The sequence below is a fragment of the Camellia sinensis genome, chromosome 14 (genome assembly GCF_055761805.1).
Source record: "Camellia sinensis isolate YWXY chromosome 14, ASM5576180v1, whole genome shotgun sequence".
NCBI lineage: Eukaryota > Viridiplantae > Streptophyta > Magnoliopsida > Ericales > Theaceae > Camellia > Camellia sinensis.
The window spans coordinates 29,670,940-29,734,669 of record NC_138974.1 but is presented as its reverse complement, the minus strand read 5'-3'; the positions used below and the strand labels follow the sequence as shown (position 1 = coordinate 29,734,669).

General features: G+C 36.0%; 2 protein-coding genes and 1 pseudogene across 2 annotated transcripts in view; all 3 read right to left on the bottom strand.

The window, feature by feature from the left end:
- Window positions 1-46,341: 46,341 nt before the first annotated feature.
- Window positions 46,342-54,275, bottom strand: LOC114292049 (uncharacterized). The gene is made up of 2 exons (XM_028235954.2): window positions 53,317-54,275; window positions 46,342-47,290 (listed from the first exon to the last, which is right to left on the bottom strand). Exons 1-2 carry the CDS (start codon window positions 53,432-53,434, stop codon window positions 46,461-46,463), a joined length of 948 nt encoding a protein of 315 aa, XP_028091755.2. The 5' UTR covers window positions 53,435-54,275; the 3' UTR covers window positions 46,342-46,460.
- On the bottom strand, window positions 48,179-51,989 carry LOC145807857 (S-adenosylmethionine decarboxylase proenzyme-like; annotated as a pseudogene).
- Window positions 54,276-56,268: 1,993 nt separating the features above from the next.
- Window positions 56,269-63,730, bottom strand: part of LOC114292048 (sodium/hydrogen exchanger 1) — a 10,639-nt gene continuing 3,177 nt past the window's right edge. Inside the window, exons 4-15 of the mRNA XM_028235953.2 lie at window positions 63,475-63,572; window positions 62,008-62,067; window positions 61,243-61,289; window positions 60,963-61,157; window positions 60,188-60,234; window positions 59,361-59,427; window positions 59,135-59,235; window positions 58,903-59,004; window positions 58,646-58,784; window positions 58,498-58,560; window positions 57,452-57,535; window positions 56,269-57,011 (exon numbers count right to left, since the gene is read on the bottom strand). Of these exons, the coding sequence (XP_028091754.1) occupies window positions 56,685-57,011; window positions 57,452-57,535; window positions 58,498-58,560; window positions 58,646-58,784; window positions 58,903-59,004; window positions 59,135-59,235; window positions 59,361-59,427; window positions 60,188-60,234; window positions 60,963-61,157; window positions 61,243-61,289; window positions 62,008-62,067; window positions 63,475-63,572 (1,330 nt within the window). The 3' untranslated portion in view covers window positions 56,269-56,684. The remainder of the gene's footprint in view (window positions 57,012-57,451; window positions 57,536-58,497; window positions 58,561-58,645; window positions 58,785-58,902; window positions 59,005-59,134; window positions 59,236-59,360; window positions 59,428-60,187; window positions 60,235-60,962; window positions 61,158-61,242; window positions 61,290-62,007; window positions 62,068-63,474; window positions 63,573-63,730) is intronic.

The following is a 63,730-nucleotide window of genomic DNA, read 5'->3' as shown; positions in this document are numbered from 1 at the left end:
TTTAGAATAATTTTTTGAAACATGTTTCTGAAATAACCAAACCAAACATATCTAGGGATTCAGATCCTCTTCAATATTTTTTTTTAATCTTGTTATTATCTAATATTTGATTCAAAAGTCATAAAATACGATGAGCACTAGTTTGTTTTTTCCCTTTATTTATTTCTCCAATTATCATCTAACACTTAGGTTTAGTTTGATTAGAAAAAAAATAAATGATGGAAAGTAATAATGGTAGAAAGTAAATTAAAGAAAAGAAAAGGAAAAGAAAATATATTTTCTCATATGAATTTGATTAGGATAAAAATTTTACAAGAAAATAAGAATTTTAATTAACTAGTTTTATGATAAATTTTAAATTTTCTTGTATTTTCCTATATTTTTTTTTGTAAGAAACTAGAAGCTTAGTTACTATGCTATTATGAGTTGTACAATAACATTAACTTTTTTCTAACTTTCACTTTCATGCTAAACAAACTTAGAAAAACTTTTTTCTTTTTCTTTTTTCATTTCTTTCACTTTCTATCATTTTTATCCTAACCAAACTAAACACTAATCTAAAAGTCACAAAATATAATAAATACTAATATTTATGATGGCTGGAGAAAAAAAAATAGTGGTGCTAAACCAACATATGTTATAATATTGTCACTTTAAAATTATGAATCTCACCCATTATATAAATTATACAGATTTAAAATCTCTAAAATTATATCATATTATCTCTTAATATAATAATTGGACAAATCAATTAATGCGTATAACTTTATTGGAAAAAAAAAAATTGTGGAGAGAATCTATTTAAAACAGGTAATTATTCATGATTTGGGGGCATCATTTGCGGAAAAGCTAGTCATTCGGAGAAAAAAGGAATTTTGATACTATTCATTTTATGAAAAAAGTTTGTAATATTCGCCCTGTTTGGGAAGATGATTTATGAGGTTTTTTTTATTATTTTAGTCATAAAAGGTAAAATAAGTTATTTTAACCACAATAAATAAAATATACATCTAATCTATAATCATTGCACTATTCTCTCACAAAAAAAATTAAAAAGTCAAAAAGTTAAAAAACTTCCTAAATCAAGCTTTTTAGACCAGACTAGGATTCGTTTGGCAAGCAAGGTTGGGGCTAAAATAGCCACAAAAGACAAAATAGGCTATTTTAGCCACAACAAACAAAACATTACATCCAACCCATAATCATTACACTCTTCTCTCACAAAAAAAATCAAAAAAGCCAAAAAGTCAAAAAATTCTTCCCAAACCAAGCTTTTTAGCCCAGGCTAAAATAGTTAAAAAATTCAAAAAGTCAAAAATTCAACCCACTTCCCAAACAGATGCTAAAATAACTAAAAAAATCAAAAAGTCAACCTACTTCTCAAAAGAAGCGAATATAAAAATTCAAAAGCAAGGATTTATGACCATAATATCATTATTAGTTTCAAAAAAATTATTTATTATTTTTTAATTGTAATAAAATTTATGTGAATATCTCACATCATTTTTATTTCATCTAGAAAATAGAGAAATCTAAATTATTAAATATATATATATATATATATATTTATTTATAAAAGTGTTTAGATAATAAAATGTATAGTGGATTTAAATTTTTAAATATTTATAAAAATGTTTAGAAAATAAAATGTATAGTGAATTTAAATTTTTAAATACCTGTGATGAGTTTGTTGTATTGTTCCATCATATGAAATCAATTTAAGTTGGGTGAAGTATCAATAAATTTTAAAATTTGATTTTGTGAACGGTTTACTTCTTTTTATTTTCTTATGAACTTAAGGGTTCCATTAAAGTGGAAATCATATAAAAGGGTAGTCACTTATACATTTAGATTTAATTTTTGAGGGATAAAAGTGGGTTTCTCCAAATATAAAATTATACATTTGGGTAATCCGCACTATAGAAGTTTAGGTTTTCTCTCATTCTATAATAAATCTCATAACACAAATAAGAGCGTAACACTCTAATGTAACACATTAAAAAATTCATTAGCATACTTTTTTCAAACAGAATAACATAAAACTCTAAATTTTTTCTAAATGTAACAATCCAATGTAACATATAAAAAAACTCTTTAGTGTACTTTTACCAAACGTAACACTCAAATCAATGTAATCTCAAATATAACACTCCAATGTAACACATATAAAAATACTACAAAATTACTACTTTGTTCCAAACGTAACACTAACAGTTTGAAATTAAACATTTATCCAAAACTTATTAAGAATTTTTGTACTCATTTTGAAATGATTTGAAGAATCTCATATTTTTATTTTATTTTTAGTGTTACATTAGAATATTACGCTTGAAAAAAGTACACTAAGAAATTTTTGTGTGTGTTACATTGCAGTGTTATATTAAGGAGTTTTTTTAGAGTGGTAAGTTAAAGTGTTTCATTTGGAAAAAGTATAATAAAGAGTTTTTTTTAGTGTTATATTGGAGTGTTTCGTTTGAGTGCTGCATTAGAATATTATAGATTTAAATTATATATTTGTTCAAACCTTACTAAGGAGTTTTTGTACACCTTTTAAAATATTTGACGAATTTCACATACTTTTAAAATATTTGAAAAATCCCACATCGTTTTGAAATATTCAAAAAATTTAATATTTCAAGTCATTTTGTACTCTTTTTGAAATGTTAGAAAAATCCTACATTTCAAGTCATTTCAAATATAAAAAATTCCCAAATAAAAATTCACCCCAAATTTGGTTCTCATAAGCAATGTATCTTACCTTTCTAGCACAAAAGAAGCAAAATAAATAAATAAATAAAACATAATAAAAATAAGGATATAATCATAAATTTAATTTTTAAATAATATATTAAATCTATATTTCCAAAATTAATGTGACTAATTAGGCCTTGTTTGGAAACAGACTATTTTAGTAACTTTTTGATTTTTTACGAAAAGATATGTAAAAAAGTAAAGAGAGTGATGTGACAACTTATAGTGACTTTTTGAGTTTTTGGCTAAAATATATAGTTCACAAACGAGGTCTCAGTCTATAAAAAAAAACTCTTAAAACTAATCAAATTATCATTTCTCAAGATAGGATTCATAATTAAATTTTCCATTTCAGTTCTATGGTAAGAAAGGAATAAAAAAAGATGCAACATGCAAACAAATATTAGGGCCATTTTGGGAACATGGGTTAAAAGTTAAAAGCTAATTTTTAACCCCTTTAGCCTCCAAAATTCAAGAATCAGAAAAAGAAATCTACAAATATTATGAAAGTATTTAAAAAGGGTCTAGTTTCCCTCCGATCACAGAGGGTCTAGTTTCCCTCCAATCTGTGATCGGACTAGAAAGTGTTGTTGGACCTGTGAGGGCCTATCACAGGTCTCGTTTCGATAATCTGAATTGTTCAACGTGTAGAACTCGTCGAGTACTATATGCCTCTAAAAAAATCACGTTGATCAGATATCGATAGCCACGTAATCAAAGCAGTTTTGTATTAAAAAAAATGGTGAAAAATAAAAAGTTGACAGAAATTTGATCCGATGAGATAGCTATCAATATCCGATTAACATGATTTTTTACAAGTATATAATACTCAATGAATTCTATACATTGAATGGTTTGAATTATCAAAACGAAACCCGTGATAGACCCTCACAGGCCTAACAGCACCCTTCAGTAGACTGGAGGGAAGCCAGGCCTATTAAAAACAAAATAGATCTATGAATTATAATTATTTTAGGTAATATCTATGTCATGTTAATTTAAAATTTATGCTGTGCAACTCATTTCACAAAAGTCTCTCTCAAACGGAGGCATGGTGATTGTTGTGTCTTTACACAAACAACCATTGTTGTCCACTTAATGAGGTCTATTTCAAATTTTATTTTGATAATTTAAATGATTTATTTTTTAAGATATGTTAAATAAAATATTCTTATAAAAAATTAAATTAATTAAATATCGATAAACTTGGGATCATATCAAAAGTGTATTTATAAAAATAAACAATATGTGTAATTTTGAGTACAAGTCTAAATATAAATTTAATCTAATTATAAGATTATTAATATTCAATTTACTTAATTTTTATAAAAATATTTTATTTAATATATTTTAAAAAATAAACTACTCGAATAATTAAGGATGAGGCAGATTGCGCTCACAATGACAGCAGTGGGTGTGCTGCAGCCACGCTGCATCCCTCTCAAACATGCCCCACAATCTCTCCAATGTGTCGTGTGTACCATGCCACGGTACCAACAATAATACAAAAATAATGATCTAATAGTCAACAACCACCATTCCTTATATGATTATATCTATCTTTCAGACAACTCTTATCGGTAAAACGAGTGGAGTAGTGTTGGGGCGAATTTTATTGAGTTTATATTTGATTTGTTTATTTATCAAGCTCGTTTATTGAGTTTGAATTTAGCTCGATAAGTAATTGGACTTAAGCTCGATTCGGCTCGACTTATTAATATTAATGAAATTCGAACTCAGTTCGACTCGACTCGATAAATTTTTTTAATATTATTTAAATAAAAAAATAATTATTTATATTATTTAATATATAAATAATATATTTATTATATAATTTAAATAAAGATAAACGAGTCAAACTTATTTGAACTCAAGTAAACGAGCCAAGGCAAGCCGAATTTGGTCATAAACAATTCGATTCATTTACAGTCCTACCCTATCTATTTTTATCTTCTCCAAAATGTATCTCATGTAGGACGCATTTATTTATATTTATTAAATAATTAAAAAAAACAGTTGACCGCGCTTTAAAAATTATTTTTCATGAATCCCTTCATATGTATAATATTCCTTTTATGTGATTTTTTATTTTTATTTTTATTTTTTTGGTTGCAAAAGGCAGTGATTCAATCATCAAAAATTAATTTATAATCTCTATCCAATCAATCATAAGTATATGATCATATCACATTTTTTCCAAAAAAATAAATAAATAAATAAATAATGACAAGCATAATTTTGATAATAAATCATACATTATTTTTATGTTTGGAATTGTTTGATCGATTTATTTTTTATCTAGATAATCTTTGCGAAAAGGTTTATAATATGAGCGATTTGAAGTACCGCAATGGATGGCCTAGTTGGCCTATAAAAGCCTAATCAACTAGAGCTTATTCCTTTAAAATGAGACCAATTATGATAATATAATAAAGTCAACTCACATGAATAAATTTTTTATAAATTCATTTGGGTAAATTCCACTTTATCACAATAGTAATGATTCAGACCACTAATTTTGGTACTTTAATGGAGTACTAATGGCATGACAATGAACAAAAAAATAAAAATAAAAACAAACCAAGACCAAAGCATCACATCATTGTGGGTGGAGCCCACTGCCAACTCATTAAAGCTACCTTTAGAGCTCAAAAATTACAGCTCCAAAGCATTTTTCTTATCACAATCGTCCTTTTTTTTCTTTCTTTATTTCGACAAATATAATGAAATCATATATAATTATAAATATTAAATTAATTTATTTTTTTTTTTTGAATGATCAATAAGTTCCAATAACAGTCTTCCAATCTAATAGTGAATTGGTGAAAGTTATTTTTCCTTCCCTAAAAAAGCAATTAAAAATTTTATACATAAATTATTGTATAAAAATTTTAATAATTTTTTAAAATCTCTAATATTTATTCTTTTTAGAGCCTCTTAAGAGTAAGGAGCATATGATATCATCATTTTATTACGTGGTCTTTTGGTTACTCACAAAAAAAAACTGCATTTTTCAGCCAAAAACGCACTTAAATAAAAGCTACAAAAGCTAAAACACATTTGGAAAGTTTGCAAAACGTAAAGAGTAAAATTACATGATTGCCCTCCCTATTTCAGCGAGTAGATAAATGAGCCACATGGGTTAAAAAGTAAATTTTCTAAGTTAGGTGGGGTATTTTGATTATTTTATCGTGATGTGACAGTATAAACAAATATTAATCTAAAAAATAAAAAATAATTTTTTACCAATTTTTCAAATCACTTTCCAAAAAAATCAAAAAAACTTAATTAAAAACCAAAACTAACTTTTAACTATTTTTCTAAAACACCCCTTTATTCCGTTATCATTTTTTCATGCGTATGTAAGCATTACATCAAATAAAAGGAAATGATGAATGGTAGTTGGGAATGTATTTCCAAGTTTGGTGTACGTCACAACACTTTAAGGAGTTATTTAGAATGTTCTAAATAAGTATATTTTTTGACTTTTTATAAAATATGAGTTGAGTTTGAAGTGATGTGAGAGAGAGTTAATGTGACTTAAATAAAATGATGTGACTCAAATAAGATAGTGACTTTTTGACTTTTTAACTTTTTTTAAAGATGCCAAACTTAGGTCAAGTTTGGCATAACCTAAATAATATAAAAAGTCAAAAGTCACTATCCTATTTAAGTCACATCATCTTATTTAAATCACATTACTTCTCTAACACATCACATCAAACTCAACCCAAACCCAACTCATATAAGCCAATAAATCAAAAAGTACACATTTTTAGAACATTCCAAACTAACCCTTAGCCTAATTGTTAGTTGGCATGGACCCAAAATAATAAAAGCCCCGTTTGGTAGAGCTGTGAGAAAATGATTATAAATATAACTTAACAGATTATAACTTATAGCTGTCAGTATAAGCTGGTAACCTATTTAGTGTAGCTGTGGGATTAGAGATTTAAGTTACAGAATAGTGTTTGATAAATAAGCTGTAAAATAGCTATTTCTGTATAATTGACTTTTTTGCCCTTATATGATATAAAAATGATAATTTTGTCATTTTTTTTTTCAATTTTAATTTAAAAAATTATTTCATTAATAAAAGTTAATATAATTAGTATTAATTAATGTCAACTAATATAAAAAAATTGATACACTTGATAAAAATGTAATAGTAGTAATATTGTAATAATTTTTTTCTATTATAAATTAATTAGTATCAATTAATTGCTTAATCAGTATCAATTAATACTAAAATTATTAATTAGTATCAATTAATATTAATAATTAATTTTTATTAGTATCAAATAATATTAATAATCAACAATTGTTATTATTATTATTCATTTTAATTATTTTTAGTAATATCTCATTTTTTTCTTTATAGTAATGTACCGTTATTAATGTATCATGATTATTCTTTATATTAATGTATCAATTTATATTAATTTATCAATTTACATATATTCATCAATTTATATTAACTTATCAATTTTTCCATCAATTAATATTATCAATTAATATAAATTACATATATTCATCAATATTAATTTTTTTCATCAATTATTACATAAATTACATGTATTAATATTATCAATTATTATTAATTTTTCCATCAATTACATATATTCATCAAAATTCTTATTAATAGTATCAATTAATATAATTTTTTTCATTTTTTCATTTTAAATTAATTAGTCTCAATTAATTAGCATCAATTATTATTTTTTATTCGTTAATTATTTTGTTTTTTTTTTATTAAAAAAACACTGAAAAACGTCAAAAAAAAAATAATAAAAACCCTAGCTCCAGCGGGATGAACCGGCGCTAGGGTTTCATTCAGATTGCGATGGCAAATGATGCAGATCAACCGGCGCTAGGGCAGATGGTGCAAATCAACCGGCGCAGATGGTAGATCGCGATGGTACAGATCGCAATGGCAGATTGCGATCGCGAAGAGGGAGACGGGTTCGCGAAGGGGGAGAGACGGTGCAGATCAACCGGTGTTAGGGCAGATGGTGCAGATCAACCGGCTCAGATAGCAGATCGCGATGGTGCAGATCACAATCGCGAAAAGGGAGACGAGTTCGCGAAGGGGGAGAGACAGAGAGGGAGGAGAGAGAGAGAGAGAGAGAGAGCTTGGTCGCCGGAAATACATGCTCGCCGGAAAATCGCCTAGCTCGCCGAAAATCGCCTCTCTCGTTTGTGTGAGAGAGGAAGAATGAGTGAGAAATGGTTTATATAGTGGCATTTTCATTATTACTTAAGTTTTGGAGGGGCATTTAAGTCATTTTGCCCCTCCCCAAACAGCTGCGCGTATAAGTCATTTTTTTAAGCACCTCGCGAGCAACTTCACCTTTTAAGCCAAATTTGGCTTAAATTAAGCCATAATCTGTCCATAAGTTGTACCAAACACACCATAATAGCTTAATTTAAGCCAAAAGTTGATTTAAGTTGAAATTAAGTTCTGCCAAACACCCACAAAGAGCCACTCGTTTTGGTTTTGATTTTGATTTTGATTTTGATTTTGATTTGAAAATTATTTAAAATTTCTAAAAAAAATTATATTTAATTTGACTGTGATATATATCAATTTATAATTTGTTACATACTCACATATATATAAATTGAACTCTCTTATTATATCATTATGAGATAATTTAAAACTTTAAATTATTCATTTCTAAAATTTTTCTTTTTAGTTTTTACTCCAAGATAGAAAGTGTCCTGTGCTCCTTTGACAATCTCCCAATATTTTATTTAAGAAACAATAACTAAACTAAGCACTCTAAATAAAATTTTTAATTGAAAAATAGGAATTAATTATGATTGAATGTAAAGATTAATTATTTCTTTCTCATTATGAAATGCTTTTGTGTTAATATGCCAGTGGTGTATATTTTTAATTTTTTTTTTATATAATTGCTGATATTGATATTGATATTATAATTTTTGTCTCTAATCTATTGAAGGGGAAAAAATAATTAAATGTTACTCATGAATCCATAATGTGAAAGTCAATGCAATATTAATTAAATTTAGTTTAGTTTATAACCCCTCTTTTTTTGTTTGATTTTTTATTTTTTTTATTTTTATAGACATAGTGCCGTTCCAACTTGAATGATCAACCTCGATCCGATCATTGCATGCCATGTTTCATAGGACAATGGTTTGTTCTACAGTATTGTTATATGCACTAATTAGTGTACCAACATTAGTTATAATATTATTATTGACCAAACTCATTATATAAATTATAAATATCAAAAATCTCTTAAATTATATCATATCATTAATTAATACACTAATTAATACATATAACATTATTCTTTGACGTATCCGTGATGTTCTTAATTGAAATATTCAATCGTTTTTTTGCACCACAAATTCACAAAGGACCTAAGCATTTTCTTTCTTGTTTTCTTTTAAAACACTTGCATCTGTTCAATTACATTATAAAATAATTATATTTTTAAATTTTAATAATTTAACAAATGTGAGTAATTTTATTTTGAAATAAAAAGAGTGACAAATTTAAAGACAGGCAATTCCATTTATATCAAAAATTATTTATGTTTTTTATTTTTATTTTTTATAACTCTACACAATTATTGCGTCCCTCAATGAAATTAAAGGCAAAATGCCTCTTTTCAAGCATTTCCTTTTCGTTGGTTGGTATCATCCTTAACATTGTCCATGCTACTTTTTCAACAAATCAATTAAAAAAGCAACAGCGCTTCCGACCCCCAGTGAGCTGTCCAGCTCTCATTCGCTGAAAACATAAAAAAAAAAAAAAAAAAAAAAAAAAACTATTTTTTTGGCCCAATCACAGGGCGCCATCTCACTGGGGGTCGACCCCCAATGAGTGTATGAGGCATTTCTGTTAAAAAAGCCTAGTCAAGGCTCAAGCTCCATGTGGTGGTTGGCCTCCCAAGGGACACTACTGCATCCATAAACCGTAAAAAACATAAAACTAACACGATCTTATATAAATAAAAGAATGATGTAAAGTTATGCAAGAATGATGTTTTTTTTAGCCTCCTTATTGTTATAGGAAAATGATTCATCTCCACTAAAATCTCCCACAAAAATACTCTTTCATAAATTCTGATTGGCAAGAGTGTAGCACGACTATCAAGAGATTTGTGAAAAGAAAAATATTTGAAGTTTTAAAATTTTTATCAAATATTTCACATGAACGTAGACCCCACACTTATATGGGATCATTCCATGTGAGATATTTGGTAAAATATTTAGTAGAAATTTTGGTATTTCTATCATTACTCGTGTGAAATGTTTTATATAGAGATGTAACACGACTGATTGCTATATTAATTACACTTGTTTTTATCATTATTTTAAAAAAAATTGATGTCATTATATCAAATTTATAAAATTATTGTATTTTTTTTTTTAAATTTTAGAGTGTCTCTGTTTGGCTTTTTTTTTTTAAATGGAAAATTTTACTGAAGACAAATATATATATATATATATATATTCTTCCCCTACATATATGTATGTTTTTTTGTCTTTAATAAAAACGTTTCAGACTTTTTAAAAAATATGTTACTTTTTAACTATTTCTATGTCAAGTAGATCTAAAAAATTAAAATTATAAAAAATTTACTTTAAAAAAATGAAAAATAAGAAACATAAAAAATTCAAAACCAAATACATAATAGACGATAAGCATATTATTTAGGATTGAGTGTTTGCGAATAGAATACATAGGGGAGTTTTGAAAAATTGGTAAAAAATTAATTTTTTGACTTTTTTAGTTGCTTTTTTGGCAAAAAAAAACCTTGTTTTTTTGGTGACTTTTTGGAAAAACTTGATAAAAAGCCAAAAAATTAAATTTTTACCAAGTTCTCAAATTGCTCTACTGTGAATCAACCAATAAACATTGATTTTGTTTGATGGGATAAACGTCAAATATTTCTGGGTTAATATGTGAATAAAAAATTTAAAATTAAAAAATTGTAAATTAAGGACAATTTTAAGGTGAGATCACTTTGAAGAGATTATGGAGTGATTTGAGAAATTGGTTAAAAGTTAATTTTTTAAATTTTTTTTTGTCTTTTTGTATGTAAAAAATATAAAAAATAATGTGACTCAAAATGAATTAAAAGTTAAAAACTAACTTTTAGCTAACTTCCCAAATCATCTAACATCTGCTTAACAAGATTTTATGTTATTAAGAAAATAAAAAATAACTTGTAATAGACTCAACCAATGTGGCTTGTTTTTGGTACATCGAAAATTCAAACAATCAAAAATAAACAAACAGATACAGTTCACATAAGAAAACCCAAACTAATTCCTAACCATATCCGCCACATATTGAATGATATACCCACATCTGTGCATTAAGAACTGTTAGAACAATCTTCTGTGTAAATAAAATAAATAGAAATAAATCTAAACAAATAAATAAATAATGTACCAAATTTATTTATTTAAACCGAATAAATAATTCAAGACCAAGTCGAGTGTGTAACACTCTGTCCTTAAGACAGATTCGCTCCGCTACGGTGCTTACGGTTGAATGGCGTCTATCTCTCAGGATACAATGATCTTCACAAATTTATAGAAGCACTTCAAATAAATTTGTTCGGCGAACCAAACCTGTATTCTAAACTCTCTTATATTTATTCCTAAAAATATAAATGAAGAATAATACACTAAAAGAAATCTGGACAGCAAAAGAAATTTTCTTAGACTGATATCTCGATGTCTCTAAAAAAAAAACATTTAAAGATTGCTGGAATATAATTTCTATTTATAGGCAACAAAGTGTCCGTTTGTAATAGTCAACCGGTGCCTTATTCAAATGAACAGATTTGAATGAAAACCTGACCGTTGTTTATTTTCAAACAATTTGAAAAGTTTTGAGGTGCAACAGTTATAAAAACTGTTTGAATAAATAAACTATTAGAATAGTTAATTCAATAAAATCTATCACTTGAAAGAAATAACTTTATTAAACTATTTAAATAGTTTAATCAAATTTTTAGGAAACCAATTAGGAACTAAAAATTTGAATTAAGAATTAAATTAAACTCCCAAAATTACAAACCTTAGGAAACCACTTAGGAACCCAAAATTTGAATTTAGAATTAAATTAAATTCCCACAATAATTTTTATTGAAAAAATTCAAATGAATTTTATCAAAGAAATTAATGTTAAACCCGAAAACGACATCAACTTCCCATTCACTCATAAATGGTTTTGACGTTCCGTTTTCACCGTGTGACTTGCCACGCGGCAAGGAACACGTCACCTCTTCGGACCCACCCCAAAAGATGTTTGGGGCCCACTCAATTTTAGCCTCAAAGTTGGCCCAAAATAAGCCTATATTAAACCAATTTTCCAACAATCCCCCACATGAATGGAATTTGACGGAGAGAAAATGCAACAACATGATCTAATCAGAGAGTACAGAAATTAGAAATAATGATGTCTGCAAAGGATAGGTAGCTTTTGGTTTTGAACCTTCCCTTGTGAGACACTATCGGATTTACTAGCTAACCAGTGAACATGATGTCTTGAACTGTTCAGCCGTTTGTGTAAACCAAAACAATAGAAATCACACAGTATATTCCCAGACACAGTTTAGTTCTCACTATTGTGTTCATTTTGGCCCTAAACAACCTGGTCTTTCATGAGTGCTCTAAAGACTTGTAGCCCTTCACAAATCTTATAGAACCAGCCCAGTTCACACTTACATAGGTGATTCTCATGAAAAGTATCCTGCCATACTCCACTAGGTTTACCTAGATATAAGAATCATTAAAAGTATTACTTAACCTAAACCGCTGCAGACATCACTATTTCATCAAAGAAATGGGTAGGAGTTTAGACTCCCCAGTGATCCTTCTGAGTCAATCACAACTCGGTTGTCCCTTTGAACCTAGATCTTGGGATCTCCAGTCAACTAGGTTGGGTTGCCGTTATGGTAACTCTTATTTAATAGGCTTTAATCCCATTCTCCTTGATGAATTATCAACTAACTCTCTTGCTAACCCTTTGGTTAGTGGATCCACTATGTTGTCTTTAGACTTAACATTATGTCGACGACGAATGTGTCGTGACTTACCGTTATACATATGACTCTGTGCTCTACTTATAGCTGATTGACTATCGCAATGTATGCATATAGCAGGCACCGATTTTGGCCATATTGGAATATCTTCAAGGAAGTGGCGAAGCCATTCTGCCTCTTCCCCTGCTTTGTCTAAAGCTATGAATTCAGATTCCATAGTACACCTAGCAATACAAGTCTATTTGGAAGATTTTCAAGATACAGCCGCCCCACCAAGAGTAAAGACATACCCACTGGTGGACTTCGAGTCTCTAGTATCCGATATCCAATTTGCATCACAGTATCCTTCAAGTACTGCTGGATATCTAGTATAATTCAGCCCAATGTTACGAGTAAATCGGAGATATCTTAGAACTCTTATAATTGCTTTCCAGTGTTCTACTCCCGGATTACTCGTATATCTACTTAATTTACTTACTGCATAAGCTATATCTAGGCGAGTGCAGTTCATCAAGTACATTAAACTTCCAATAATTTGGGCATACTCTAATTGAGAAATACTTTCCTGTACATTTTTAGAAAGATACAAATTAACATCTACATGTGTTCTAGCTAGATGATCATCATCTTTGCTGAATTTGTCAAGTATTTTCTCAATGTAATGAGATTGTGACAAAGTATATCCTTCTGATGTTTTGGTAATTTTCATACCAAGAATTACATCAGCAATGCCCATGTCCTTTATGTCAAAATGTTTATTCAATATTTTCTTGGTAGTTTTAATCATATCATTATTACTACCTATGATGAGCATGTCATCTACATAAAGACATACAATGACATAACCTTTATCTGTGTTTTTAATGCAAACATATTTGTCACACTCATTAATTTTAAATCCATTTGACATCATTGCCTTGTCAAATTTCTCATGCCATTGCTTTGGCGCTTGTTTTAAACCATATAATGATTTAACCAATTTACATACTTTCTTTTCTTTCCCTGGAACAGAAAACCCTTCTGGTTGTTCCATGTAAATTTCTTCATTTAACTCACCATTTAAGAAAGCGATTTTAACATCCATTTGATGAATTTCTAGATTGTATAGAGATGCAATGGCAATTAGCATTCTAATAGATGTTATTCTAGTAACCGGTGAGTACGTGTCAAAGTAATCAAGACCTTCTTTTTGTCTAAATCCTTTGACTACAAGTCTTGCCTTGTATTTGTCAATTGTTCCATCCGCTTTCATTTTCCTTTTGAAAATCCACTTATATCCAAGAGGTTTACAACCTGGTGGTAAGTCCACTAATTCCCAAGTGTGATTTTGCAAGATGGATTCAACTTCACTGTTGACAGCTTCTTTCCATAAAGGAGCTTCAGGACTGGACATAGCCTCTTTAAAAGTTAAAGGCTCATTTTCTAACAAATATGTTAGAAAATCTGGACCAAAAGATTTTGAGGTTCTAGCACGTTTACTACGCCTAAGTTCCTCTTCCTCATTTTGATCTAACTCTTGTTCTTGATCATGTTCTTGATCCTGACTAGTAATAGCATCAAAAGATCTTTTATTAGTACTAGTTTCTTGTCCAGTCTTCTTTGGAAATATATGTTCAAAGAAAGATGCATTCCGAGATTCAATAATAGTATTTACATGCATTTCGGAATGTTCTGACTTATGAATCAAAAACCGATATGCACTACTATTCCTGGCATAACCAATGAAAATGCAATCAATGGTCTTAGGACCTATCTTAGTCTTTTTAGGACTAGGAATAGCCACTTTAGCCAAACACCCCCACACTTTTAAGTATTTGTAGGATGGTACTCTTCCATGCCACAATTCGTAAGGTGTTTGATTCACTTTCTTTCGGGGTACTTTATTAAGTATATAATTAGCAGAAAGTATTGCTTCCCCCCACAAGTTCTGAGGTAATCCAGAACTTATTAACATGGCATTCATCATTTCTTTTAAAGTCCTATTTTTCCTTTCAACAATTCCATTTGGCTGAGGTGAGTAAGGAGCGGTGGTTTGATGAATTATTCCATGTTCTTTACAAAATTCACCAAAAGGTGATTCATATTCACCACCTCTATCACTTCTAAGTTTCTTGATTTTCTTACCAAGTTGATTTTCAATTTCATTCTTATATTGAATGAAAGTTTCCAGAGCTTCATCTTTGGTTCGAATTAAATAAACATAACTATATCTACTATAGTCATCTATAAAAGTGATAAAATACTTTTTCCCACCTCTAGTTTGAATTGATTTAAAATCACAAATGTCACTATGAATTAATTCAAGTGGTTCCGTACTTCTTTCAATTGAATGAAAAGGAGTTTTAGATAATTTTGCCTCAACGCGAACTTCACATTTATAATTTGAATCAATGTTAAATTTAGGTAAACATTCCATATTAATTAATCTACGCAAAGATCCATAATTAACATGTCCTAGTCTACCATGCCATAAATTTGAAGACTCAAGCAAGTAAGAAGAAGATGTAGTATTGTTAATAACTGTGGGTACAACGGTCATTACATTTAACTTGAAAAGGCCATCAGACATGTAACCTTTTCCTACATACATCCCGTTTTTGGTAAGTACAAATTTGTCACTTTCAAAAACTAGCCTAAACCCATTCTTACTCAACAAAGATCCGGAAACTAAATTCTTGCGAATGTCCGGTACATGCAACACATTGTTGAGAGTGAGTTCCTTTCCTGATGTCATCTTGAGTACAATCTTTCCTTGTCCTTCAACTTTGGAATTTGAGGAGTTGCCCATAAAGAGTTGTTTACCATTGTCTACTATAGAATAAGATGTGAACATCTTTTTGTCGGCACAAATATGGCGAGTAGCACCAGTGTCCACCCACCACTCTTCAGGATTTCCGACAAGATTAGCCTCGGAAACAACTGCAGAAAGATTGATGTCATCGACACCATTAGAAATATTGTCCACTTTGGTCATTTGGGCTTGAGCAGGCTTCTTACTTGTTCTTCTTTTGCTTTTGCCTTTGCTACGGTAATCTTTGGCCCGATGTCCCTCTTTGTCACAGATGTAACATTTGCCATTAAACTTGTACTTTTTATTTTTCCCCCCTTTAGAGCCTTGTGATGAACTTTCTCCAAAAGACTTTCGTTTCTTGGTTTTTGAAGCATGTTCCACCACATTTGCCTTAGACTCTATAGGAAGCTTACCAGCCCGCTTTTCAGAATTGCGGTTGTCCTCCTCAATCCTCAAACGCACAATTAACTCGTCCATAGAAATTTCTTTGCGCTTGTGTTTGAGGTAGTTCTTGAATTCCTTCCAGCCTTTTGGTAATTTTTCAATTAAGGCTGCAACTTGAAAGGATTCACTGAGAGACATTCCTTCTGCGTGAATGTCATGCAAGACGAGTTGGAAATCTTGAGCTTGGCTGATCATAGTTTTTGAATCAACCATTACAAAATCTAAGAATCTGCCAACCACAAATTTCTTTGAGCCGGCATCTTCCGTTTGGTACTTTTTCTCCAACGATTCCCAAAGTTCCTTTGCTGTCTTGATTGGACTGTAGACGTTGTATAATGTGTTGTCAAGTCCGTTCAAGACATAATTCCGGCAAAAGAAATCGGTATGTTTCCAAGCATCAATCGTAGCAACCACTTGTCGGTCGGTTTCATCCTCTTTCAGGATAGGAGCATCTTCACGGAGAAAACGAGCCAGGTTCAGAGTTGTAAGATAAAACAACATTTTCTGTTGCCTTCTTTTAAAGTCAGTTTCTAAGAACTTCTCTGGCTTTTCACCGTGATTTACCGGTACTGTTACAACAGGAGAGGGGGTTGGCGTCATTGCAGCCACCACAATAGTATTTGTTTGGGCATTAGTTTCAGTAGCCATCAATTCTAATATATAAAACAAAATTATAATTAGAATTTACACTACACAGAAAATTAAACCAAATTCACAGAATTAAATTCTGTAAAAAATAAAAGAAACAAGAATGTAACTTTTATTTTCCAATTAATTTGAAAATAAAATAAAATTTTATTTAAACAAATTAATTCCACACAGAAAATTAAATTCTGTAAAATAAAAGAAATAAAACTATAACTTTTATTTTTCAATTAAATTGGAAATAAAATAAAATTTTATTTAACCAAAATAATTCCACACCAGAAATTAAATTCTGTAACACTTCAATAATTAAAATACTGAAACAAAATTTTAATTAATGAAAACTCAGAAAATAATTTCTAAAACCCAAAATTAATTTCTGAAAAATTTCCACAAAAATATATTCTGAATTGTTAAAGACACCAGTATCGTACTACTAGTTGTTGTCAAAGAAAAGAGACAGTATATTACTACTATCTGTCAAATAGCATATAATCACTTTTTATTTTTCCAACCAGAATATTATTTTGTAAATTCATAGAAAATAATTTTTCTTTCGAAATTATTTACGAAGAATGGAAAAAGGGAAACAAACGAAAAATTCTGTAAACAGAATAATTCGAATCTGTCTTAAGATTGTTGGAACAATCTTCTGTGTAAATAAAATAAATAGAAATAAATCCAAACAAATAAATAAATAACGTACCGAATTTATTTATTTAAACCGAATAAATAATTCAAGACCAAGTCGAGTGTGTGACACTCTGTCCTTAAGACAGATTCGCCCCGCTACGGTGCTTACGGTTGAATGGCGTCTATCTCCCAGGATACAATGATCTTCACAAATTTATAGAAGCACTTCAAATAAGTTTGTTCGGCGAACCAAACCTGTGTTCTAAACTCTCTTATATTTATTCCTAAAAATATAAATGAAGAATAATACACTAAAAGAAATCTGGACAGCAAAAGAAATTTTCTTAGACTGATATCTCGATGTCTCAAAAAAAAAAAAAACATTTAAAGATTGCTGGAATATAATTTCTATTTATAGGCAACAAAGTGTCTGTTTGTAATAGTCAACCGGTGCCTTATTCAAATGAACAGATTTGAATGAAAACCTGACCGTTGCTTATTTTCAAACAATTTGAAAAGTTCTGAGGTGCAACAGTTATAAAAACTGTTTGAAACATTAATAAATAAACTATTAGAATAGTTAATTCAATAAAATCTATCACTTGAAAGAAATAACTTTATTAAACTATTTAAATAGTTTAATCAAATTTTTAGGAAACCAATTAGGAACTAAAAATTTGAATTAAGAATTAAATTAAACTCCCAAAATTACAAACCTTAGGAAACCACTTAGGAACCCAAAATTTGAATTTAGAATTAAATTAAATTCCCACAATAATTTTTATTGAAAAAATTCAAATGAATTTTATCAAAGAAATTAATGTTAAACCCGAAAACGACATCAACTTCCCATTCACTCATAAATGGTTTTGACGTTCCGTCTTCACCGTGTGACTTGCCACGCGGCAAGGAACACGTCACCTCTTCGAACCCACCCCAAAAGATGTTTGCGGCCCACTCAATTTTGGCCTCAAAGTTGGCCCAAAATAAGCCTATATTAAACCATTTTTCCAACAAGAACTTCTATCATGATTCTAACATCTGAAAATCTTTTGACAATATTTGTTGTTTATAAGGTGAGATTTCGTTTCCTTTTAAAACACTCAACATCATTAAATATTTTTTCTTCATAAAAAATTATTTAAAAAGAAAAAAAAGTTAAACAAGAGCATATGATTGGTCTGAGATATTCTATCTAATAAAACAGAACTGATTTTGAAAATGTGTTAAAATGTATCACAGATACAATTCATTTGCATATGATTGGGCTGAGATATTCTATCTAATAAAACAGAACTGATTTTGAAAATGTGTTAAAATGTATCACAGATACAATTCATTTGAACGGTTGATATGATTTCTAAACAATATGTAATGGTTGAGATCAAATTTTTTCTCGCCCAAACACTTTTGCTCTCTCTCTCTCTCTCTCTCCCACATTTGCCCAGACACGTCTCTTCAACTCTCTCTCACACATCTGATATATGCAATCATCCTTCAGTTCTTCATCCGAAGAAATAGAAGCGGCGGAGCAAACGACGGTGCTAACAGTCTCAAGGATCATTCAATACTCATTTAAGCCACGGCGATTAGTGAACGACGTCTATTTTAAGCCAATGTTCTTACCTTTCCCCTTCTTCATCCTTCATGCCGATCACCTACGATCATCCGATACTCCTCTGATCGCAAAAATCTGTATAATTCTCTCTCTCTCTCTCTCTCTCTCTCTCTCTCTCTCTCTCTCTCTCAACCAATAGAGAAAGAGTATATGCCGCCGCTGCTCATCATCACCGTCGCTGCTCTCGAACTTGGCTCCCTTCGAACTCGCACACACAGGGTAAGAGAATTGAGAATTGTTTCAGTGTTTCTGTCTCTCCCCTTCTCTCTCTGTTTTTTTTTTTTTTTTTTTTGTTGGTGGTTGTGTCTGTTTTTGTGCTTCAAATTTGAGATTCCTACTTCAATTCTTTAGTTCTTTGTTTTAATATTTTTCAATCCATCTAATATTTTTGGACAAATTTTTTAATCATTCTATACGGTTTGTCTATATGTCTATACGGTTTGTCTATATTTTTTGGGCGAATTTTTTGGTGGTTTGTCTATATGTTTCCAATTCTGTTTTAAATAATTTTATTGTCAAATTAGATTTTTTATTTTTTATTTTTTTGAGTGTTGATTTGGATTTCCCCCCTATTAGTTGGTTGTTTATTTGTTTATTTTTTTTAGCGTTGATTTAGATTTTGTTTTTTCCCCCCTATTAGTTGGTTGTTTATTTTTATTTTTGTTGCTTTGTATCTTCAAGTGATTATTGTTTGTTCAAACCTAACCTTCATTGTTTGTTCCATTATTTTAACAGTAGGTATGGTTTAAATTGGGGTTATTTTCAATTGTATTCTCTACACGTTCTCTCTCTGTTGATTTAGATTTTGTTTTTTTTTTCTTTCCCCTATTAGTTGGTTGTTTATTTTTATTTTTGCTCATTTGTATCTTCAAGTGATTAATTGTTCGTGTTGAAAAGTTTTGGTTTCCATTAATTTGTATTTCCTTTCTTCTTCACTTATGTTGGTTGTATCCTTGGTTTCCATTGTATCTTTGGGTTTTTATTAGTTGGTGCTCTCTTTTTGGATTACATTAGTTGGTGTGCTTCACTTTGGGGATTTTGTGGTTTGGAAGGTTATCAAAGAGATAGCTAATTTTTTAAATTGCAGCTCCTCACATTATGAAGCTGAAGATATCCATGTTATAGCCAAATCAAAGTTTATCAAAGAGATAGCTTTTTTCTTGGTTGGTAAATGTTTCTCTTTCTCTCTTTATATGGATGTGTCTGTTAATATTTTTGTGATATATCATAATTTCTTGGGTGGAAGCCACATAAGGTTATCAAAGAGAGCTGATTTTTTAAATTGCAGCTCCTCACATTGTGAAGCTGAAGATATCATGTTACAGCCAATTCAAAAGTCATCAAAGAGATAGCTTTTTTCTTGGTTAGTACTTCTTTCTCTTTCTTTCTTTATATGGATGTGTCTGTTAATATTTTTTGTGATATATCATAGTTTCTTGGGTGGAAGCCACATTGATGAACTTTGATAACTCCTTTTGGCCCTAAATAGAAATTGACATTGTAACTGTGTACTGAAATGTGTATATTGAAATTTCTGACCGTAGGGGCATAGTTTCAAGATCAAAAAATGTACCCATGTGTGCTCCTTACCACAGTTAGAGGGATTGTGTGTACTAAAATTTCTTTCCTGATTTGGCATATCTAAGTTTATACTTCAAAGAAATGTACCCATGTGTGCTCCCTCCCTCTAAAACCCATTAATGTACCCATGGTTGCTGATTTTGTTTTCAAGTGCTAAACTTTTTCTGTGTTTTCATTCTCTTCTCATTCTTATTTTATTTTATTTTTTTATAACTTTGTTTTCAACTCCATGAGGAGTTATCTTTGTTTTTTGCAACATTGTCATCTAATTGTGATGATATAATAGATTTTACTTGCAAGAGTGATTGTGTTTTTCATGTTAAAAAATTGTCACTCACTATAGAGGGTTGAAACAATGATTGCATTTTATTTTATTTTTTAATCAGAGTGATTGTGATTAATTGCTATTTACTGCCTATGGATGGGAATCATAGATGGAGGGAAAGATATCTATCGGATTAGATAATGGGAAAGACCGAGAAAATTTGAGATAGTTGAGATAATTGAAATTTTTTTAGACTAAGACATTGAATATTTGTCTTTGCACTGCCTCTTTCTAGCATGATTATTAGTAGCTGATTGGTGTGCTTGGTTTAGTGTGCAGTATTTTTTTTTTTTTTGGAGGAGGGGGGGTGTCAATGCAATAACCCTAGCGAAAGTGCTTGGTTTGTTTTTCTATATGCTCATAGAAATTATTTTTGTGCTTTTTTGGAACTCATATTTGTGAGTTGTAATGTCACATTTGTTTGGTTACTTATTAGTAGTTGTAAAGAAGTAACCTCACTTCAAAGAGAGGGTAATTTATAAGTAAATTGGGCCGAGCTGGGTAATGGGCCGTTCTGTGGGCCGCGGTAAAAAGGGCCGAGTGAAAGGACCTTGCAGTTAGCTCGGTCCAATTGTGGTTGTGGTTACCACGATCGGTATGGTGATAATTAGCTCGGTCATGGTTTTCAGAACTGAGGTATTTGGGCTTCTTATGATGGGACCTTGCTCTCGTTAGCTCAGTCGAAGCTTACTGCTGTTAGCTCGGTCTCGATGGACCAAACCGAGGTACAAGCAATGAAGGGAAGAACCGAGCTAGTTGGAGCTCGGTCATTTCTGCCGCTTTAGCATGGCCATGTTAGCTCGGTCGTTTTGTCATACTACCGAGGTAAAACCATCTCACTTGGTTTAAGCAGTGAGGGGAGTGTTGAAGGATAAGCATTATCTTTCAAGAGTGTGATTCCTAGGAGGACTCTACATGGGGGAATAAGAGTTCTACTAGGATTGTGCCGTACGGGACCTATAAAAAGCTCATAACATAACCTATGGAGGAGGTAACACAACCTTGATTCTCGAATACACAGAGCTTTTGTCTATTTGTCTATATTGCTGACTTAGGCATCGGAGAGGTATCCGGCACACACCCGCCGGCTAGCTCACGTTTGTGTTTTCAGGGAATAAAACGACAACGTTTAAAGGAGCGCAGACTTGGTCAACAGGATTATACGATAACATTATTTCGTGCTCGTACAATTGGCGCCGTCTGTAGGAATTCCAGAAAGAACAAAACCTCTTGATCAAGTTTTTCCCCTCTAATTGGAAGTAATGGCGCACAATGAAGATTTGTCGTAGTCCGCTATCGACGGACAAACCCCAGAGGGGGGTGGGAGGTGCGAAGGTTTGCCTTCTATCCCTCCCATGGTGGATTTAGAGCCCCAGTGACAGAACCCCCGGAGGGATGCAAGAGAGAGGCGGGCTAACAGCCCTCGTCGCTCTCGAAGTCTTGAAAGACAAAGGCGGAGGATAGACCCTCAAGTTCTGGAAGATCGCGTGAAGGAGCAGGACGAGTTAATACGAAGGATGGCGGCGGACATGGAGTATATGAAGCACCAGATCAAAGAAAAAGGGATGTCAACAAAAGAAGGACACAAAAGCAACACGCCCCATCGCCACTCGGAAGATCGTGGCAGGCATACCACACCATCGCAAGCAGAGAGTAAGAGGCTAAGAACAGGCGACACTCAGTCAAGAACTTCCAGGACTCGTTACTCCATGTCGGAGAGAACGAGAACAGAGAGGCCTTATACTAAGGGAAACACCTTTCAACCCTCGCACACACACCAGATGTTATCTAGGCACACGAAGTTGCCCAGATCATCTAACTTGTGAACTATGCTTGAAGAAAGGGCATGATGGAGGGAGGATACCAGGGCACGCGACCCGCGCAGAGTTTCAGCCCTTCAGCAGTTGGCTCCTCGGACGCATGGGAGCGTCGAGGTAGGAATGCCAATACCGTGCCTTGCTTATAAACCAATAGACAAGACATTAGCAAGGCTACAGAGCTCGCCATTCGTTCTGGCAATTGAGAACGCACCGCTACCTTCAGGCTTCAACCAGCCCAAGTTTACCACTTATGAGGGGAAGACGGACCCCTACATGCACTTAAGCCACTTTTGCCATGTTATGGCAGTATACCGGCGGAACGCGGCCCTGATGTGTATCCTGCTCCCATCCAGCCTTGGCGACCTAGGTCTAACTTGGTTCGAAAGGCTACCAGAAAGCAGCATTGCCTCCTGGGCACAATTGGCAGAGGCATTCGTGACTAGGTTCAGAACAAACACCAAGTCACTAGTGGAGATCAACCAGCTACTCTCCATTGACATGGGCAACAAGGAGACGTTGAGATCCTACAATAATCGCTACTGAGAAACCTTCAACCAGATTGGAGATTGCCCCACAAACCTGCCTTAGCACAATACAAACGGGGCCTGCCAGTCGGCAACAAATTGAGGGACTCAATTACTATGACACCACCCCTCACGATGGAGGCCTTAATGGAGAGAGTGCACCAACATATTCGCGTGGAAGAGGATGGCACCCGTGCTAAAGTGAAATCTGGCACAATAGCAATACTAGATAAAAAGACTTCAACAAAAGTCAGCACGGTAGAACAACCAAGCAAGAATGGGTGAGGCAGGCGGGCTAACAGAGAAGACCTGGACAAAAGAAAGTTAAGAGTTCGCACTGCCATTACCACAGTGTTCAAAAAACCAATCTACCGAATCCTAAGTGAGATATGTGACGAACCTTTCGTCCGATGGCCATCTAAGTTGGGAGAAGCACAAAAGGACTATGACGAGAGGTCCCGGTGCACCTTCCATGATGCAAAAGGGGCACCGCACTGAAATTGCACACCGTTGAGGTAGCATTTGAAGGAGTTAGTGGCAGCTGGGCACCTGGACCAGTACATAGAAAGAGGAACACAGCCAGCACCCCAGAACCACAACATCCCAAACGGGATGCCAGTCGACGCTCCACTTCAAGGTGTAATTAACGTGATACATGGAGTATTCGAACCTGAGCGGGTATGTGAGCTCAGGGGAATGCTCAAAAAGGCTGAGCACTTAAGGGAGGTATTAAGTGCACAACCTACCACCAAAAAGGGGAGAACGGAGGCCACAAATGTCATATCTTCTTCAGACAAAGATTTAGCAATAATATATTTCCCTCACAATAATGCACTGGTTGTCACTCTACGCGTCAAGAATTTCAACGTCAAACGGATCTTGATTGACCAAGGAAGCGCATCTGAGATAATGTATTACGAAACCTTTAAACAACTGGAACTGGAGGATAAAGACATGGCACCTGTAACATCTCCCCTGATCGGATTCAACTCAATGCCAGAGTGGCCAGTGGGCAAGGTAATCCTCCCAGTCAAAGTAGGAACCATGACAAAACAGGTGGAGTTCTGGGTATTGAAAGTCCCTTCTACCTACAACATAATCTTGGGGAGGACATAGTTGTATGCCATGCGATCGATAGTGTCAACCTACCATCAAGTATTGCGGTTCCCCAACGAAGCTGGAGTAATTGAAGAGGTCTTTGGAGACCAGATTATGTCCAAATAATGCTTTGTCACAGTAAATGGCAGTCGCGCTGCAAAAGGATATGTACAAATGGTGGAAGAACCTGAGAACAATGAACTCTTTGCCGATGTTAGCAAGGCAGCTGAACAAAGGCAATGAAAGACTTGGTATAGGTAAGGATAGATGAAAAAGACCCAGAAAAGTTCTTTTTGCTCTGCTCGTCTTTGTCCAGCACCGAGAGAATAGAGGTCATGGAATTCCTAACCTCTAACATCGAAGTGTTTGCCTGGACACTGTATGACATGCCTGGCATTGACCCAAACTTCATCTATCACCAACTGAACGTCTACCCAACTGCCAGACCAATTATACAGCACATTCACAGATCAGCGCTCCACTATACGGAGATAGTGGCGGAAGAAGTAGGAAACTTGCTGGAGGCAGGACTATCAGAGAAGTGCACTATCCCAGGTGGATCTTCAATACCGTAGTAGTGCCAAAGAAGAATGGAAAATGGCATGTCTGCGTGGATTACAAAACAGTTAACAAGGCATGCCCAAAGGATAGCTTTCCCCTCCCACGAATAGACCAACTGGTAGATCTAACGGCAGGACACAACCAGCTTAGCTTTCTTAATGCGTATAGAGGTTACTATCAAATCGCTATGTACAAGCCGGACCAGGAGGTCACATCTTTTACAACTCCTAGAGGGCTGTATTGTTACAAGGTCATGCCCATTGTCCTAAAAAACGCAGGGGCAACATTTCAACGGATGGTCACCAAGATGTTTGAACCATTGTTAAGCAGAACAATGGAGGCTTACATCGACGACATGGTAGTCAAAAGCAAGGATGAGAAGGACCATCTCAGGGACCTAGATGAAATGTTCGAGATTCTGAAGAAGAACGAGTTGTGCCTAAATGCATCCAAGTGTGCATTCGGCGTAGGATCGGGCAAATTCCTAGGCTTCCTGGTGACCAACCGGGGTATAGAGGCAGACCTCTCTCAGATCAAAGCAATCCAGGATCTAGAGAGGCCCAACTCAGTAAAAGAAATGCAACATCTCACTAGTATAGCAGTTGCGCTCAACCGGTTCAAAAGTCGGTCGTCAAACAGATGTCGACCATTTTTCCAAGCATTAAAGGCCAAGTTTGAGTGGGATGAAGAATGCGACCGCGCCCTAGAAAACTTGAAAGAATACATGCCTTTTCCACCATTGCTAGTAACCCCAATACCTAGAGAAGAGCTCTTTTTGTACCTGGCAGTTTCACAGCACGCAGTCAGCGCGGTGTTGGTCAGAGCAAAAGGAATCCAACACCTACCCATCTTTTATGTTAGCAAAACATTGCTGGGCACAGAAACCAGGTACTTACCATTGGAAAAACTTGCCTTAGCCTTGATGATGGCATCAAGGAAGTTGTCGCATTACTTCCACGCCCACACCATAATCGTCCTCACAACTTTTCCATTAAAAGCTTTGTTTGAGAGGGTGAACTTTTCTGGGCGAATCTTAAAGTGGGCAGTGGAATTGGGACAGTTTGACATCAAGTTTCAACCCAGAACCGCAATAAAAGCCCAAGTTTTGGCAGACTTCGTGGCATAATTCACACCAGGAAGTCATCACATCTGCCTAGTTGACTTGACGGGTACAATCGAAATGAGGATAGAAAACGCCGCAGAAAATGCGCAACCCCTGATACGAGATTCCCAACCACATCCCAAAACAGACCGAAGTGAAGAAAGGGAGGAAGAAGCAAACCATGCTACACCAAGCAAAGACTCATCAACAAGTAAAAACTTGGTACAATCAGATAGTGAGGGGAAAACAGTAAGTGTGGACTTTGAAGAAAATACCAGTAACACTCATGACCCCAAGGCATCATCCGATCCCTCCACTTGCTGGAAGCTGTTCGTTGGAGAGATGTGGAAGCTCTTCGTGGATGGAGCGTCCAACAGGCACGGTGCAGGACTTGGCATAGTCCTTATCTTACCAGATGGCCTAATAGTAGAACAAGCAGTTAACCTTAGCTTCCCAGCATCAAACAACGAAGCGGAGTATGAAGCACTTCTGGCAGGACTAAAATCAACACTCTACATAAAGGCCACCGAGCTAATGGTTTACAGTGACTCAAAGCTGATGGTAAACCAAATCTCAGACGACTACGAAACAAAGGATGGCTAAGTACCAAGACTTAATCAGAAAAGAGATCATGAAATTTGAAGTAATGCAGATAGAGCAGATCGGTAGGGAAAAAAAGAGCAGAGCAGACGAACTAGCAGGCTTTGCTTCAATGGCAGATACATCCATCCCACATCCGTTACTGCCAACACCAAGCATTGAAGAACCCGAAGTAGCTAAGGTATGTTGCGCCAAATTAGGCCCTTCATGGATGGATCCCATTATAATGTTCTTAAAAGACGACGTCTTACCCGAAGAGAAGAAAGAAGCCAACAAGATTAGAGCAAAGTCGCAGCGATTTTGGCTCTCCCCATCAATGGCCTTGTACAAAAAATCCTACACAGGACCTTACTTGAAATGCATCCATCCCAGCAAGGTCGAGGCATTCTTGTTCGAAATACACGAAGGCGTATGCGGAAACCACCAAGAGGAAAGATCATTGGCGTACAGAACAATTTTGCAGGGATATTGGTGGCCTTACATGCAAGCAGATTCAGAGAAGTATGTCAAGAAGGGCGAGAAATGTCAGAAGTTCTCACACCAAATACATCAACCAGCCAGAGAGCTTCTACCATTAACTAGCCCATGGCCCTTCACAATGTGGGGCTTGGACATAGTAGGACCACTTCCAACGGCACTCAGCAACAGAAAGTTCTTTCTTGCGGCTACAAACTACTTCACAAAGTGGCTGGAGACAGAAGCACTCGCATCAATAAAGGAGAAAGATGTGAAGAAGTTCGTCTGGAAGAATATCATCACTCGGTTCGACATACCAAAAGCTCTAATATCTGACAACGGCATTCAGTTCGATGGCAAAATTTTTAGAGCATTTTGTGAAGAATACAAGATAGAATTCTACAACTCTACACTGGCATACCCCCAAGCAAATGGCCAAGCGGAAGCATCAAACAAAGTCGTCTTTGATGGATTGAAGAAAAGACTAGAGAAAGCAAAAGGCAAGTGGGCGGAGGAGCTCCCTCATGTTTTATGGGCTTACCGTACCACACCTCGGCGGTCTACTAGAGAAACACCTTTTTTTTTTTGCCTATGGCATGGAAGCAGTAATCCCACTAGAAGTCGGCCTCCCCACAATTAGAAGTGAAAACTTTGATCCAGACTTAAACGCAGAAGCCATAGCATTGGAGCTCGACCTTGCAGAAGAAAGAAGAGAAAGAGCACTGGTTCACATCGCCTCATACCAGCAAGAGTTGTCCAGAAAATATAATAAGACAGTACATCCAAGGCAATTCAAGATTGGAGATTGGGTACTGCGCAAAGTAATGGGAAACGCCCTAGTACCCGGAGATGGCAAGTTAGGGCCCAATTGGGAAGGACCTTACAAAGTGGTTGGATTAGTAGGAAAAGGAGCATACCACTTGGAAGATGAAGACAGCAAGGCCATTCCCAGGCCGTGGAACATTGCCAATCTCAAACTATTTTATTTTTAGCTTTTCTTTAAACGTACTTGTAGTTTTTTTTTTCAATAAAACAAATAATTTCTTTGTCAGCATAAATTGTTTTTTTTCTGTAAAAATAGTTTTAGTGTACTAGGGGCAATGAAATCAGAGTTGGCCGGAATAACCAACTTTGATCTCTCTTTAGCTAAGATCAGGATCTAGGCTGAAGAGGTTGGCTGGAAAAACCAACACTTACTTCTCCTAAGCCGAGATAAGGATCGAGGCTGCAGGACGTTTGGCAGGAATAACTAAATGCTTTGGTTCTAAGTTGGCAGGAATAACCAACTTTGAGTTCTCTTCAGCTGAGATAAGGATCCAGGTTGAAGAGTAGTTGGCAGGAATAACCAACTTTGAGTTCTCTTCAGCCGAGATAAGGATCCAGGCTGAAGAGTGGTTGGTTGGAAAAACCAACACTTAGTACTCTTCGGCCGAGATAAGAATTCAGGCTGAAAAGTGGTTGGCTGGAAAAACCAACACTTAGTACTTTTCAGCCGAGATAAGGATCCAAGCTGAAGAGTGGTTGGCTGGAAAAACTAATACTTAGTACTCTTCAACCGAGATAAGGATCCAGGCTGAAGAGGTTGACAGGTATGACCAGGTAGATTTCAAGATTAAGACCGAGATAGGTATCTCGGCCGGAAAATGTTATGCTTCATTCAGATTACAATTGGAAAATAAGTGCAAGCATGGAGTCAACCGAACAAACAGTTGAAACAAAAGAAGCTTTCATTCAAAGTTCAAATCAAAGGTACAAAAGGTGGGCCTCAGCTCGGTTACAAACTTTTTCGTTAAACAAGGAAAAGGAAAAAATCAAGAAAAAAGGTCATCAAGATCCGCATCAAGATCAACTCGAAGCCCGATTTTAGCAGGTAGCTCGGTCACGTTGTCAACCAAGTCTTCCACCGGTAGCTCCACCGGAGCTGGCTGAACAGCGGGATTATTGACGGTCGGGGCGTTGTTGGGCTCAGATTCTTCTTCATCATTCTCAATTTGAAGAAATTTTTGTTGAATGGCGTGGGCGTACCTCCGCCATGTAGCTCGATATGAAATATGGAGGAGGGTTCAAGAAGACCTCGGTCTCTTGGCCATGACCGAGCTGCGTCACGGCTGCCTTCCATCCACATTTAAAAAATATATCCTTAGCAGCTTCGCACTGCTGGATATAAGTGGTTTCACCCTCCTTGTAACCATGGTCTTTCGCGTCTTCTATCTTCTTCTCTAGCTTGGTTATTTCGTTGCTCTTCTTCTTCTCGACCTTAGCCAACTCGCGCAGATAGCGGTCCTTCAGCTCGGACAAAGCCTTTTGCTTGTCCGCCTCTGCCGAATTGACTAGTCCGGTGAGTTGGGCGACCTCTAATTGTAGCTTGGTCATTCTTTGTTTGGCCTCGTTTAGCTCGGTCGTCTTGCTGTCGGCCTCAGCTACGGCCAGCCTTGTCGTCTTACGCAGTTCTAACACTCACTTATATGCAATGTGGTTTTTCTACATGGCTTGTGAAAGGAAAGATAACAAATATGAGTAAAAACTGAGCAAACAGATGGTACAGAATAAAAGACAATTAGAATAAGTACTTACCAACACCATTGACTTTATCGCCGACCGGATGGCCTTTAGCGCGGTCAAATGTTCATGATGTTCCATATCAGGGGGCAAGCACACGCTCTTAGCCAGGTTGAAGGCGAGCGTGTGGTCTTTGTCTGCCACCACTGAATCTGTGTCTCTAATGGCTCAGTTGCGGTAGGATAATTTCGGTACCCATTCAGAAAAGCTAGCCCGGTCAAAACGCTCAGGCTGGGGGCTCGGTGGCATGGTTTGGGGAAGCACTATTTCGTCCTCATCAACAAGGCATGGCTCAATAGTGGAAGTCCGAGCACGCTTGCTTGGCCGGGATGAGGACGGCTGAGCAGTTTGAAGGGCTACCACGGCCGGTTGTGTTTGACCAGCTTGTGGTACCTCGGGTTGGTTTGTCTCGATGATAAGGGCCCTTACTGCTCTCTTCTTAGCCATTTCTTGTTCTGCAGTTAAAGGGATCAGGTTGATTTGAGGCAAGGTTGGGTCTGGTTCTGGCGAAGGCTCCAACAGGAAGTCTGTCACCCTGGTCTTTTGTCTGCTACTGTATCTATACGTCGGCTCAAAGTTGAGTAGTTCGGCCCAACCTCGATTGGGATATCTCAGTGCGGCGCGGAGTGTGTCAAGGTTGGGGTAACTGTACAGCGACTTTAGATGGTTCAAGTCTGTATAAAGGAAAAAGACAACGGTTAGTACGGTTGAAAATAAGAACAACGAAGTAGAGAAAGCACGACACTGAACCGAGGTATTTATACCGGCGACTCCTTTGTTCCAATTAATTCGGTCGCCTGGGATCTGGGCTTCCTGGTCTTCAAAATTCCAAGAAACCCAGAAAAAATCATTGTCATTTACATCTTTATCTGGGGTGTTTTTTATTATCTTTTCTCGGCGGCATCTTATTCTTAAATAATAAACCCAGCCATCTTCATTTTGGCCTAAAGAGTACTGGTGAAATAGCTCGACTAAACCGAGGTTGAGGCCAAGCCGGCGGTTTAGCTCGGCGATGCCATTTATTATTCAGTATGAATTTGTGGAAAGCTGGGTAGGGCAGAGATTTGTTTGTCTGAGCAATTCACAAAGAAGAGACTGTACAGGGAATCAGAGTCAGGTTTCTACAATAGAAAGAAGGGTGAAGGGAATGAAGCCCGGTTTACCCCAGGGAGTGGTGTCCAGTTCAGCTAAACTAAGGTGAACATCATCAGAGATGTTGTAGTCCCTTCGGAACTCGGCCATAGCACCTGGAGTATTTACTTAAAACCTATATTTCCCCATATGGTCTTAAATTATGTATAATTTATCTGGAGTACTAGCTCGGTGGTAAGATAACGGTGAGTAGCTCGGTTGAGCGTTCAAGGGAGTGCCTGGCCAACCTAAGTCTGCAGAGTGAAAAAGAAAGGTGTTAAGCACAGATCGTTGGACCGTGCTAAAAGAAACAAAGGCAAAATAAATAGAGTCCTAGCTCAGCTACGTGGGATACTATCCATTCGTAGCTTAGTTTGAGCGAGGGACTTTAGCCCGGTTGAAGTTTATGGTGCAGCATTCTTAGTTCAGTTTTGACTAAGTCAGGGAGTTGGTTTAGCCCCAAGATATAGCTCGGTCGGTGGTTGAGGCTTTCTAGCGCGGTATTGCGCAAACCTAATACAGTTCGCTAGCTCGGCTAATTGATACAGAAGGCACTTAGACCTATTGAAACTACAGGTATGGCATGAAGTTTTAGTTCGGTTGTTTAGTTTGGCTAGGTTCACACCTAATACAAACGACTTCCTAGTTCGGTTGAAGTATTATTTTGGATCAAAAGCATTGTTTCCCAGATTGTTCGTGAATCTAGTGGATCTATTATGTGGTTCTTGGGCAAAAGTGGCCATATCCCATGGAAACTACAAAGTGTTTTGAGAAACATACATAATATGCTATGTATTACAAAACAGTACAAAATAAACTGAAAGGAAACAGATTTGAGCCACATACCAGTCGAGAATGAAGGAACTGAAGATGGAAACAATATCAACAAAAGCACAAGATTCGCAGGCACTGTGGTTGCAAGAACAGAGACTCAGAGGAAAAGAGAGAGGGAAGATGAATAGTAGAAATGAATGGTTCAAAGCATATGGTTTTGGTGTACAGAGAGCGAAAAAATGCGGGACTGTTCAAAATTCGCGAGATACGAAGTTGGCATTGACAGCTGTACTCAACCAGTAGAGGCCAGCCACGTGTCTATGGAATAGCAAGCGATTCAGATGACAGCGTGACTAAAGAGACGTTTTTTGACTGAACCAATTGGTAGCCCGGCAGCATTTTAGCTCAGTTAAAGGGCAAAAGTTTTTAGCCCGGATGGTAATGGGTAATCCCAATCATGTTGGGCAGATGGAATTAAGGGGCAATTGAGAGGGTAATTTATAAGTAAATTGGGCCGAGATGGATAATGGGTCGTTCTGTGGGCCGCGGTAAAAAGGGCCGAGTGAAAGGACATTACAGTTAGCTCGGTCCAATTGTGGTTGTGGTTACCACGATCGGTATGGTGATAATTAGTTCGGTCATGGTTTTCAGAACCGAGGTATTTGGGCTTCTTATGATGGGACCTTACTCTCGTTAGCTCGGTCGAAACTTACTGTTGTTAGCTCGGTCTCGATAGACCAAACCGAGGTACAAGCAATAAAGGGAAGAACCGAGCTAGTTAGAGCTCGGTCATTTCTGTCGCTTTAGCATGACCGTGTTAGCTCGGTCGTTTTGTCATACTACCGAGGTAAAACTATCTCACTTGATTTAAGCAGTGAGGGGGGTGTTGAAGGATAAGCATTATCTTTTAGGAGTGTGATTCCTAGGAGGACTCTACATGGGGGAATAAGAGTCCTACTAGGATTGTGCCGCACGGAACCTATAAAAAGCTCAGAACAAAGCCTATGAAGGAGGTAACACAGCCTTGATTCTCGAATACACAGAGCTTTTGTCTATTTGTCTATATTGCTGACTTAAGCATCGGAGAAGTATCCGGCACACACCCGCCAGCTAGCTCACGTTTGTGTTTTCAGGGAGTAAAGCGACGACGTTTGGAGGAGCGCAGACTTGGTCAACAAGATTATACGAGAACATTATTTCGTGCTCGTACAAGAAGTAACCTCACTATAAAGAGATGGAGGCTTCCCTTCCCTTGCATTACAAAAGGAAAAGGTGAGAGAAATGGATAAAAATTTAGCTTATATTTCATTAACATTTCTCTTACCTTTATCTTTTTCTTTTTTTTTTTTTTTTTTTTTCTCCTTTAAATTCCTATCCAAATTCATGATTTGTACTCATTTGGGACATATGATTTTGTTTTTGTTGTTTTATAGGTGTAACTTATGTTATTTGATTTTGTTTTTGTTTTTGACGATTATTTGAGCATCGATAGAGTTGTTCTGTGGCAATTCACTTCCCCCTTTTCTTAGCCAAATCTCAAATTGCTTTTTTATTTTTATTTTATTTTATTTTATTGTGGATTGGAAAGATTCAATTTGTGTGGAATTCATTTTATTTATTTTTTTATAAAAATGTTTTAGTTGAACTGAAGGTGTAAAATGTTATGGTGATTACTGAATTTATCATTGATTCTTATCTTTAAATTTTTTTGGACCTTTTATGTTCTGGTGATGATGACTTAAATGCTCTTTTTTAAAATTGGATACGAAAGACACAGAACAATCCAAGTATTGGTTTCTGTTGTGGGTTAATAGTCCTCATATCATAGTGGTACTTTTATATAATTTTCATTTTGTTAATCATATATTCGGGGGCTTCTCTAAATTTTATCCATTGACATACAAGTTTAATTGTACTAATGCATTGTTCACAAGTTGTATGACAAAATAATTAGAGAGATTTTTTTATATATATTTTCTTTTCAATCTTTGAGATATATTATTTTTGAGTTTTAGGTGAAGTTCAAATGGAACCAACCCGCTGGAATAGAACAACAGGGATTCATTAACTAAGGAAAAACAACAGTGGTGCTATAGGGAATGCTAGCTCTAAATCTCCTCTTGCAAAGGTACAATTTTCTCCTAACTGGTTTTACATGAGTATTTGCTCATAAAAATAAAATAAAAAATTGTATGTTGTTTTTGTGTTTGTGAATGGAGCTGAGTTGAAATGTTACAGTAACAACAGTGGATAGTGGAAGGAGAGATCCGCAATGAATTTCTAGGCTTAAATGAGGAGAAGAGCTCTATTGGTTTTGATGTAAGTAGGATTACCTTAAAAGTTAGTTTTTTTATTACATAATTTCAAGACCGGAAAGAGCTCTACTTAGTTTGAATTCCTAGACTTGAATGAGGAGAATAGCTTTATTGGTTTTGATGTAAATGGGATTACCTTAAAAGTTAGTTTCTTTAGAACATAATTTGAAGACCGAAAACAACTCTCCTTAGTTTGAACTCCTAGACTTGATTGAGGAGAAGAGCTCTATTGGTTTTGATGTAAGTGGGATTACCTTAAAAGTTAGTTTCTTTACAACATAATTTGAAGACCAGAAACAGCTTAGTTCTCTCTCTCTCTCTCTCTCTCTCTCTCTCTCTTAGCCTCTTTGCAAGTGACGATAATGACAATTTTTTGTGAATTTCTTTGAGGGTTTTTGTCTTTTGGATTGTTCTTTGTACATAATTTAGTTGTATCTTGATTGTCCTTTTCTTTATGGTTATGTATAGCTCCTTTGTTGTTTCAAGTCTCAGTTTAGGTGTACAATCAGAAGGTTGAATATCTTTATTAGCTGGTTTTACTTGCTTTGGTTTTAGCTATGTCGTGGTTCACTTTCCCACATTTTATCTTTGAATTTTTTTTATTCTCTAGATGGGTTTGGGGATGGCCTAAACCACATAAAGCAATTGAAAACTCAAAATGTTTAGAGAGGCAATTTGTTTTGAAGAATACAAAATACAAGAAATTAGAAAACAGAAGAATGATTTGATGCACTAATTTAGTCATCCATAAGATTCTTTTTTATGATAGCAATCACTTAAATATTCTTTTGAAGTCTTTATGAGTAAAAGGGCAATTTCTCATGTCTCATTCAAACTTAGATGGCGTCTTCATTTTGTTTCTATATAAAACATTTGATTTTATTTGTGAAATGATGATTGGTCCTTTACCCATAAAGCGTCTTTTAACTATGTGTAGTAGTGTAAGCATATGCATTGCACGTCAATAAATTTATATTGGTGCAAAGCTAGGGAATTCAACGGCAAAATTTGCACTATTTTTGGTTTTATCGTTGCACACTTTGAAAATGATTGACGTTGTATAAAGTTAAAGATTATTTAGAGGAAGATTGACATTGTGTAAACTTATATATATTTGATTTGGTTTGGTTTGGTTTGGTTTGGTTTGGTTTGAGAGGTAGACATTTGGAGGTGTTTGCTATTTAGATTTTGATTAAGAACACCATTTTCATATTGGCATGGGGTACTCCAAAGGAGAACACCATTTTGTTGTTCCTCTTATTTTGAAGTTGTGTTTATAATAAAGGGAATCCTCTTGCTCAAATGCATGCTATCTATTCATTTTTTGTGTGTCATGGGGTAACAAAATTTTAGGTATACTTGATTCTCAATATTGCTAACTTAAGAGAGAATGATAAATGAAAATTATTTAAATAAAACATTATTTACACCGTGCCTTTAGGCATGAGCATACACTAGTATATGTATATAGAATAATGCTATTATTATATTGACTATCATTTGAGTTGGTGTCTGATTATCATTTGAGTTGGTGTCTCACTATTTTATTTCACATTATTAGTTCATTCATACATGCTAACTTAATTGAATTTTATAATTGAAAATTTAGATTTATGTTTCGTTTGTTTGAGCGAAAAATATTTTTTATATTTTATTATTTGGTACGATAGAAAATTAAAGTCAACACAAAATATTTTTCATAGTCAATAGAAAACAAACTTATATAGACAGAAAATATTTTTCACTCTTAGAAGATAGAAAACATTTTCTGAACTAAAAATTTATCACTCTTACCTCCAACACCCCGCTACCATCACTACGGTCACCGCCATCATCACCGTCGCCATCATTACCCCTGTCACCCCACCACCCCACCACTATGTGACCACCTCCACTTTTGTTCAACCACTACCACCATCAAACATAAAAAAATATTTTCTTCAAAAAATATTTTTTGAAAAAAAAGTTTATATAGAAAATATTTTTTATTAAAAAATATTTAAATAAATAGAGCGTTATATTACGTTTGACCTTGGAGAAAAAATATAACTAAAAAAAAATCAAAAATCAAAATCATGTGAAATGGATGCAAATGAAATCATATAACAAGTCAAACCATTTCTTAACTCGTGTTTAATATTAATAATAATAATAAGAAGAAGAAAAAATCATATGGAGTCATGAAATGGGCCGTACGGTGGGCATCGTGTCATGTTTTTTTTGAACGAAAGAGACTAGTATATTAAATAGCCAAAATTGCTAGCAACGCAGTAGGGGGTAGGAAGTCCAATTAGAGGGAAGGTAGCCACCAAGGCAAGCTTGGGCTATCCAATGTGCCGCTTGATTGGCATTCCTAGCACACCAAGAAAAACTCAGATTACATCTGCTAGCGAAGGATCAAATATCATCTATAACAGTACAAAACTCCCAATCAGGGGCATCTTCGGACACACACAAGTGAATATCTCTTTGATTATCACCTTCAACCTCCACCGAGGACAGGCCCAAAGAACTAATCATGAGACATACAAGTCAAATAGCTAAAGCTTCGCCTTAGGTAGGTGAAGAAAGAGCTATCTCACGAGCCACACTGTCCACAAGGCAACCCCGATCATCTCGAATCACAACAGCAATGGCTCCTTGTGAGGACAGTGGGTTAAAAGCTACATCACAGTTTACCTTCAAAAGACCAGGAGCAGGGGATTTTCATCTAGGTACCGGGTCACCCCTAGCCCTAGTGCTTACACCATTTTGCAGATGTAAAGAATTTCGAGCGACAAGAAACTCAGACTCATCCTAGGTGGCTTTTGCAATGATAGTAAAAGGATCAACCAGAACATGATTAAAAGTGCAATCATTGCGAGCCTTCCAAATATTCTAACATAACCAAACAACATGACAAATCAATTGCTTGCAACCTTCTGTCTCAGTCAGTTGTGTTCTGATATCATCAAGCCATTTTTGGAAGGAAAGAATAGAATGAAATTCAACCCAGATGCCCAAACCACTTCCGAACCATACTGCCTTAGTCTAGGCACATCCAAAAAACACATGTTCAACAGATTCTGAAGATTAAGAGCAAACCAGACACAAATCTGAAATAGAACATCTCTTGTGGTGAAGGTTTTGTTTGGTGGCTATAAAGTTATTACGCACTCCGCAAACAAAATGTTTGAGCTTTAGGGAGAGGGTAAGATTCCACACGAATTTCCAATCCTTATCACGCTAGTGAGAGGAAGATGTAGGCAGATTAGATGGGGGATCTGTTGTCAAATGTAAGGCACTTTGGTAGCCAGATTTGACTGTATAAGACCCTGTAGAATAATGGTGCCAGACCAAAACATTATCTTTCTCCGCCATTGAAAGTGGGATCAAGGCAATAGCATCATGCTCTTGTCGGGAGACTAAGCTCTTAATCTTCCAATGGTCCCAATCCTTGAGAATGGGATTTATGGCATCTTTGACAAGGGAGATCTAAGTATTAGCTGGCCTAGGAGAAGTGATCTTAAACTCACCTGCAGTTGGGATCCACTTATCGGCCCAAAAGTTAATGGACGCACCGTTAAACACCTGCCACTGTAACCCAACACAGTATCTCACAGCCTTGAATAATGCTAGACCAAGCCCATGATGCGCGAGCACCACGTGACGCATGAAGAAAATCCAAATTGGGGTAATAAATACCCTTAATGAATTGAACAAAAAAGGAATACGGATAATTTAAGAGTCTCCATCCTTGACGCGCAAACAAGGCTTTGTTGAAGGCAGTAAAATCCCGAAAGCCAAGACCACCTTTGGTTTTAGGAAGGGTCAGTTTCTCCCAACTAGCCCAATGAACACCACCACCTCCCGAATCTCCTTTCCACCAAAAGTTGTGGATATAGGAGTTAAGTTTATCACACAATTTCTTGGGAAATAAAAAGCAGGCCATAACATAAATGGGAATGGATTAGACAACTGCTTTGATGAGGGTCTCTTTACCCGCTTGAGATAAAAACTTTGCTTTCCAACCACTAAGCTTCGAGAGCACCCTTTCACATAAATAAGCATAAGCCTCAAATTTGGACCTGCCCCAGCAAGATGGAAGACCCAGATATTTAGCATCATGTTTAACAAGAGAGATGCCCAAAACCCCCCACAGAGTTGGTGTTGGGAAATAACAGTTGTATTGGCGGAAAACTGAACACCCGATTTGTGAGCGTTGATTGTTTGGCCTGATGCATCCCCATACAACTTCAAAATATTAAGGAATTCCCTACATTGCCCCACATCTGCTTTAAAAAAGAGAATGGCATCATCGGCAAAAAAAAGATGGGACAAGATAGGGCAAGTGCGCCAAATTTGGAGTCCAGATAAACGATGCTCGAAGACACCTTTGTCAATTAACTGAGACAAAAATTCAATCATAAGGAAAAATTGATATAGTAACAAAGGGTCCCCTTAACGAACACCCCGTGATGGCTTGAAACTGGTCCACCTAGCCCCATTTACAAAAATTGAAAAGGACACCGTAGTGGCGCATTCCATCACCCAATTGACCCAAGTAGGACCGAATCCAAGTTTAACCAACACAACACGAAGAAATCCCCACTACATCGTATCATATGCTTTATTAAAATCCAACTTCAAAGCCAAGTCAGCCACCTGGCTCTTGCGAAGTTTCAAAGCATGGAAATCCTTGTGAGCAACAATAATATTATCTTAAATAAGCCGCCCAGGCACAAAAGCAGATTGTTGTGCGAAAATGATAACACCGAGGACTTCTTTGAGTCTGTTAGTCAGAATCTTGGTGATAATTTTGACAGGAAAGTTGCAGAGACTAATGGGCCGAAACTGTGAAAGTTTCTCCGAGGTAGGAACTTTAGGAATAAGGACCAGGTTTGTGTGGTTCATTTCCTTAAGCAAGAACCCATTTCTAAAAAAGCTTTTCACCGCTTCACAAACAACACCACCGACCACATCCCAAAATTGGTGATAGAAATAGCCTGGGAAACCATCGGGGCTAGTAGCCTTCAAGGATCCAAGCTGGAAAGCAGCAGCCTTGATTTCCAAATAGAGACCTCCCGGATCAAACAGGAATTCATGGCATCAGTAATCACAAAGTCCAGCACATCCACGACTTCCTTTATGCGGTTGGGTACCTTACTGTCGAAAAGGATGCGAAAGTAACACAAATAGTGGTCAATCTCATCATCAGTATTCAACCATACCCCATCCTCCATTTGTAGTTTAACCAATTGGTTCCGTTGCCGCCTCTAATTGAGTGTAACATGAAAAAACCTAGAGTTTTTGTCACCAAATTGAAGCTAGTTAATCCTAGACCTTTGATGGAGATACATTTCTTCACGGAGTAACACAGATTCCATCTCCGACTTAACCTTGGCTTGATTATGCGAGTTAGAGACTAACACTGGTTGCCCTTGAAGGACAAAAAGTTGATGTCGCAAAGACTCCACCAAAATTTTATTGTTACCAAACTCCATTCTACTTCACGCTTGGAGGTCCCGTTTACAACTTTTCATTCTTTACACCAATTGAAACATCACAGACCCCGAGTGCGGGCGTTGCCATGCAGATTGAATTGTGTGGGCGCACCCAGAGTGAGTCACCCACATAGATTCAAATTTAAAAAGCTTAGGGATTCTTTAGAGTGCACATAACAATTCAAAATCAAGGGGCAATGGTCTGAACCAATACAAACGTCATGAGATACTTGAGCAAAGGGGTACAGATTCCACTAGTCCATTGTAGCTAGACCACGATATCTTTCTGAGCATTAGCCACACCAACCTGATTATTGGACCAAGTATAAACATTGCCTTTAAATTCCAAATCACACCTGAATATCATCTCCTGGAAATCTGCTAGCTGTGATCTACTGCATGGATTTTCGCTTTGTTTCTCCCAAATTGAGGCCACTTGGTTTAGATCCCCCAGCATGAGCCAAGGGTACTGATTCTCGCGCGCCATTTGAATAAGGAGTTTCCACAACTCCTTCCTCGCTGGAGATTGAGGCGGAGCATAAGCAAATGTTGTAACCCAAGGTGGATTCCCACTGCCAGAGAGAACACATCGACTAATATTCTTAGTTTTAGAACGAACTTCCAACCGAACCTTATCGGTCCACCACAGAGCCAGTCCACCAGAAAGACCAATAGGATCAACATAACACTCGTGGGAGAATTGAAGTCTCCGTCGAATATTATCAATCTTCGTAGCTTTATTTTTGGTTTCCATCAAGAAAACCATAGCAGGGCAACGGGTTATACATAACCCTCATAAGATCTGGACTGTCAGGGGACGCCCCAACTCCTGACAGCTCCAGCTGATCATCAACATGGGGTGAATGACTAGATAGGGCTAGCCAAACCCTCTGTAGTTAAAGCATCATCACCAGTACTAAGATAAGTACTTAAAACTTGTGAACAACAATCATCAATGCCAGAGATAAAAGGAGTTACCGAAATAAACCCATCCAAGAACACACCCTTATCAATCTCAACACTGTCCACTGCAACATCAAATAATTGAGCCTTTTTATGCCGCCCAACCTTGCGCCCAGACTTGACCATATTTTCCTTACCCACAATCCGAGAGGTAACACCCAAAGAGAACTGTAGACCTACCTTTGGTGTTGAAGCTTCGGGACCTTCCCATTTCAACAATTTAGCAAGACAAACTGCAAAAGGATCCTCGGGCAAAGCTTTCCTCTTGAGGGAGAAGTCCATGAAGTCACGGAAAAGAAAAAGGTCCAGTCCAGTGCTGTGAGATTCACCTCGAGTTGGGCTACACACTAGCAGCCTCAGCCCCCGATCCATCAATTTAAGAGAGGTGGAGTGGCTGGGTGAAGAGTGGGCACCCAATGAAGGTGGACTATTTATTAGTTTGGTAACAAAATAACTAGGCTTTGAGGACTTAGTAGCCCCTAGTGAACCAACGTTGGAAACAAGAGTGGTGGGGCCCAATTGAAGACCAGACCCAGGGATTGGACCACAGGTTATCACAGAAAGCCCAACCAGAGTTGGCCCAATAAAGCTTAAAACATTTGATACAAGCCTAGTTCCTGGGCTAACCTCTTAGGCTAGTCCACTCTCAGATAAAGTAATTATAACCTGCATACCATCGGATTTAGGCAGACAAGTAGTATCCTGTGGTAGAGGAAAATCTTGAGTTGGCATACAAGACAAAATACCCTATGCCTCACGCTCACCTCGTACAGGCACGCCCGTGACTGGTACAGGAGCACAGTCCCTGCGTCCACCACCTGCTTCAATGTGGTACGCCGAAGATGGACTCGCCGTTGAGCGACGCACTAAAGAATTAGCATTTGAGTCTTTAACAGGCGGTTGCCGGTAACTACCATGGGGAGCCCCAATGTGCTTGACCATACTAGTCCGCATATCAAGGCCATACCCTGAATTAGCACCATCGACTCTAGAAGTGAACTTACAAGAGGTATTATCGTGCCTTATCCAACCACGGTCATAGCAAAATTCAGAAAGCTTTTTATACTTATACAAGACGCGAACATCTGCCAAGGTTTCCCCAGACTGACTGCGTCGATGAAGGATAAAACCTTGCAACAAAGGCTTGGTAACGTCTATCTCCACTCGAATCCATAAGAAACTCCTACCCAAGAAGAGCCCATCCGAAAGGGCCTCAACTGCAATCAGCTTACCTAGACGATTCCCAATGGTTTCCCCATGCTTTTTAGACATTTTATCCAGAGAGAGGCCATGAACTTGTACCCAAAAAGAGCACCAGCGGAACTCAAAGTTAGAGACAGCCATCCCAAGATGGAAAGTTAAAGAACCAAAAGATTCCCTATGACCGACCAAGGGGTTTCATCTAACATCTTGCACCGATCCTCACTCTTAGAAAATTGAAACAGGTACACGTTATCACCCCATGGTGAGATCTCCAACTGTGAGCGCGGCTTCCACACATTTTGGAAAATATTGGAGACGATTGTCCTGTTAAGGGTTTTAGGGGTGAGAATCTTCCCCACCAAACATAGCCCCGAAACAGCCTCACATTCATCACAACCTTCAGTGAGATCAAAAGTTTCCATCTGTAAAGCAAACCACCCAATCCAAAAGAGAAGCTCGAATCACACAAAACAGGGGTAGGAAGAAAGCAAAGAGGAACGAAGAAAAGAGAGAGGGAGAGAGACAAACAACACATTGGGAAACAAACTCTCGGACAAGAGGAAAAACTCTCATTTTAGAGAGAGAAGCTCTCATTATAAAGAGAGAAAAAGTATGTTTTTGCATCGTGTCATGTTAGATTTTATTTATGGGAAATTCTATTTGAACTTAAAATATGCCTCGGTATGTTCAATTTAAATTTATAAATTTTAATTCATAATATATTATAATATGAATTTACTAATAAAGACAAGACATATTAAATCTCAAAATATTTTTTTTTTCTCATGGTACACTCTAATCAGTTATTCATATTCAAATCTCTATATTTTCTTCCCCAAGATATTAAGTTATTTCTTCTTCTTCTTCTTCTTCCTCCCTCCAAAACTACAATCCACCCTATCAAACTCACCATCATCATCAACATCATCATTTTTTTATTATTTTGAAACCTTAAACCCCTAGAGGAAAGTTTGAACAAAATCAAATAATGGATGAGAGTAATAACCAAAATAGTTTTTGAAGCAACCCATCAAAAATGAGGTAAGTATTCATATAAAGAGGTTTCAGAATTTTTGTAGAGCACCACCAATTATTTTTTATATCATTTTTTTGACAAAATTAAAGAGCCCAATAATTAAATTAACAATAACATATTATTGGAGTTGTTCTTATTTTGTCATTTAAATAGTACATTATTTGAGAACTACTCTTTGTTGTTAGTGCTGATAGCTTATAAGTTTGATTTTTACTTTTTCACGAGCATTTTTGTGAATAATTTATAATGTAAAAGTTTTTTTCTATATTGAAAAGTTTTATAATACTCATGCAAAATTTTGATTTTTTCTATATTTATAATGCTTATGTGCTTATAAGTTTGATTTTTTTTATATTTGAGAATTATTTTCTGTATTAAAAAGATTTGAAATAATTTAGTTTTTTTTAGTTTGTTTATTATTTATTATTTGAATTTACCTCGAGGGTGATTTGGGAAAAATAATAGGGTGTAATGAGAGTAAAATAAAATTTTAAATAATTAAACATGGTATACTTAGAAATTGAGAGTACTTAATGATTTTTTGGATGTAAATACAATCCCCCGTATTTTTGTTGTGTCCTTTCGGATTCATATTACTATATTAGAATTACCTCAACACTAGCTTGGCCCATTTATTATTTTGTGTCATGTGTCATTTTCGATTTGTGTCTGATTCATATCGTGTTAATATATTATGTCAAAAAATTTCACTATTAACAAAAAATATTCAAATATATTGAATTTTTTTTTCAAAAGTTAAATTTGATGAAACTAATCTCTATTAAATGAAATTATTTATAAAAATATTTGATTCCAACTTAATTTTATTTTCTTAATTTATAAAAATTATATTTTATTATTATATTGTTACTAGATTAACTCAAAAAAATAGATAAATACATTAAATTCAATTAAAAGCAAAAGAAACACTTATATTAAATTTAAAATCATATTTTATATACTTTTTAATAAATTGGATGTAATTACGTAAGAGATTAAAAAATGTTATGATACTCTGTAATGGAAATAATATTAAAAAAGTATTAATTTTTCATTATACGGGTTATCTGTGTCAATTTCGTGTTATGCAGATTTGATACTAACTCGACATGTTTAATATTCGTATTATCAAGTCGTGTCATATAAATACCTAAAAATTTTGAAAACACCATCATTTTTTTAAATATATTTTTTCATTATTGTATGAAAAAAGATTTAGAAAATTCAAAAATAATATTTTTGTTTTTTTTTTAAAAGTGAGTTGTTTTTCGAAAACAAAACTAATTTTGAAAAAAAAAAAATCAGAAAGTAAAACAAAAACAAAAAAAATAATAAAAGCGATACTAAAACAAGAACTGGATAGGGTTGAATTGAGTGGGCTAAATAGCCGAAGCTGACAAATAGAGGCCCATCAAGATCTTGAAGAATCGGGATGGATCAAGATGAGCTAATTTGGGCCCTCGTGGCCAACCTGATTCTAAATACTTGCCGATGTGGATCGGACTCAAAAACGCTTTAGAGTTAGTTGATAGGCAGCTCGTTTCTTAAATTTTTTTTATATGAAGTGAGTTTTTTTTTTTTTTTTTTTTTATAAAAACAAAAAAAAAAACCAAAAATTTCACATTTAAAGAATTAATTTAATTTCATCATTTTTTCTAACAATATTTTATTTATCATCTACCATAATTATATTATTTTTGTAATAAATTTCACTATTTATATATGTTATCAATGTAGTGGTATTTTGAGAAGTTGGTAAAAAATTGACTTTTTGACTTTTTTTGTGTTTAAAAAATTGACTTTTTGTATTTTTTTTTATAACTTTTTTGTGTAAAAAAACTAAAAAGTCAAAAAGTAAACTTTTTTAATTCCCACAACACCCCGTAGTAATGATATATTACATAATAAATAAAACATAATTAAAAAAATACAACCTCATATCATTATCCACCTAGATGGAAGACTAAACCTACTCATTTAAATACTTGATTTAGAAGGAAAACAAAACTTAAAGTTTTTGTTCTTTGATTAAGAAATAAATATCGACATTCACAGGATGAAAAATACCCACCACAATTAGTTGCTTAGAGTTAATTTTCAAACCACCTCCATTACTAATTTGCTTTGATAACCCATTGCCTTTTTATTTTTCTTTTTTTGTCATTTTTCTCAACCCTACTTCCACTAAAGTTAGGGACAAAATGGATCCAAATCCTCTTAATTTCATGGACGAAAAATTGATTTCTATTTCATTGAATTTTTGTTTAAATTTAGAAAAAATTAAGAAAAGTTTTAAAACTTGTAATAATATGATAATTATAAACAGTTGATTAAGACTTTGATGAGGTGTTACAACATCAACTAAAGTAAAGATCTCGTAATATACTCTTCTCCAAACAAATTTTTTAAAAAATCAAAATTATTAAAATAGAAAAAGTTCACCATGTGCTTACATCAGCCCTACAGTAATGGGATGAAGGTGCACATGTCCTACACTGGAGATAAATTCGCACCTCAAAACAAAAAAGATTTCACGGGCAAATATACTGAACATAAAAAAGTCCACCAGCAAAACAACTCTAGGAAACAGAAGAGAAACACACCTCCTGTTCTTCTGTTTCCTCAACAAATAAAATATCAAACAGCAATCTTGTCCCTTTGCACAACCATGCCATTGCCAACCTGTATCATCCCAACCCATCCCCCCAATATTTATCTCTCCATCCACCACTCATCATTCAGTATTCTCATAGTATCAACTTAGCAGGTTGATGTAGTACTTCCAAATCAGTAAGAACACTGGTAATAACGTTGTGTTTGGTTGGGGAATTGGGAGAGAGATTTGGAAAAGAAAAGGGAAAAAGTGTGTAAAATTAGGTGAAATATAAATATATTTTATTCAAATTGCACCTATCTTTTTCATTTTTCTTTTCAAATTCCTTCTCAAATCTCGCAACCAAACACAGCATAAGTGAGTGAATCCGACTTGACTAACTTTCGTCAGTTGGATAAGAGTCAAGATGGGCTCCTTCCATAACTAACCATCCCCTCTTAAGCTTCAATCATCACTACTTACTCTCATTTGCCTTCATTTCTCAATTTTCCCTTGTCTCCAAACACATTTATTACAGTTGCTTTACTAAAAGAGAGCATTCATTTCACTATCATTTAATGGCTTCCACATGGTCGCAGTTGGTCATGGTTATAGTAGTTCTCATGTGGATGGGCTGCACTTCATCTCACTCTCAGTTAAGCTTCCCAACCTCTACCATTTCAGCTGCACCTTCATTTCTTCCAACCTCATTTTCTCCAACCTTATCTCCAGACATCACTCCACTCTTTCCTTCCCCTGCTGCTGCTGCACCTTCTCCCTCTGAATCCTCAATCCCAACCATTCCTTCCAGCCCAAGCCCTCCCAATCCCGACCAAACACTCGCTCCAGAGCCAACCATGGACAGATTCCCATCCGTGTCTTTACCAGATCCCGGGCCTTCCCTATCTTCCTCCTCAATTGTTCTAGCCTTGTCCCAATCTATCAGATCAGTCATGTTTCTTGGTTTTACGGCGTTTTGGTTAATGCAGCTTTATGGGATGTGAGACATTCTGGTTAATGCAGCTCCAATTATTGTATGGTTCCACTTTCTCTCTCCCTATTTGTAGATTTATTAATTGATCTGTTTATTTTTCGTTAGTATGTTAATCTTATGATTCGAGGTGTGTATCATTGTCCTAACTAGTAATATATGGTATGTCTCAAGAAAAATAAACTGCTTTTTTTAGCCTGGAAGAGTTGATTGTATGTTCATTTGATTTATCAGTTTTATGTTATGATTTTCTTCTTCCACTATAAAATTCCCGTTAAAAGGAAGACTAAAATAAGGCATATCAGAATTGAAAGAAAATTACTAAAGAGTAAATTACTAAGTTTAATCATATACATGTACTGATGAACCATGTTCTATCGGTTAGTTTGCTAACATGTCACCTACATAAAGGGAGCAACAGACATCCTAACCTCGTGATTTTGGAGACTTATTGAAGAACTTCCCCAGAAACATTCCCTTCAATTTATCGAACTCAGAGAGGCTCTGTTTCTTGGGGGATTCTTTGGCAATAAACTTCCTTAGATTCATATTCTCATCCTTAAGCGCGTCCGTGGCTAGACTGAGCTGTCTTATGACCTCTCTTTTCTCTTCATCTTTCTCCGCTAGTTGTTCCTTTTGAATCTTGTTCTCCTCTTCAAGTCTCTCAATTTCTTCCCTAAGCTTCACAACCTCATCATTGACAACCTTGCTTGAAACTTCTTCTTCCTCTATTTCTTTGTCAGTTTGATATTTTTCTTCTTCGGGGTCATCTACCTCAGACTTGTTCTCCTCTTTGAGTCTCTTAATTTCTTGCCTAAGCTTCATAACCTCATCATTGACGACCTCGCTTGAAACTTCGTCTTTCTCCATTTCTTTGTCAATTTGATATTTTTCTTCTTCAGGGTCATCAACCTCAGACTCACCAGATTCTACAGGGTCATCAACCTCAGACTCACCAGATTCTACGGGGTCATCAATCGCAGAGTAGCTATCATAGGATTTATCAGTGCAGGTCATCGACTTCTCTTGTCGATATTTGGAAGACAATGGGGATGCCCATGGTGTAATGAGACGAAATCCAGTATCAGACTTGGCTTGATCATATCTCTCTGCTAATAAACGATGAGCCCGATAAAAATCCTCAACCATGCTAATGAGCTCTGGCCGCTTCTTGTAATACATCTCTGCACGTTGGGCAAAGGAATCTGCATCTTCCTCAATTATCCTTAGCATAGCCTTGGTCTTCTCATCTAGCTCTGTGTAGTATCAATACAGAAAATCCATAATACTACTATTAGAAGTAAATTAATTAATCCCTGAAAATTTCTCGTAGTGTGAGGTAAAACGAACAGAAATACAAATTCAGAGAATGGGTATTTTTAGTTTGAAATTTGAACACTGCAGGGCTAACTAAAATTTTTGAGTTCACCACATACATCTTTTAGGGTCCCCCCAGAGTTCAGGCTATTGATTAACTTTTTTATTGTCATTGCCAATTTGCAATAGGTCAATCTATAAATTCTCATGTCACAAAGCATAGTAAGGACATGGGTCCACTGAAAGAATAATCTCAATGAATTAATTATAGGATCCCATGCAGGAAATAGAATTAAAAGAAACCTTGGCCCTTTTTGTTTTTCTTTTTTCAAAAAAAAAAATACATACTTTTTGTGCTTAAGATATCTACTTTTAACTATTCCAATGAGGTCCACTAAATTATTAGGCTATGAAAGATTACTTTTAGCTTTAGGAGGTTAAAACTGGATGAATAGAGAACATATAATAAACATTCCTAAAAGATAATCATATGGAAAATTGGATGGTATCTATGAAACTCAAAGGCCCTTTACATTGAGGGACCCTTTAATCATTGTACCAGTTACCAAGTGGCTCCACTATGCCACCTAGCACAACATCAAAGAACTAACTGTTTACCATCTCTAGTAACCAATACAAAGAAGATAAGATGGAGAGAGAACATGAGGTACAGTAGACTCCCTGTTAATATAATATTGCCAATTGTATAGCTTTCTCTTTTCTCTTTTTGCTTTCGGTGGTAATGCCCATCATTTGGAATCCAATGTATATTGCTTCTCTCTATAAAGAGAGAGTTGATTTCTCTTGTAATTACATCACATATCAATATACACAACAATCTTGTAATACATCAATCATCAATCAATCAATAATACATTTATTTTTTTACATGGTATCAGAGCCAGGTTAAGAATTTAGTAATTCCACTTTACCGGCGGGCGGCAGCCTCGCCTTGGCCGTCCGCCGGACAAACCCAAATTTTCTACTCCTCTCTCGCTCTCTTCTTCCTCCTCCTCCTCCTCTCCAGTTGTTTCATTCTCTGCAACACTGCTATTCTCAGACCCTACAACCCAATCGACGCCACCGGCATTCGCCGGTCACCCTTCAAGCTCCAGGAGAGGAGGCACACCATGAGGAAGCTCGAGATCAAGCTCGGACTCACCTCTCTCCGTAACTCGTCCTCGCCGACGATTCAGAGCCCAGTCACTCCCCTCGGCTGTGACGCCGTGTTCTCCGCAGAAATATCCATTCACATCAAGACTGATATCGGAACCAAGATCATTACCGACAACATCAGAATGTATAGCAATGGAGAACTCAGTTGGCTTGAAGCAAGCCAAGATCCTCTCGAGCAGGTGATTCAAATTCAAAAATCAGAAATCATATCCCACTGCTTCAAAGCTAGCGTAGCTGAACCCATCTTCCAGTGTGACATGAATAGTAGAAATTGCAGCCCCTTCAATAGCATTCATGGAGTACCCACAAGGATCAAATTCAAAGTCACATATCTCAGAATCAGGAAAAATCATCCTAATACCAGAGACATCAGTCATCGCCGCAGCAGAGCTTCCATTTCTGTGATTTATCATCACTACCCATCACATAAGCCTTGCTGCCCGAACCAAGCTTGCCAAAATAATTGTCAAGGACAGCTACCTCTTCCGAGAAGTTGCGATGAGGGAAAGGCTGAGCTCTAGGAAAAATAAAGCATCCACGAGTGTACCTCACAGATCTCACAGAGAGGGAGAGCATATCAGCAAACTTGAGGATTTTTGGGACTACCCAGATTTAGAGGAGTGTTGCTTTGGGTGACCCAGTTGGTGAAATCGGAAGAGAAGGTGTGATTGAGAAAAGGGTTTTTGGAGAATCGGTCTAACTTTTTTATTTTTTTATTACTATTATTATTATATCACATCATCCATGCACTCCTGTTCCTCTCCACTTTCTTTTCTTTTTTTTTTATATTTGTTTTTACTCCATCTTTTACAAAGCCACCGAAAGTTTGCACCCCACCATCATTTTCTTTTCTTTTATTTTACCCCATCATCCCCCACTTTTTTGCACCAACTCATACTTCTTTTTATTTTTTAAACCAATCTTCTTTCTCGTTTTCCTTCCCCCGATAATTTATATATTTTATTAACAAAACAAAAAAAAAAAAAAAAAAAAACAAACAAACAAACAATTTACAACTTTGCACAACAACCCATTTTTTATTCATCTCCGGGATCCACCCCGATCCCACTTTTACACCACACACAAAAAAAAAAAAAAAAAAACCAAAAAAAAAAAAAAAAAAAAAAAAAACGCCACACCAAAAGCTTTGTTTTCTTTTCTGCAGCCGGCCACCCACCGACCTCACTTCCGCTACTCTGCCGCCGGTCTCTTCTTTTTGCCTCCGTCCTGGGCGGCCCTTGACGGTGCTGCCTCCGTGTTTCCCACTCCACTGGGCACGATCACTACTCCCTGCTCCTCCACTGCAGCATATGGCGGCCCTCCAAATCGGAACATCACGGTGGCCTTCCGCTTCAGCTCCTTGTTTTCTGCCCTTAGCACGCTTATCTCTGCTCGCGCATCCTTATACATGCGTTGGAGCAGAGCCAGCTGGGAGTTTACATGCTGCACCTCATTTGTCCTACTCTGCAGCCGGTTCGACAAATTTGTGACCGCCGTCATGCTTTCCACACATGCCTTCAGAGTATACTGATTGGCCTCCACATCCGACTGCACCGCCATTTTTTGCTCCACAGACCGCATCGGAAAGTTCAGAGGAGCAAACCCAGCGGTGTTTGGTTGAGGTTCACTGGCCACCGCCCCAGTTCTCTCTCCTGTGGACTCGTTGAGGTCGGGAAAGAGGGTAAGCAGCCCGCGGGAAGACGAAGCCATTTTTTTTCTGGGCAACAGAGTGTTATAGAGAGTGTTACAGAGTCTCTTCTCAGCAAAACCTTCTCAGCAAAACGAAGAGTTTTTCAGAGGATTTTCGCCAATTGTTTGCTTCTGCCTCGGCCTCAGGCTCTGTCTTGGTTAAATAGCCGAGGCAGCCACGCGCATCGCGCGCCTCTTCTCGCCGACAAACTGGTACGCCTTTTCATGGCACGCCTTTTGATGCATTCGGGCACGCCTTTTGATGGCACGCCTTTTGAGGGTGCGGGCACACCTTTTGAGGGCACGACTTTTGAGGGCTCGATATCTACATCCATGTATATTTTTTGGGCAGCCTATATACACACTCATACAGTGTCTTCTACACCGGTCAGCTTTATCAATCCCTTTGTTTCAACCTCAAATAGGTTTCTATCTTCACACCTATTTGAGTTTGAGGGGGGGTTATACACAGTATCATGTTCAAGTCACCCCATGGCGCACTCCCTAAGTCGCCCCCTTGGTGCACCACCACAAGCTGTTACAACGGTCCGACATGACCCCATAAACTGTCTTCTATATCGGTCCGACATGACCCCATAAACTGTCCCGACATTGATTCCGGTCAGCTTCTACATCGGTCCGACATGACCCCATAAACTGTCCCGACATTGATTCCGGTCAGCTGCTACATCGGTCCGACATGACCTCGTAAACTGTCTGCTACAACGGTCCGACATGACCCCGTAAACTGTCATGCTACAACGGTCCGACATGACCCCGTAAACTGTCCTGCTACAACGGTCCGACATGACCCCGTAAACTGTCTTCTACATCGGTCCGACATGACCCCGTAAACTGTCTTCTACATCGGTCCGACATGACCCCATAAACTGTCTTCTACAACGGTCTGACACGACCACACAGTGTCTGCTTCAACGGTCCGACATGACCCCGTAAACTGTTCTTCTACAACGGTCCGACATGACCCCGTAAACTGTCCTGCTACAACGGTCCGACATGACCCCGTAAACTGTCTGCTACAACGGTCCGACACGACCATACAGTGTCTCCTATCCCATTTTTAATTGTCAGCTTATTTTTCTGTTTTGTTACTCTCTCCAAACTCAAGTTGGCTAGTACCTATCCTCCTTGAGTTTGAGGGGGGCTGTTAATATAATATTGCCAATTGTATAGCTTTCTCTTTTCTCTTTTTGCTTTCGGTGGTAATGCCCATCATTTGGAATCCAATGTATATTGCTTCTCTCTATAAAGAGAGAGTTGATTTCTCTTGTAATTACATCACATATCAATATACACAACAATCTTGTAATACATCAATCATCAATCAATCAATAATACATGTCACAAAGCATAGTAAGGACATGGGTCCACTGAAAGAATAATCTCAATGAATTAATTATAGGATCCCATGCAGGAAATAGAATTAAAAGAAACCTTGGCCCTTTTTGTTTTTCTTTTTTCAAAAAAAAAAATACATACTTTTTGTGCTTAAGATATCTACTTTTAACTATTCCAATGAGGTCCACTAAATTATTAGGCTATGAAAGATTACTTTTAGCTTTAGGAGGTTAAAACTGGATGAATAGAGAACATATAATAAACATTCCTAAAAGATAATCATATGGAAAATTGGATGGTATCTATGAAACTCAAAGGCCCTTTACATTGAGGGACCCTTTAATCATTGTACCAGTTACCAAGTGGCTCCACTATGCCACCTAGCACAACATCAAAGAACTAACTGTTTACCATCTCTAGTAACCAATACAAAGAAGATAAGATGGAGAGAGAACATGAGGTACAGTAGACTCCCAATTCATCTCCCAAACCCCATACTCTCCTAGTCCATCAGTTTACAATATCAGCAGTCCCCTCCACCACACATTCTCTCCCATTGCTCTTGTTCATATTGACCCCTCGTTTTAACAATGAAAGAATGTGTTGGTGGTGGCACCCAGAATCAGATGTGTATCTCTTCCCTCAATTTATGTTACATGCACTCTTTTAACAACCATTTCATGCTAGAAAATAAAATCAGTGTACTAAGAAATATGAAAAAATTTCTTTCTCCCTGTGTCCTTAATCATGAGATTAGATGAATCGGACCCTACACACATACATACCTACACCCGACACCCTGTACCCGAGTCTGTGTAACATGTCCCTCAATTGAAAAATGGTGTTCAATCCAAGAGATACCACTTATTGTAGTACTGGACCACCTCATGGATTGGTTCTTCCTAAAATACAGTTTGAAAACTTTTGAACCCTTTGCTCACTTCATACCAAGGACCACTTCGACTGCAGATGATAGTTGCTATTCCTTACTAAATTTTCAGCCAATGCTAAGAATTGAATTTTTTTAGCCCCACCACCTCTTTGTGGGGTTATCCTTCATGCACCAAATTTAAAAAAAAAAATTTGCTATGACATAGGAAGTATTATGTGATACAATGTGGACAGACTCAGTAATAAACCAATTAGTCAATCAATTTTTTGATGACCTGGCCCAATTTACGTGCACTTCGACTAATCCTGGCCCTTCGACTGGCCTTCGACTAATCCTGAGACCCATGCAAAATGGCCTTCACATGGATCAAGCAAATATCGAACAGCGTCCTAGACGTGACACTAAGGAGTTCATAGCATCTAATAAGAGTTGAACCTGAACCCCAGATCCTAAGTTGCACCCACTAGGCCACCCTCTTGATTAATTTGTCAATCAATTAACCTAACTTATCTTCCCAATTTCACACAAACTAAGATGAGCCTTCCTCTGCTTTTTTTTTTTTTTTTTGAATTTCAACATGAGCAATATTTCTTCATCTATAAACTTTTTCTTTCCTAAGGTTCTAGTATCCAAAAGCTTTTCCTTGAAAAAAAATGGCTAAACATCCATTATTCATTTCAATTACATTATTGTGGTTTATTTTAAAAATTATGTTTCAATGTCATGACTACTACCAAGATTGAGTCTTTAGGTTAAAGACTAGACATTCAAGAATTGGTATAGTATAGGACATACATACAACAGTTTAATAAATTTCAAATTCCACAGATAAATAGAGACAGTCGGTACCTGCAAGGGTGGAGCGAAGCCATCGAGAGCGTCTTGGGGTGGTGTCGATGTTGGTGCCGTTGTCGCTGTCCACCCACCACCAGTGCGACGATTCCTTCGTCGTCTTCACCTCCCCCATTCTCTCTCTCTCTCTCTCTCTCACTGTGTGTGTGAAGTGTTTGGAATTTAAAAACTTGATCACCGCAGGCCTCGAGTTTCGAAATTGTCATTACTCAAACCTCATCCTATCACAACCTGCCACGTCTTTCTAGAACCCCTCACTCCCAAGTTTAAATCTCCAAGGCTACTTGGCATTTTTCGGCTTATAATTTAAAAAACTTCCAATTTTACCATATTACACCCCTGATGAAGCATTCATTTTATTGCTTAAGCAAGTCATACTGCAGGCGTAAAAAATATTTTTTTAACAATTTATACTATATCAGATTATACAATGTGGTGTTTTAAAAGTTGATAAAAAATTAATTTTTGATTTTTTTAGTTAAAAAAATTAATTTTTTGGATAATAACTTAAATAAAAAGGTTAAAAATTAATTTTTTACTAGCCGTCCAAAGTGAGCCAATGTTTTAAAACTAGTCTTGATTTTGACTTTTTAATAAAGAAAAGAATAATGTTTTAGAGCACTAAATTGGGAGCTCTAGAACATCACTAATGATGTGGCACAATGGCCCCCACCAAAGTGATGTGATGTTTTGGCTTGAGTTTGTTTTTTTTTTTTTTTAAGCTCATTAGAGCTATTAGTGGTCCAAAAATTAGTGGGATGAATCACCACTCTAAAAAAAATGCTTCAGACCTCTAACCTGTGAGTCCCACTATGTGATTTGATATTTTTACCTTTGTTTTTTTTTTTTTTTTTTATAAGATTACCACGTCTTTAGTGCTCTTATTAAAGCTCTATTATTAGAGTTCTTAATCACCCCCTTTTAATAAATATTTTTACAAGTCAAATTTATAAAGCCTATTGGATACGAATCCGGATCCTCGGCCGCCCTACCCGGCAGCCCTACCCGGCAGCCCCCCAAAACGACGTCGTTTTGGGGTTTTTTTTTTTTTTTTTTTTCCTTTTCTTCTTCTTCGTTCTGCCTTTCTCTCTCTTCGAACAGAGAAACCAGAGGGGAGGGGAGAGGGAGAAGAGGGAGGAAGGAGGAGGGAGGAGGCTGCGATGGCGAGCTCGCAGCTCGTCGCCTCACCGCCGGCCGTCGCAACGGTCCGATCGTCGCCCGATCCAGCTCGTCTCAGCACTGCACCGCCGTCGCCTCCGCCTCCGGCCCCAGCTCCGCCTCCTCCTCCTCCTCCTCCTCCCCCACTGGTTATGGCCCCCTCCTTCCCTTCCTCCTCCTCCTCCTTCCTCCTTCCTCCCTCTTCTCCCTCTCCCCTCCCCTCTGGTTTCTCTGAACGAAGAAGAAGAAAGAAAAAAAAAAAAAAAAAAAAGAAAAACCCCCAAAACGACGTCGTTTTGGGAGCTGTCGGGTAGGGCTGCCGAGAATCTGGACTCATTGGATACAGCGGCCGGAGTTTGAGGGGCATTTCCGGAATATGGTTTAACTTAAGGGGCTTTGGTGTCACAAAAGTCAAATGGAGCGTCCACAACTACGTGTACGTGGCCCAAAGAGAGAATGACTGCAATTGGTACGTTTTAGCTTAAAGTCAAAAAAATTATTAAAAAAATTAAAGTAGCGTTCAGCGGAGATTTCTAATTATGATTTAAAAATAAGATTTGCATTTTAAAATTATGATTTGAGTGTGAAAAATTTATTTGGTAAAAGAATTTTGAATTCGGTAAAAAAAATTTGATGTAATATATAATATCTAATACAAAAACTTACAACTCATAATCAAACACACAACTCAAAATTCTATTAAAGCTCATAAAAAATTTTAAAAAATTCAGAAAATATTTTTTGTTGAATATATAAAAATTAACATGTGTCAAAAAAAAATTCGTTGTTCCGGTCAACCGGCAAGACGACCGGTGGGACAATCAGTTAGTCCAAATTTTCTCATTTTTGATCGAGTTTTCAAAAGTGTACGTAAAATTAATTTTTGAAAGCTAAAAACAAACACCATAGGCAAATCAAAGGGTAGAATTAAAGTTTCAAAACCCTTCCAAACATAGCCTAAAAAGTCAATAATTTATATTAAAAAGTTTTTTTAAAAAAAATTCTTACTTTTTGTGTATCTTTTTATAAAAAATAAAAAAAAAAAACATTCTAAAGCCTCGTTTGAAAACAGACTAATTTAGTAACTTTATGCCTATTTGGCTAAAATATGAACTAAAAAAAACTATATGTTTAGGATAAATTTTTGACTTTTTATGAAAAGATGTGCAAAAAATATAGAAAAAAGAGAATCTTTGACTTTTTAGTATGAGTTACTAGCTGTTTGGCTAATTAAGTAACTTTTTTATTTTTTAACTAAAATAGAAGGTTTCCAAACGAGGCCTAAATATACTAATTTTAACATTATATTTTAGTCAAAAAAATTACTAAAAAAATATATTTAACGAGGCCTAAGTCAACTGGTGTATTTAATTAATTAATCCAAAAACTATATATTTAGGGTTTTTTGGGCTCAATTTCACCTGTTGATTCCAATATATATAGTTGTGTTTTCAATTCACGAACAAAACTCCCTGAAACTATAACTAATATACTTCACATATAATTTGTCATAAAAAATAAAAATAAAAAACACTTTCCCAACCAAAATTGTTCTTGTTTTCCATTTTTCAGAAATAAAAAAAATTCAAAAACACCTACCATTTTCGTTTTTGTACGATAACACACAATGCACTAGTCACAAGAGTGAGATGACACAGAATTATCATGTCTACTTGTGTGCCTTGCAATCATCGTAGTCGTAGGAACAAATAATGTACAAGATCACTGCAGGAAAACAGCAGACTGAGGGGCTCTAAATTGCAAGGAAATAGCAAGCAAATAATGAGAACATTTTAAAAATGATCTAATAATGCATTTAATTACTCAGCTTCCATTGTAACTACAAAAACATGAAGACATAATTCGAACCCTACCACACCTACACGAGTCAATTTGATTTATATGAAGTTTGTTTATATATGTACATTAAGTGCAGTATCGTAATTGCAAAGCATCCACATAAAACTGTCTTCGTTAGAATATAATCCAAACTGAAACAAAACTTGAAACGTGGACGAGTAGGCTTAGCTTCCTTGCTTTTTTACTTATGCTGTATTTGGTTGGGAGATTTAAGAAGAGATTTGGAAAGAGAAAGGGAAAAGATGTGTGAAACTATGTGAAATATAAGCATAATTTATTCACATTTCACCTACCTTTTTCATTTTCTTTTCCAAATCTCTCCCCAAATCCCCCATCCAAACACAGCATTAATGCAATTCATAAGCACTCCTTTCTATTGGTGTGCCAGGAATAACCGGCACAAATCCCCTCCCACCAAACATAGGGCGCATAAAAGAATCATCGAACTTTCTCCAGTAATAGTGGACGGTGTTAGTCGGGGTGCTTAGGAGCATGCGTAGACTGGTTGGACGGGGTACATCATGGTTACCTGCGTCAGCCTCTGGATCTTGCTTGTTGCCAAGAAGTGGCAATGTCAAGGATTTTGGACTAGACGGTTCGGAGGATATCATGTTGCTTGAGTGTGTTGGAGGCAGCAAAAACCTTACAAGAGGCTTCGTCAGCATTCCAAACACCTTAAGAGAGAGAGATCAGCAACCAATACCACTATCAGTCAATTGGAAGGGGGAAAAAATGGAACAGTAGGTTTTCATTTTGCCACATGCATGCTGTTTGATAATAGCAAACACATCAAGTATAGAAGCATAAATAGTCAGGAGAGGTCCAAAAATTCATAGGTTTCGTACAGATGAAAGGCAAAACCTAGGCATATCTAATGACTGAACTATGCAATGCAACGTATGACAAAACTATGTTATGGACCTCCCAAGGGTGGTACGACAAAAAGAATGCGAGATTTTCATTATCAAACAGCTATAATGAGATGATGACTTAGAGAGAATGGAGCACTGAGAAGGACCACACAAACTAAAAACACAGTAAGTTTTAAAGGAGGGCCTTCATTTTAATAATAAAAAATAAATAAATTATATAACTTTTGACCCAAAGGACATACCAGTGTACTGAAAAGAACAATAGTGATGGTGCTGGTGATCAAGACTGCATTTGCTGGCAGTTGAGTATGGCCGGACCTCGTAAACTGCATGTGCAGTAGAATTAAGTTTCAACGTGCAATATCACACCACCACAACAATACATAGACATGGCAATTATTCATTACATATTCTAAAACCAAAACAAGAACATTCCCACCCAGAGAATACATTCAATGAAACCAATTGATGCAAACAACTATAGTTATAGATGCATACACTCGTGTCACCTGGCTACAATTACATCACAAAAAAAATCAGAAGTCCAGAACTTTTTTCATGCAATTTTTCCCACATCTCTTAACTAGGTCTCTAACTCTCTATTGTGTACAAGTAAGGACTTTTGGTGTGTCCAACATTTGAAATCAGAAAAGTATGATGCCACCTTTCTTCTAGGTATGCAGTACAGAGAGATTGGGCTTCCCAACTTTTCCATGATATGAGCCTTGTTTGGTTTGTATCTAGAGATCCAATTTTTGAGAAAAAATATCAAAAATTTGTTTGGTTAAATTTTTTTTTTCAAAAAAAATTCAAAATCATTTTTCTCTCTACTACACATCAATCAAATATTTTTTCTCTCACACCCATCTATTCAATTACAGATAAAAAATAAATAAAATAAAATCATTTCAAATTTCAAAACTCCAAAACTAATCTTAAAACATATAACCGAACAAATTTTGTAAACTCTTTCTAGAAAATTATTTTACAAATACAAACCAAACATGGCTATGGTCTTCTTGTCAATTTTTCTTGTTTTTATTTTATTGATTCGAAGAGGTGCGGGCCAGCTAAATATGGCCATGAATAAGGATATTCTTACGATCTTTGTCCAAAATGTTCTACGTTGTTAAAGAACATAAACTCTGCACCTTACTAGGCATAAAGTGTTTGATCTTCCATCCTATAAATGCTTTATCTAGACCTGCATTGTAACCTATTGAACAGTTCACATTTTACCTAATTATAAGCAAGCACGCCATGTAGACAGCAAGTTAGCATTTTTTACCTGACTATAAGCAAGCGCCATAGACACAGACCCACGTATTAGACCAGCCCACCAAATTGTAACCTGTATAGTAATCCATTTCTCAGTTTTTTATGGGACAGCAGTTCAGGAAGACTGAAAACCTTAAAGTAAATCTGAAACCACTTACTTGCTGCCTGAAATCAATCTTCTCAGTATTAGAATTCTTGCTTAAGTTGATTAAGAAAGATAGCGGGAAGACAAAAGCTGCTCTTCCAACCAGAACCAGGCCAAACAGTACTGAACTCACGCTAATTGATTTTCCAGGGCTGAATAAATTGGAAGGATATGCAAATTAATAAGGTAAAAACATAGCAATCTGAAGGAAAGAATGGGGCACTGCATAGATTATTTTGAAACTGTCTCATGTTGATTCATAGACCTTACCTATCACTTACAAATCTCCATTTCTCAATGTCCAGGGCATCCATACCAACATAAAGAAAGATGAGGATCTCACAAACGAATGACAATGTTGCAAAACCATGCCTACAAAAATATAAATGGAACAAAAAATGTGGTAACATGACTGCTTAATCCCTTGTCCAGGGATTGAAATATTATATGCAAAATAGGGAACTCAAGCTTTTGAGAAGGTATGCCTGATAATTTTACATACTTGGTAGTTACTCTTGAACTTTCCGTCACATTATGCCAGGTGTAGTGTGACATGACAATCCCGCAAAAGAATACAGTAATAATCCCACTCAAGTCAAATAGCTGGAATACAAAGAAAAACAATCAACAAAAGTGCAACAATGTATGGATTCAATGAAAATACAGTAATTCATTGAAAAGTAAATACTAATGACCATAAAGTGATTAAAAGGCTAGACAAAACTTACATCAGCCATCACATATGAAAGGTAAGCCATGAGAGCCATAAGAGCGACTTCACGATCCGTAGAGTGCCTGAAATTTGAGCATGTAACAGCTATTAAAGTTATTCATAGTTTCTTACAGAAGTGTGGAAATGCATGCACATTTTAGCTACCATAATTTTTGTAGGAAAGATACCTTTTACGCCTTATTTCTTCTCCAAGATAAAAAATTCATCTCCTACTTTAAGCAAACAAGATATCTAATGTAGTTTTATGTGTGATTTCTCCAATGTTCTCAATTGTTATACATGAGAAATTCACAAGTTATACAAGATATTTCCATTTTGTGAACATAAAACCTGAATGCATATCATATAGTTCAAGAATTCACAAATAAACTGAAAACCACTGAGCAATTCCCATTTGATTTTCAAAAAATTTTGTGCCACTGATCCTCAATTGTTCTAAAATTTAAATTATCTATAAATTCTACATATGCAAAATAAGGGTTTGCAAGTGGAAACACAAGTGTCACAACAACTCATAAACCCATAAAGGAGCAAGCCAATCAATGAAATTGGCGTGGTCAAACTGATCTGTAGTTAAATTTCCTTATGCTGCACTGCTAAGATGACAGCAGAACATTCCAACTTGAAACTGTTATGAGATTTTGAGTTCCATTGTTATTTCTCATAATTATGATATATTCATTCATTTGGTCACTCGCATAATAATAATGCAGAAGCACTTGCCTCTGGAGACTCAATTAAATTAATAAGTAAAGCGAAAATGAAAACATGATTTCCCAGTGGAACAAAATGAGGCAAATCAAAAGACCAGCATTTACATACCTGCCAAAGTACAACTTTTTGATAACATATGCACAGAGTAATCCAATCTGCAAGAACAAGTAAAATGGCTTACAGATTTGCACAAATATTTTCTTTTTGTCAGCAAGAGACAACTCACAAGCAGCATACATTAAGTTTTGATTGGAGGCAGCAGAAGCCATGACAGCTTTAAGAGCACATCTATGAGGCCCAAAGAAAACTTTTTCCGGGGGCGTATGCAGTCACAAACCACTCTAATAAGCTAAGAGTGCGTTTGGATTAAAGGGTTTAGAATTCTAGAGAGATTTGAAATAATGATTCAAAATCATATAATTTAAAATCCAAAAAACTCTTCTTTGAACTAGTTCCATATATCTGGATATTTGCCTACTTTCAGTCGAACTGAAAGAATTACAACATAAGACAGTATTATTAAAAATTAATGGAAAGGAAATATTCTAGAATCATGTAAGAAGGATAGTCATAATTTTGATGAACTAAAAAGAAAAGGAGAAAAACAAAAAAATATGAAGAGAATATGTAAATACGAGTGCTTTGGTACACTGGGGAGGTCAATTGTTACTAAGCTTTCAATTCTTTTGTCATAAGAATATGAAAAATATCACCGACTTGAGAAGATTTTGTCCATGTATTTGGGAAGCTAAAATAGGCCTTAAACCCTCGGGAGAATTTAGAAACAAACTTAATTTTTATGCTAATAGAAACTCTTGAAACTGAGTGTTTTAAAACTCTTTTGGCCCAAAATTATGAGAGACAGAGACAAAGAGAGACTTACTAAAATCCCTAGCAACGTGCTTGTGATAAATAAAGTGAAAAAATTGCCTAGAAACTGCAAGAACATGAGTGAGTCCGCCTGAGAGATGTCAAATTTCTGGATTGCATTGAAAAGTACCACAGATGTGGCATCATTTACTACTCCTTCGCCGAAGACTAGACTGTACAGTAAGGGTGTCTCATCCTGATTAAGCACCTGCCATTAGACAAAACTTCAGTCACAAATTCATATCTGTTTCCTTTTTAGAGAAAGAAACACAGACTTGAAAAGACATTTATACCTGCAAGGTGCAAACTGAATCAGTTGCTGACAAGATTGCACCAATTGCTGCAAGCATTGAAGTTTACACTTAAAAAAGTCCAGAGATAAAGAAATTGTACAAGGGAATCAGTCATAAAACACTAGATATTGAACTTTTCATTATTCTTTATGTTTTAAATAGATTAAGAGGCTGTAGATTTGTTGCTGCGCCAACTACAAGCAAAACACTATGAATCACAAGAATTTCAACCATAAACTACCCAACAAAAAATAGGAGTTCGTTACATGACCCACCAATAGCATAACTCCAGTTTCCCATATAAAAGGTGCACTTTTTTTATTTTATTTATATATATATATATAAGGTGCGGTTAATATAAGAAGGCACAATTTCTTAAACTTCAGATAAAGTGGGGTTCATTGCAGCACAAATCACAGTTTTGAAAACGGTTGTTTTGTTGGTATCAATCATAGAAGTGTAGAAACTCCAATTTCCCATATAATGGCGTTGTTTATAGGATGCACAATTCTATTTTATTTTTAAATCAGATCAGCTGGTTCATCGCAGCACAAATTGCCGTTTTGAAAGCAGTGGTAAGAATTGGGGTCAGTCATAGAAGTGAGGAACTCAAATATGAGTATTGATAGTAATGCCAACAATGGCAATGAAAATGGCACTACAGAGCATTAAGAAGAATAGCTACAATAGGAACAATCATAATTTATAACAATCAGAAAAAAAACTGTAACAACAATGGTCATGGAAGTAGCAGAGTGAGCATACCAAGAGAATCACCCATCTCCAGGAAACCAATATTCAGATGTTTGAATAATTGTGATGCACCTGGATCGAGATTCACAAGTTATGAGTGTGATAAATAAATAAAAAAATCATATAACAGAATTGAATTTGTAATATAGGTTCCAAAAGAGTCAACCATACATAAAGCCAATGAATTCAAAGAACATGAACATCACCACAGGACAGATAAAAGTTTGAGAAACCCCAAGACTATGCATGAGCAAGACAAGCCTATCAACTTAGTTCAACAAGCCCTTGTACCAATTACTTGGGTCGACTACATGGATCCATTTCCTCCAATTGATTGTATTCCCAATCATATCCTCAGCTAAGTTTAAGATAATTATGTTATTTCTTATCACATCAACCCAAGTTCTCCTAGACTTTCCTTTATTTCTTTTACCACCCTCCATGTGGATTAAATCACTCCTCCTTACAAGTGCGTTAATTGGTCTAAAATGCTCTTCAGTTAGTGACACTTCCAATTTTTCCTAAGGGAAACTTTTTTTAATTTTTCTTTTCTTGTAACATCACTCATCCATCTCAACGTACTCATTTCAGCCAAACTCATTTTCTAAACATATTTTTTCTTAACTACCTAACATTCAGATTTATACATCATGGCAGGTCTTATGAAAGTACTATAAAAATTTCCTCCTACTTAATAGAAATACTAAAATCACATAACACTCTTGATGCACTCCATTTCATCCATCGCATGCCTAATTCTGTAGGTTGTATCCTCTTCAATTTCTCCATCCTTACAAATAGTTTAACAAAGATATCGAAAAATGATCACTCTTAGATATATCATGTCCATCAAGTTTTACTCAACCTTCACCCTTATTTCTAGGGTTGCTTAAGCTACACTTTATATATTATGTCTTAAACTTATTTAACCTACACCCTTTAGATTCTAAAGTAACTCTCCACAATTCCAGCTTAGACTTTGCTCTTTCTCTTGTTCATCACCTATAACTATATTGTCTAAAAATAACATACACCAAGTTTTGGGTGTTAAAGGGGTGGTTTAGTAAGTTAATGACAGAGTTAACTCAAAAAAAAATACAGACTACGACCGAGTCAAATGTTGGAATAACAATAAAAATAAAGAGCAAAATAGTCATTTTGTTATATCCTTTAAGATATGTCAAGTGATAACTTTGTTAGGGGAAACTGTTATTCTAAAAACTTGATGGATTGTCCCAGTATTTGTCTGAAGCCTGAGGGGGGGTGCCAGTAATTTGCCCCTTTTTTTATTCTTGTCCAAGTATTTTGTGGTTGCATATGGGTAGCATGCCATATGATGCCATTCAATAAACTTAACTTATCAAATAAAGAACAAAAAAAAAAAATCATGCAAGATAATATACAAGGTCATTTTCCATATAACATAAGTGTGTAGTACTCTGTACAACTAAAAGCAAAAATGAAGCTCCTCAAACATACCAATTGAAATGGTAATGAAAGATACCACTGTACCAACAGCACCAAACAACATGATATTCATAAAGTTCCGAAAAAATTGCTTCTTTTTCACTTGAAACCTGGTGAGAGTAAGAGTCAAAACATCAGATTCATAATGCCAGATGTTCAGAATGCGGATCACCAAATTGCCTAGCATGCACACATGTACGAGTACAAAAAGAATTAAGCTTTAAGCAACTAAGAGGTGCCTATATATAAGGAGGAAAAGGTAGTTGTA

Bases quoted from the DNA above. Each gene is read 5' to 3' on its own strand.
- LOC114292049 (XM_028235954.2), bottom strand. From the start codon at position 53,434: ATGGGGGAGGTGAAGACGACGAAGGAATCGTCGCACTGGTGGTGGGTG. The intron at 47,291-53,316 runs GTACCGACTGTC...GATACTACACAG, and splicing joins GCTTCGCTCCACCCTTGCAG to AGCTAGATGAGAAGACCAAG.